The 72089-nt window shown below is 37.8% G+C and overlaps 1 long non-coding RNA gene across 1 annotated transcript; it reads right to left on the bottom strand.

The window, feature by feature from the left end:
• Positions 1–19162: 19162 nt before the first annotated feature.
• LOC128813057 (uncharacterized) lies at positions 19163–42710 on the bottom strand. Its single transcript, XR_008438896.1, has 4 exons — positions 42593–42710; positions 24388–24602; positions 23854–23993; positions 19163–19360 (listed from the first exon to the last, which is right to left on the bottom strand). It is a non-coding gene; the product is annotated as an uncharacterized LOC128813057 (long non-coding RNA).
• Between the last annotated feature and the right edge of the window lie 29379 nt (positions 42711–72089).

Raw genomic sequence — 72089 nt, forward strand, 5'->3', positions numbered from 1 at the left:
GGAACTGCTTGCTGCTGACTGGGAAAGCACTCACTGCTTCTCAAAGCAAAACTACTGTGACACTTTAGGAGTACAGCCCTTTAAACCACCTGTTCAAATCTGCTAATCACAGGTAATCTTGGCTCTTCAAGGGGATTACCCAAAGACAATAAAAGCACTAAAAAAACAAAGACAAAAACTGTTACTGGTAATTTACATAATTTTTTTGTGATGTTATGCTATGATTTTTGCAATAATTGTAACCAATAACATACTATGTAAAGTATGTAGAATATGCTTTGCATTTCTTATTATTCTTCCTTGTTATTGTCATTCTCATAAAATCAAGCAAAGTGATAAGTGGAATGTCTAGAAACCAGAATTCTAGAAGCCAGAATTTAATCTGGACGAATTACACAAAATATATCTGTCCTGGAAGCGTATCTGCTTTTAAGGAGTTATATACCACCACAGAGAATACAACATTCTGCACCTAAAGCATTGGCACATATCGACAAGATTATATTAATTCCAGTGTAGAAAGCTGACATTGTTGGATACTGCTTGGAAATGCGCATGTTGTAAAACCCGGAAAAAAAGCTACAAAATTTGAACTTTATTGAAAATATTTTCATTTTATAGCAAACCATATTGTAGATGTTTACATAGTATTCAATAAATATTAGCCATAAACCCTAATTTAACCTCAGATTTTGTTAGGTTCAAGATTTTTGGAAAAACCAGGTGCCATCCCAAACTTTGTACCCTTTTAACTGCCAGTCCCAGCCCCCATTTAGGTAGGCAAGTCCTCAGTGGTGTGGCCACATAGTGAAGGGCCAAAACTGCCTTGGAGGCACTTGGCCTCAGTGTGCCCCTGCTCTGTTTTGCCTCTGGATCCCATGGTTTCAGGACCAGGAGGTTTGTGTGTAAAGCTTGTAAAATCTTAGAAGAATACAAAGGATATTTTGTAAAGTTTCCCTAGAAACATCTTTTTCAAGCCATGTGGTGTTGCTGGATAGGGATTTAGTCTATCCAAATAAAACCAATAGCACTTTTCAATGCATAGAGCACAAATTCATCAAGTGGCTCAGTTGCAATGTGTTCTAGACTCCTGGAAAATGAAAGGTTGGATCAGATGTTCTTTTGAGGTCTCTCCCAGCCATTCTATGATTCCATGACAGGGCAACATGATTTTACATGGAACTATATTATTCACATGCTTGATGCTTTATTATACCTTTCAATAAATAATCGATATAATAAATATAATTCAATAAATAATCAATATAATTTGGGTTTTATTGCTGAAAGGATGAAATTGCTTGACTGACACATGATAGTGAACTAATGACATTAGAAGCTCTGGCTCTTTTATTTCTCTTTCACTCAGAAAAGAGCAAAAAATCTGGATTTGTTCTGAACAAAATTGCAATACTGCAGGCTAAAACTTTACTTCTCAATCTAAAAACTTTCCTTCTCAATTTAAATTCATTTTAAATTGTTATGCTTTACAAACTTCCAAATGGGATTCTAATTGTTGACAGACATTTTACATTACATGTGTCTATCACTTTGATTTAATATGCATTTTCAATGAAATTTAAAAAAGGCCTCTAAGGTGGCAATTTAACAGCAAGACATGCTGTGAATTTTAGATATAAAAAATATCTAGTTTTCAAGGTTTTTTTGTACATGTGAAAATGGCCCTCCAGAAAAAAAAAAAAAAATCAGAGAATGTCTGTATGGCTGAGTTATCAGAAGCTAAATATCTCCAAGAACATTACCTACTGTTTTAATCAATCACAGTCATCAGAGGCAAACCAGGTTTTACATTTATGCAGCTTTTCAGTAGTACACTTCAAAAAGTATTAACCATAAAAGAAATAGAATGTATTTGGAAATCCTATGTCTGGTTTATTACATCTCATGACCTGATTTAATTTTCTTCTACAGAAAGCCCACATTGAAATGTCTGTAAGTAATAGGTATTTGTTGTCAACTTTGATAAGAGACATTTGAAAGGAATGCCAAATGTATTGTGAAAGATAAGAGAACAGCAGCTTTTCTGTGTCCCTAAAAGAGTGGAAACCAGACTTAGGAGAGCACACAACTACAGAACAGACCTATTCTATATCATGCCTACTTTTGAAATCATCAGAATTGTAGTTAATGTTTAAACCCTAAGCTATAGACATTGACAGCACAGTGGGAACAATTCTCTATCTTTAACTTAAAATTTTTAAACCAAAATATTCACTACTTTTAGATTCTTGTATTTTCTTCATAACATTAATAAAAACATCTCAGGTTGGCTTATTTTATATAAATAGCTTTAGATATCTTATTTAAGAGGTCCTGCAGGGTGTCCCAGAACCTACATTTGATGGCAAGAATAAACATTCATTAAACTTCAAAGGCTGCCAAAAAGTCTAGTTATTTTGATTTAGGGGAATCATTTAAATTAATCCCTCAGCCTGTGTAGAAAATATATAATGTAATCCATTTCTCTGTATCTAGCTTCAAGTCACACTGGAAAACAAAATACTGCTTTACTAATGTGTGTTTTGAAAAACTGGGGAAAAATTAAGACTTCATATATTATTGAAGAATTCTGGCTTAGTGTCATTAAGAAACAAATATTATAATACACAAATGTGTAGTTACATCTCTGTGTAACTGATGTTAAACCTACACACAGAATGGAGTTCTTCAGTGGGAGCAGTAAAACCAGATTTTATGTTTGTGTGTGAGTGTATGTAGGTATCTTTATTTTTTTTTTAAACAAAATAATCAATTTTTTGGAATGGCTTTCTGCCTTACCACCTCAACTCAACTGAGTGCTGCTGTGCTACACATCTGTTTCTGTAACAGATCTTTTTTTGCTGAGGCCCCCTTAAAATTTGGGAGAAACCTTAGTATGATGAAGAGCTTGGTTTAAAAAGATTTTTTACTTTAAAATGAATACACTCTTCATCTGAAAGAAGCATGTAGGGCGTACCGTGTCAGATGCACTGAGGAAAAAAATAAAAGGAGGGAGAAGCTCAGCTATTGTAAATCACTGTAATGCCACTGAGGCCAATTCAGACGAGCTGAGGTTGTGGCCTAATATTTGTGCTGAAATGTTGCAGCTATAGCTGTATCCCTGAGCTGTATAAATATTTGTTGAAAGCTGACTGTAAGGGTGCAAGGGGTGGATTGCTCATCAGCAAATAGTGAGGGCCCTTGTCTTTTCACCTTTCTTAAGGAAACCTTCCCTTTCTGAGGGCTGGGAATTTTGACTGAGTACATGTATGATCTTTCTTTGTGCATGGATTGTTCCATGTGCAGTGGAACAGGAATTTCCATCTGGACTTTTGAACTTGTACCCGCCTGAGTGTCCGGCCCTGATTCATGCCATGCACTGTACATGAATGACCAGCAATGTTTACAAAATGAATTAGCTTGACTCCAACTCTCCAGCCAGAAAGTAATCAAAGTGAAGAGCCAAGCTATTTCTGAAATTCCAGCTTCCCTAGCTAGAAACTGCATGCTCTGTCTCACTAGTCAGAGTATTAATGCAAAATGTACATGTTCTATACTGGAGGACAATTAATAACAGCAGTGATTCTGAGCAGTCGACAGACATTAACTATTCCACCCCCAAACTGCTCTTGTGTGGTAGGCAAATCTGACTGCAGCACATGGTACAGAGAAAAAAAAAAGAGTGAAAATATCTATATCAGTAAGTGATTATTCTATGAGTTGTAGTATGTTCTTTTTGGTTCTTTCTTCTCCCAAATTAAATTCCAGTTAACATTTTATTTCACTTTTGAATGAATACATGTATTCATTGACATACTCAGGAATCTTATACAAATATTATTAGTAGGGCTACTCATAACTGGCAACCCTAAAATCTTGGAAATTTGATTTATTTTCTCATCAACCATCCTAATTTAAGCATTTAAGAACAACAGAACTATCTTCAGAATAACCTCATCCTATAAAATACATTAGCCTTTTCTAAATTTAATATAAAACATTGTTATGAAAGAAGACAATGTTACATGATACATTCTGTTTAAGATAGTCTGAAACTCAAAATGTATCACTGAAATTTCCCTCTGAAAACAAACCTCCTGAACTGAAAAGCCCACACCATATAAAGCTGGAGATGTCTCAGAGCCAAATTGTTTGCTCCTGTAAATGGTTAGAGCTCCACAGAGGGGGGATATGAAATAAGGCTTTCTTGATTTTACAGCAGAGCTTCTGAACCACTTCCCCTGTGTCAGTTTAAAGTCAGTTTAAAGCAAAATTAAAAGAAAAATAAACCCCAATTAGCATGTGAGCTCTTCGTTGGCAAATTGGCATAACTCCACTGGATATCTGACTTAGGCAGGGTTTTCAGGACTTACCACCGAGAAGATCTCTGCCATGGTATTTTAATGGTGATCTCATGTGGTTGAGTATGAACCTGATTCTTCATCCTTATTCAGGCTGAAAACCAGGAATGCACTACAGAGCTATAGATCAGTTGAGAAATTGATTGTTTTCAGGGAGGGAGGGTAAAGTGGTTCAGTTATTCCAAAATTAGCAACTGCTAGTGTGGTGTATAGCTCAGGCCAAATGACAAGTGAATGATCCTGCCCAAAACCTCCCCATATATATCATACCTGCATCCAGCCCCTGGTGACTTTTATTTCCAGAATGGACTAGAAAATCCAGGACTGATAAATGAAAGATATCTGAATAAAATAGCTTGGCAGGATATCTTTAACATTACCTAAAAATCAGAGGTGAATAAATAGTTAAATTTAGCTGTAGCTTCTCTTAAGTAGTTTGAACATAAGTCAATATTTTCGTCTTTTGTTGTCTCAGGGTTTCTAAAGGAGCAGAGAGAATTTCATCAATGATTTTTCTACACTTTATAGCATTATGCCTTTGTACTATTATCCATCTGTATCCTTATCTAACATGTTATCAACTGCATGAAAATAAGTAGCAGTCCCTTTAGCCCACAGAAAGTATCAATAGGAAGAATGACAGTGGCTAGTTTGCACACTTGAAATGGTTTATTTGTTGCAATCCTGTGCACAAGATGTTTATCAGTAAGCACCAGACAGCCATGCAGAAGAAGGAGCCTTAATTCTGTCTGAGACAGCCTCTTATTGCTATTGATAGTTAGCATCAGTGTCCAGTCTGAGAAATGGAAGTGCTGCAGGCAACTTCAGTCAAGACACCCTATTGATCTACTGCTTCCTCTGTGTCCCTGAAGCTACAGAAGAAAAATAAAAAGGGGAGGAAAAGCCTGCTGTAAAAGGGGCAATGCAGCAGTCTGTGTCTTGCCATCATTCAGAGGGGTGTGTATGTGCATGGATATTCCTGATATTCAGTACCTTAGACAACTGTAAATCACACGCACAGCCATGATAAATATAAATGTCAATGTGTTGGAAATGTCCTTTATATAAGAGGTGTCACTAGAACTACATTTTTAGCATGAAACATTTTTTCTCCTTTTTATTTTTCATTGACTTATTGTGCTTCTGTTATATCCTGTCTAACACAATCAATCTAAAGCATAATATCTGAGAGTCCTATTCATAAATAATACATATTTGGGTCATTTTCATTTGTATTCTACAATGAAGATTTACAAGCCAGAAACAAAACAAGAAACAATGTGTGGAATGCTCTTATTCAGTGGATAAGAATATATTACTGTGATCAATTAATCTGCTTTTCTCTGCATTAGGTGGACATCTTTATGGTGCATCCATAAGGGTTTATAACTTGGGAGAGACAGAATCAGCTCTAAGGCTCTAACATAAAATGCCTGTACTCAGAAAAGAGAAACTTTTCCAAAGTTTTTTTGCTTGGTTGAGCCTTTTTTTTTTTTTTTTTTTTCATTGTTGTTGTTTTCCAATAGTAAATGTGTTAATTTTGGCAAACTCAAGCACAGCAATAACTTATCCATCAATGTAGTGTGCCACTCTGCCCTATATTCTACCTCTCATGTTAAATGAAATGACAAATTGACTACAGTAAATCTGGGGATTTTCATAGTGCTATTCATTCAAAGATAGTATCATTTTACTACAAACCACACAATTCATTCTACAGGAGGGAAGACTGACACACAGAAAGGTCCCAGCTCCGTTTTTAGGCCTAAAAATTACTAGGCAAAATTAAGTTAGAAAGAAATAAAATCTGTGCATAGAAATTGCAGGGGAACAAGACAGGTGAAAGGGAGACTCCAATTGGTACTAGTATGCAGTTTAAGAACCTGCAGCCCCTGGTGCAGTCACCAGGAGGGCTGGTGCTCTGGTCTTGGGCCATGTCAGAGGAGCAGCAGTAATGGCCCAACTGGTTATCAATTTTGCCTGCACAGAAAAGAGCAAAAGTGGTGAGTTAAAATCAGCCAGAGCTACTTTAGGAAGCAAAGCCAGAACATACAAGAACTTTGCAAGCAATAGAAAATGTTGGGGAAAAGTGGGGGTGAAAGGTGGGAATGGGAACAAGGCTGCTCGCTGTCACAGTCTCCCATTTGCCTCGGAGATGCAGCCCAGGCTCTGCTCAGACTCTGGGCCTCTGAGTGGGTTATTGCATTAGCTTTTCAAATCTGGAAATTTGCTACAAGTGCATCTCAGATAAAAATTGAAATGAGCTTTGCAACTATGGCAAAAAAAGCAATTTTACATTTCATAGACCTTTTAAAACCCTTTTCAATAGAAAATAAAAATAACAGTAAGGGGAAAAAAAGGCTACATTTCCATTCCCGTTTTTATAGTTTGACATTGCAGATGTTTCTGGGTCAGAGGTGAACATGTCTTTAGGTGTCAAAAGATGCAATAACCTGAGTCAAAAATGGCCCAGTCCCCAGAACCATGACTGTGTGCCAGAATATCCCCACCTCAGAAGCTTGCTGGCAGCAATGTGCTCCAGGTGTCTTACACTATACAGACCTGGTAGTCATTTTAATATTTTCCATGCTCGTGTAAATGGACTTGATGTGTGTTCATCAAATGTGGGAAAATCCCACAGAATTGTGTGCCATCTGTTTATAGGTAAAAGGTCTGCTTTGCTGACAATCCAATGCAAAATCAGAACACAGAATGAAAGCAAGCACACTTTTGTTTTGTTCTGGTTTGGTTTTATAAATCTGAGGCTTAACGTCATATTAAAAGCCTAACAAAGTTCAAAGGTTCTTTCTGTTTGGATAGCAGCACTATCCTTCTCAGACGTGTGGATATTACCTGAGATACACAGAGCCCTTAAATCTGCACCACGTGGCTACAACTTGCAACCCAATGAAAGCCTGAGCACACCAAGGAGTCAGCAGGACCTACAGGGGGAGGCTGCAAGGGCCACAGCTTGGGCAGCTGGGTGCCTGCACTGGTGCCCTGAACCAGAAGCCTCTGTGAAACACTAGCTGACAGCATTTCAACACGTGTGCTTGGCCTCAAGGGAGAAACTCAAGCTGAAGCAAAAATGGAAAGGCTCATTCTGAAAAAGCATCACCTTATTTTACATAATACCCAATACTGCATTTTGTTTTTTGTTAGAATTAAAACCAGGTTTAATTCAATTAATATGGTAGATGCCAATCAAAGTGTCCAAGTGTTATTTTGGTCTGTTTTATGCAAGACTGTTGGACAAAGGCAGTTATGTCTGAGCTATGACATTAAAGAAAGGCTGTGGTCACAGATATCTTCAACATCAGTTGATAGACATCAACCAGTCAACAGAAGAGGAATCTGAGACCTTTCTTGTCCATGTGGAACACATGCTCACACTTTTCTACAGAGAACTGATAACCAGACCTGGGAAATTTATACCTGAATATGAGGCAGATGTCAGAAGATGATGTCAAAATGTTTCAAAAGAGTATTTTCATTACACTTACCATAGAATGAGTCTTGGATGAAAGAAGAGTTAATGCAGATGGCAGAGGAGAAAAACATCAGCGGAAAATAAACTGATAAAATTGATCAAATCCAGACATATTCAATCTAAAATCTCAAATGGGATTCAAGGTATGCTGGAAGGATGCTAGAGCATCAAAAGCTGTTAAACCACCTGAGAAGAAGACAAAACAAAATCTCTGTAGAGAGATGCTCTGGCTGCTCACTCAGCAAGGTAGGTCAGTGTATCTCCACTGAGATAGGCACTACTGCTTTTCACTGGCTTAACCCCGCCCCTACCGGCCCAAACCAGATATTTTAACCTTGCCACCAGCATTGTACTGAGATGTAGAAGTTGAGAAAGAGAGTTTGAAAGTGCCTGTGGTCAGCTAATTGGGAAAACAACCAGTTCCCCACAGTATAATCTACCCCATTGGCCAGAAGAGACAAGTTTTATATGTTCAATCAGAAAACTGCAACTCCTCCAGTAATGTGGCTGAGACGTTTACTTTGAATACTGAGGAATCTTATTTTCAAGGTCAAGTTGAGGTTTCCTGGGTTCAGACTAAAATACTTTGTAGGGCCAAAGACATATTTACTAGGTTCTAGGGAGCAGGGAGTAGATGTGTAATTTGAACATATTTCAAGTCATCCTGGGAGGTCTTTTTGTTTTTATGTATTTGTGTCTCCTCAGACAACCTTTTTATTTTTTTTTCCCCCAAGAAATTGGAAGTGAATAAAATTATGACATTTTTAGCCACTACATTTCAGTTGGGCCATTTCCTGCATTGAACCAGAGAACCTGCTTTATTTGCACCCTTTCCAGTGCATCATATAAAACCATATAGACAAATTTTGTGCAAGGACTGCCATTCCTTGTGCTAAACTAGAAGGAATTTCTGTATTAAGCAATGATTTTTTTAATGTGACCTTTGACAGTGGGAGTGTTGGATGGCCAATGGTAGGTGGGGCTTCACAGGCAGTCATAAATTAAGCAGCAGCATTTTGCAAATGAACTCCATAATAAGTAAGTGATTGGAGATGTGCTACTGCAGGTTGGAGATTAACATCTGAACACAAAACTATCAGCTAGCCCAGGAATGGCAGTAAAAGGTTAAAAGAAATATTCAATATTATCAATCATATTAAAAAAAAAAAAAAGAGAGAACTTCTTACAGCTGACAAAGGAGCTTGGGAGAATTAATGTGTTGGTGTCAAAAAGACTGAGAAGGAGTGAAATAGCACTACAGTGATTGCCAGAATCTTACTTGCCTTGAGAGATAACATTGGACATTCAGTTTAACTAGGCAGGTGCCAAGAATCCTCTTGTGGGTGCTATGGAGTGGCTTTCAAATATCAGAATGTACACTGACCCTCATCTTCTGGTACTTCCTATGGTTTCAGAATTGCTCATTAAGCCAGGGAAGCCTCCAGTGAGGTGTGATGACCTGAAAACAGAGGGGAACTAAAGAATCAATGTTTTAAGTAAAACAGCAATTATAAAAAGATCTACAGCTCCTTCCATGTAATCAGGTAAATTAGCAGGACTGGCATAAAGCACCTAAATTGGAGAAAGAGTGGAGAAAGGGGGAGTGAGGGGAAAAGAAGGTCCCTTGGGAGATATCTGATAGGATGCTTAGTCTGTGTAGAGGGCAAAAGGTTAAGTGAAAATGAGATGAAGGAATGATCAGATATAGTCAGATCAGAGACAGTTAAATAAAGGAAAGTGCTAACCTAAGATAAATGTGAAGAAACACTCTTGTGCTGAGTGTGTTGATGTGGCTGTTCTTCAGCAGCTCAGGAACAGGAGAGGAGGAGTTGCCAGTTCCCAACCCACACCAGTCCTGTTTGAAGCACTTCCCAGCAAAGAAACAGAAGGGATAAGGACATAAGCTAATGATTCCTGTCTGCTACTCCAATAGTCTGAAAGGATATTAAAGGGCTTCTAATTACATCCACACTTTTTTCAGGTCCTTTTTTACTGCTGGTGTGATATAAATTATCCTTAGTGATGAGAAAGTCAGGCCTGTGCCATCTGTGGTTTTGGTCAGTGAGAAAGACGTACAAAAATATCGAAACAAAAATACTGAGAATTATTTGAAACCTCCAAACTTTGTTGGCTAATGCTTTCCTGGGTCAAATAGCTTTCACTAGAAGGGGTTTCCATAATAACAAAACAAAATCAGGTTGAAAGAGGTGCAAATAAATATAGCAAACAAATACTTGGAATATATTCTATATGAACCTTTATCAACTATCTTGGTAAATTATTCTTTGAATACTCAGCAAAAAGGACCTGAGATAAAATATTGCACCACGAAGCTCAAGAAATATCTGTAGTGACCAAATCTGGAAATGACCACAAGTATTTTGTTCAACAGCCTTTGGTGGCTTATAGCCTTAGATTTCTAAATGTCAGGAGTAAAATTCAAACTCTTAGAGACATAATTTAGAGTTCAGTCCTTTTTTTTTTTTTTTTTTTTTTTTTTTTTTTTTTTTTTTTTTTTTTCTTTTTTTTTGTTCCCTCAGGAGTTTAATTAACATATACAAATAGACCTGGGAATTAGGAAGCTAGAGCTTGACCTCAACTGCTAGATGCTAATATCTAGGGGTACCCAAACAGGATTCCTGAAAACAAATTTTTGTATTCTCCACAATTTGGTGCTACAATATTTTGAGGTAATAGAAATTGTGTGTTCTCTACAAAGAGTTTGTTTAATCCCAGAATCCCCTAAATCCAGATGGACAGCTGCTGAAGAATGCTGCTGGTCCAGGTAGCCCGGCTCACAAACTGGAGATTGAGATGCAGATTGAGCTGTGGGTGGGGGCCCGAGACAAGAGGCCGTGAAGTGCCAACCCTTGGGATAACAAAGGCATGAAGACGGGGGATGCCAGCCAGGTGAATGGACACTGAGAGACACAGCAGGAGCCAGGAATCGCCCATATTATGGGTAACAAAGGAGACGGGTGACGCCACCGAGATGATGGACACGGAGAGCGATACTTGCATTGGGAGAGAAGGGGAAAGGATAAAAGATATAAAAACTATAACAGGTATAAAAGGTATAAAAGGCCGGATGTTTCTTGGCTGGTGTCCTCCTTGGAGGCGCCAGCTCGGGCTGCTCCTGTGCCGCTGCGCAGGGAATAAGTGGTGTTATGGAAGGAGACATCTGAGACTCTGCTATGGGAAACCTGGTGGGGAAAGCTGGTGGAGCTGTGAGTGGTGTGCGCAGGGAGCGGAACCCGCCGGGTCACTGTGGCTGCTGCTGGGAAGGGGCTTCGGTGGCAGCAGTGACAGTCTCTGTCCTTGGCAGTGTGGCTGCCAGGGGGTCTCCTGAGTGGTCACACTGGCAAGTTTCCTTAACACTTCTTATTTTTCAGACGAACACAGACCCCACACATATTTGTCAACTCTAAGCCACAATGAAAGAAGTCTGAGTCTGTAAATGAGGAGTTTCAGATGAAAGAGGTGGTTGAGGCATTTTGACCCTATTCAATCAAGGTCAGGTTTCCTCTGAATTATACCTGTTTCCTTGTCTAACATTTTAGATACCTCCCAAGTGTCTATCGACAGAGTTTATAAGTGGCATTACACAATGAAGAAGAAAGCAAGCTGCTCACAACTCCCCCTTTCCCCATGTGTCACAAAGAAAAGTTCCAGAGGAAGAGACAAAAGAGTGTTTGGGTCCCAGTTGTGTGCCTATGGGAAAGGAGTGGTGAAAAGAGGCCAGCAGCTCCTAGAAACAGGGAGGGGAGGGAAGAGCACAAATCAGCTTTATGAGCCAGCAAATGATGGATGGCTAAATGCCAACTTAGAGCAATACACAGAATGGGGTTTGCATTGTTGCAATTATTAAAGGTTATTTTACTTTTAATTTTTTGTGGTAGGTGTCCTTACTTCTTCCTTACAGAAACCCTTGATTTTCACTTGCTACATACTTAGATGTGCTTGTCATACCCACAAGGTGATTTCAGTTCTTGATGCCAGGAAACCTCTTTGCTGATCAAAACACAGCTGCACAGGCTCACTGGATCTATTCATGGGCGCCACACGACTGGGGTATGTCTGTCTATACCTGTGAAAATAGATGCAATTAATATAACAGATATAATACATGCATGCAAATCCAGATGCTAAAAATGACTTATAGTAAGAGAAGGTTTTCATTTGCCAAACCATATCAAAGTATCTGAATCATTTAAGCAATATACAATCTACACTTGGACTACTGCTGCAGTAGTGACAGCGACACTCTCTTAGTCAATTTTTTTTTACAATTGAGCTTGTTTTTAGTGAAAGATCCTAAGGAACACAATTTTAAAACATTCTTTAATTGGCTTTTTCCAGGCTGTCACCTCTCTGCGGCATTTAAAAAGCTCTTTCCATCACTTCCCACAAGTTGAATGGACATAGGATGTCAGATCATAAAACTACCCGAATTGCTCTTCACTGGACACTGATCTTATGATTAGAACAATGAAGGAGCATTTGTCTATACATTTGATATAAAATTCCCTTAGTGTAAGCAAGGGAACAGAACTTTTTCTCATAGATAACCTTTTTGTTCATTACAGAAATGTATATCAACTCCTCTAGTAACAAATAACAGGCAGCTTCTTCAGAATGCTTTATTAATAGATTTTGTATTACAATTTTACCTTCTTCATTTTGACATTTATTTCTCCTTTAATGAGTCAAAATGCCTAGCCAAGAGCTCTTGGCTTTAAGTATGTTCTTAACATCAGCATATTAACTGCCACATTCAGGCTAATAGGCTTAACTTATCTCTTTGAGATCTTTGGAAAAAGAACCAAACACCCTAATTTTTAAAAATTGATGTAAATGGAAACTTCGACTTTAGTGGCACTGGAAGACAATAATGCTTCTTCATCATCATCTGAACATTCAGTATTACGGTTTTACTGCCAAATATCCCAAATATCTGTGATAAGTGCCTCTTCTTGTAATAAAAGATACTGAACAAAAAGCAGTTCAACTGAGATTTTGAAGTCTTGATTTGCAACAGTCCATTCTGAACCCTACATTTTATTTCCTTTTGTATTGTGCAGGAAAACAATAGTAGTAGCTTTCGTCATGAGCTCAAGCAATACATTTTAGCAGACTGAGCTTAAGCACATGCAGATGGGTGTAACATCAATTTTTTAAAGGATATTATAAATCCATCTGCAAGCAAATTAATGTAAGAACAAAAGAGCATTTTTTCATAATTGTGGGTAATTCTGAGCAAAGTTTCAATGGTTCCTCCCAGAAATCTAGATGAATAAATTGCAGGTTTTGATTATTTTTTAATTCTGACTCTTAAATCACACCAGTATGAGTCCCATTATCAGTGCAAGACAAGAACAACTGCAATAGATTTTCTGTAAATACCCTGACTTTTTCTGCTAGCAGAGGGGTCCATACACAGGTTATGTGTGGGTTTACTCTTTGCTCATTGATGACTGAAGGGCCATTTCTATCTTTCTCAGTGACACAGGGCCAAAGCTCACAGCTCACCTGAGTGTGCCTTGCTGGCTCACAGGTACCTGTGTCAGAGAGACTGAATGCACCCCTGAAGACCGGGTCCACCAAAGTAAAGTGTTTATTCAAGTGGTTATGATATTTCTGACTTTTTTTCTTATGAAACCAGTAGATAGAATTTGCTTGCTTTCCTGTTTGCCTGTATAAAGAAGTAAGATAAAAAATTATAAATTAGTTTAAGAGCAAATGAAATAATTCCATCTGCCCACCTGATCTGACATTTTCAACTCAGTTTGTCTCATGAATGATCCAGCTCTTCCCAGGAATATGCACTGCTTAAATGGTGGACATATGCTACAATAATAACAATTACAAATAATTAATGGGATGAATGAGTAATGCCAATTAGTTTATGTGATGACATTTCCATGACAAACTCCAGCTTTATGGAGTTGTTAATTTTTAAATCTAACAGCTTTCTGATATCCTTTGTCAGGCAACAGTGTGACTTTACCGCCTCAATTCATAAATCTGTCCTGATACATGCATAAAGTCACGGACTGTGCTCCTACTTAAATCAAAATTTCAACCAACACCTAATGCAGAAGTAAGGTTAGGCTTAACTGTAAAGATGTAGTCACAATAAAGCAGATGTCCTGATGAATACTTATTAAATAATTTTATTGCCTATTTCCTGAGGAAACTTTAAAATAGAAATGTTGGTGTGCACATGTACTTTTGTTACACATTGTCAAATCAAACTCTGGTTCAGGACAACACTTCAGCCTGTTGTTAACCTCATTAACCTCAGACATCAAATACAATGGACTTGCAGACATGTCTAAACTTAAACTTAACTATTATTGAGAATAGAAATGTTTTACTGAATTGAGGGTTAAACTGAAGACATGCTCTTAATAGACAGGGGACAGAGCTTCTTGCTGAAGTAATATGTACATGATATTGTGTGCATGAGATTAAAATATTTGGTGTCATAATGCTACTCTTGGAATTAAATATCTGTAAACCTATTTCTTAATGCTCTTTGCTTTTTAAATTTTGCATTTGATTTTCTTTCTTTTTGCAACATGACAGTAGAGAGAAAAGAATTCAAAAACTATGCAGCAGACCAGTAGTACAATTGTCATGTTTGCTGACAAAAAAGATCCCCAGGCCCACTGAAATAACAGGCGCCAACAAGCTTGTGCTGATTCACATGCATGTATACCATATTCTGTTAGGAGGCATGGATGATTTTCATCCACTGTGGTATAAAGACACATCAATATTAAATCTGGGCTTACCCCACAATTTGCTGCCACACTTTCCACTCTGCAGTTGACCTGTGATAACCCTTTGCTCACAGAGAGAGGAAGTCAGAAGCAGTAATGGTCCAGAAGTCTTCCAGACCTCCTGCAGGGGCAATGTTTCCACAGTCACAGCTTTTCAGAGGAGAGAGATCAGTGCTTTGTTAAATTAGGGACTTAACACAGGAAAATGTCTGAGGAAGTCACAAACCAAAAAGCATGGCTAGTTTTTGTAAAACTCCCAGCCAGACACAACCACCAAGTGACCAGAGTTCTGTACTGGGCGTTCACTTACCAACATTTACTGCTTCTTGAGCCTGTGAAGATTTTTCTGGGGGAGCAGCCTCCCCAGCCATTGATGTCTTGGCCAGCCTTGAAGACCTGGCTGTATCAAGGTGCTCTCTGCTGTACAGTTGTTCCTGCTGCCTGATGTTGCTGCAACAGGCACTTCAGTGCAGCTGCTCAAGCTCACAACTGTCCCACTTGCTCAAAGAGATTTTTCACTCATGTTTGAGCAACAGTGATATCACTGCCAGAGAATGTCAGTCACTGACATCTTGGAAACAGAGGAGGAAAGGAGACAGGCTGGAAATGCCAAGATTAAATAAAACCAATATGAAAATTCTTATCACCTTTTGACAAAAGGCTACAGGAATTTGGAAATAAAGTGTCGTGCAGCTCCACTGATTTGGTAGCTCACTGAGTAATATCAGTATAAATGGTGTCTTGGAGTATTAAAAAAGGCATCAGAGTGGTAACTTCTAGTTAAGTATTGATTGTTAGGTCAGAAATACATACAGAGTCCTGTATGTATTTCAGAGAGTCAAAAAATTTACCCAGTTAATACATACTGCATAAATTATTGGGCTTTTAAGTTGTGAGATTTTTCTGTTTTGTTTTCAGACTCAAATTTTCAAATATTTGACAAGTTCCTAAACCTGCTTGTAAAAATCCCCAAGTCATGAGCCAGTCGGATAAAAATCTGTTCATTGTAAAAAGGGAAGGGGGAAGGGTAGGGAAGGAAAGGTTTGTTGATAAGTTTGCTGCACTATTAAAACATTTAACCACAGCCTGGAGTTCAAATCAGCATTCATGTGAAGTTCCTATTTGTTAGAGTATATGAAAAGTATTCATCAAAATCATGTCTTGTTTTTGAAAGAGATGCACCCCAGTAATTATGGTGTAAGACTAGATCCATTTCTTGGGAATATGGAAAAGTAAGTGATAAACACTGTCAGGAACTGTCCTCTGGCCCATTTAAGGAACACACGTCTATTCAAAATAAACATTAAAATAACAGTAGAGAATGGATGAGGGAGAAATCACAGAGGCATTTATCATGCTGAATCTAGGCCCACGCTGACTTGTCTAAATCTATATAAAGAAAAAAGCCTGCAAGTGGCTTTGAAAGTGATGGGAACCCATGCTTCAAACACATGTCTTGAAAGAATGTCAGAAACATTGTTCCCCTTTTGGCTGCGGTTACAGACGCTTTCTTGGGACTGCGGGTTCACCAGTTTCACTTGTCTGGAGCACTCAAAAATACATTTTTCCCTGGAAGACAGCCTGCATATGCTTACAATAAACATTAACTAAATCAAATGACTTTCACTTCAGGATAAATTCTTTCAAGTAAGTCTGTTAGTGACACTCATAGTAAATTGCTAATAGTTTTTCCAATCTACTTGGGTTGTACTAACAAACACAATCACTCCTAACATATTTATATGCAGCATAAACCCTGCCTCCCTCTATATGCCCGTGGAAGGCCCAAGGTTAAATGGATATATTCTGCTGCAGGAACACAAGAGAGCCCCTCTAGGTCAGGTGGGTGATGCTGCTGGTTTTGTGTGTTTCTGAACTCTGCTGGCTGGGCAAGAGCCAGGAGAAGCCACTTGCTCACCATGGACATCTGCCCTGCTGCTGGGGCTGGAGCAGGGCAAAGGCTGCAGCTTTCTGGCCACAAAATATGTAAGTTACAAAACATGGAAACTCTCAGCTTTGCAAAGCCAATGAAACCACATTTTCCTATAACTGTGGCTTCCCCTTTTTGCAGGCTACTCACTCGTAATAGCTTGTTGTAAATTACACAGTGGTATCTCTAGAGATGGGAAATTCTTTTTTTATGCTTGTGAACATAACCCAACATGAAGTGATCCTCTAATGGGATATTTCAGGGTCTTACTGGAAGGACAAGAGTCATACCAATACCTCTCAGCACCCTTCTGCTAAGCCAAAATACAGAAGTATGAATTAGAATTATGTCTATATCATAATTAAATTAACCCCAAAAGTGTTACCTTCAGCAATTTGGTTACTGGAAAATCCCTAGATACAGCTGAGCAAAGCTCCCAGTGGTTTGTTCCACAAGACCCGAATAGTACTGAAATGCAATCCAATCATTATTAGAAATTATCTGGTCTATTTTTGTGCAATTTTCTTAACTCAGAATACCTAAAGAAGTAGTGCAGCAGACCAAAAGACCCAGCTCTGTCTGAGAAATCTGCATGCGTTGCATAAAATGTATGATTCTACAACTCATTAAGTCTAATTTATGGCATATGTAATTAAGCACCTTTGAATTGAACCTAGGTCTCTAGAGATAATAACACTTAGAACTTATATAGGGCTTTTCATCTTCAAAGTGCTTTACAAACATTAACTAATTAACAACATAATAAGACATGAAAGGCAAAAGTACTTACCCACAGTGCCGCATAGCCTCTGTGTAATTCAGATTTTGGTGTTTCTCAGTGCAAGACCCAGTCTGGGTGCACAGTGAGGATTTACCAGTGGTCCCCTTCACAATTAGAAAAGGACTTTGTGCACATAATATCTCTGAATTCCCATAATCCATTCCTTCTTTGTTATTTCTTGCTGAGTCAGAAGAAACAGCTCCCAAATGTGAAGAAAGGCATGGAAAATGACAATTCACAACAGCTGGAGGGTGTACAAGTTTTCAGGGCTTTGGAGGCAGAGTAATGGGGCATAATGTAGAAAGGGACTCCTGGAGAATTCACTGTACAAGATTTCTGGTATCACCTAAGTCCATATCCTTCCCAAGGGAAATATAATGATTACACAAAGTCTCTAGAGATTGGCTAAAAGACTGGGGAGAAGGCCTTGCTTCAGCTCAAATACATTTTTCCATAAACCCTACAATGGTTTTTTTTTTTTCCCTTTATTTCTGCTCTTCTGAAAAGTCTGGACTATCTAGCCAGCGTGCTTATTAGTTTTCAGTGGTTTTTTGTCACTTGGTCTAATTTATACATGGTCTCTTGAGACAGTGTATCTTGAGACAGTCTTATTATCTGAATGAATGTTTTCTTGATGATAGCAATGTTGCAGATGTTATATCAGGTTACTTGAATCCCCCCTGAACATTCCTAATGCAGAAAGATGACAGATAAAATAAAAGGGGAACAATGAATCCTGATAGTTTTAGTGACCCATCCTTCAGACATCAGCCTGTGTCAGTGATCATTTTCCTGAGCTCAGAATGCTGCCCATTGTCTGTGCATATGCTGTGCTTGAGTATCATCTGTTCACCAACAAGGATAATGGTTATGGTGGCAGGATCTGCCCAGACAATGCTTGCCTCTGTCCCCATGGGGATTCTACAGTGCCCCAAAAACTCGAGAGTTTGAGGACCAGTTGGAGAACATGACAAGCATATAAGGCAGAACAATGCACATGTACCTGCCTAACTCTGCACACCAAAAATATCTCAGACAACACAGATGATTCAGCAGCAGCAGTGCAGGTGGAGGCCCATTAGAAATTAAAGAAAATGAGACATACCATGGACCAGCAAATAACATGCCTATGGAACCAGCAGGCTTTTGTGCTCCCTCACAGACACAGTCCAGAACAAATCCTGAAAGGTAACAATCTCACAGTAGCAATGCCTACAAGAGATCCCACAATAAACATAGGCTCTAATCAAATGCATTACGATTTTTAAATGCAAATGCAGAATAGAACTGTCAAAATGTTTTATCCCTAAATTGTGAATGCTAACCTTCCCATACTTATTATATAGCAGTACATTTTAATTTGCCTGGAGCAGAGTTGAATAAAGCAAGCATCACAAACACAATCAAATGGATATTTGAAAGAACTGCTCTTCACAATAGCTGTGTGTCTGAGCAAAGCTTCAAATGTTGATCAATTGATTACCAAAATCAAAGAATACATTTCCCAAATGAGCTTCTGTAAAGCACTCAAGAGAACCAGAGAAAAGCAGCATAAAGTTCCATAGAACGGAAGTTTTCTCTAAAATATTTACAGGTGCAACTTTCTACTGCTTTCCAGGTTTATAACTTAGAACTGCACAGATCTAGAATGAGGAATAAAACACTTCTGCTAAATCAATGGTATGATTCAGTTTCAGTGTGGTAAATTCAGTCAAAAAAAGACAGAAAACGATTTGAAATTATCCAAAGGTATACTTTAAATCTTATAGCAAATCACAGTTTCATTGGTACAATTGCTCAAATTATTTTTTAAATCTTTAATGAACAAAATAATGGAAAAAAAAAAGTAAAATTAATCATAACTAATAGTGTTCTGTCCATCTGCCATCTCCAATGAGCTGGTTTCTGCTGTGCCATGCTGCTGTACTTGTACTTTTCGCCTTTCTTCCGTCAGTCATCTTTGCAGAACCACCGTCCACCAAATGCACGTGGTTTTTGCTCACTGACTTTAACCTGAAAAATGGGATGAAAAAAGGAAAACTAACTTTCAATCAGAAACAAACTTATTATTTGCTTGAGCTTTCCTATATTTTATCCTCCTTCTAAAGGCAAGTTTTCCTGTACCACCTCTTGCAGTAGCTTAATCTGTTATACTGTGCTGTCTTCACCATGATAAAACTTGAGCTGGGGTGAAAAGTCTTCAATAGAGCAAAATTTTGCTCTGTAGAGCAAAATTCAGGGTTGTTCATGAGCAATGAAGTCCTCAGCACCATTGTCTTTTCTACCCTGTCTTTGGAAGAGGCATTTGTCCTGAAGAACATGATGGGATTTTGACCCTGTCATGTGGCTGCTGTCTGGAAGTTTATAAGGGAAAAACCTGAAGGATCAAGCTCATGCTTTTGACTTAAATAAAAATTTTGCTCAGCAAAAACTTAAAATATCAGTTGAAAAGCCTTAACCTTCAGAATTTCTGACATTTGATATTGAGGTTCTGACTCCTCTAGGATGCAGACTTTATAGCACTTAGTCATTCCCAGGAGCTGCTGCTTTACTAAGGAGAAAAACCCCAGCCACCCACACCACATAACACTCAGTAATTCCTAGAGTAACAGAGATTACACTGATCTGCAGGATTTTTCTCTTTTCTAAACAAATAGTTTTCTGGAGCAAGCCTCTATGCTGAAATCCTCTTGGATAAACAGAGAACACTCCAGGACTTACTGCATCTTAAGCAAGTGAACAAATATTTCACTTATGATGCTTAGGTGATTGATTCTCTATCTGTACCTGTATCTTTATTTCATCTTCCACCTGGAAAAAAAAAGCATGGCTGAAGGAGCCTGACAGGAAAAGGGGAAAAAAAAAGAGAAGAGGACAGAAATGGTGGCTGGCCAATGTTAATAGAGAAACCAGAAATGTCAGAGATCAACAAATTAGAGGGAAGGGATATTTGGTCTCTCCTTATACTTTTGCAGATCATTTCAACAGAGCTTTTTTTCACTTTAACAAAACAGGATTTAGCTCCTATTGCCCTGTGCAGTGAGATAAGGAGTACTTTCAAGGATGACAAAGACAACACAGAAAACTTCCCATCATTCTGTGTGTCCTCAAGGTGCCAAAGGAGAGGCCCCAGTTTCTGTCTCTCACTGGTATTTGCTATTTTCCTAGACTCTTACCAGAAACACTCTTACAGCAGCAGGAAGAATAACATTTCATTCTACTCTGTCCTTGTTTGCTAGTTAATGAAAGACTTTGTGAGGTAAAAAACAGATTTTTTTTTTTTCTTCCAGTACTGTTATTCCGATAATGCACATGGACTTTTTGATCCTTCACCTCTGTATCATGTCTCCTTCAGTATTTCAGTTCAGCTCCTAATCTCAGGAGGAAACAGCAGCAATTCTGCCTCTGGGTCTTATTCTCATGTAGGTCTGCTAATCACATGAATATCCTTAGCCTTACAACAGGTGATTTAATGGTGTCATAACTCCCATTTAATTCTAAAGATCTGAGGCACACAGTAATTGCTTGGACAGGAGGCTGGGCACCAAACTCAGATTTCTTGTTAAACTCTTCCAGTGTTCATTTATTTTCTGATACTTCAGTTTTTTCTATTTGCTCTAAAGTATTTGCAGAACAGGTACAAAAGGTATCAGAGCAAAAAAACAAGTTGATGAGAGCAATTAAATGAAAATATTTAAATTGTTAATGGCTTTTCTTCTTCCATATGACTCTTTCTACACAAGAAAGAAGATGAGATTCTTCCTGTGCTAGCAGATAGCTGCATCTCTGCAGGGTTACTGAAGTGCTAATATTGATCAGACAAGATGGAACATGTTACTGAGGCAATTGGTCAGGCTAAAGCAGTGATGGCAGCACATGGCATATTATGGATAGCTGAAGTACTGAGGATATCTATCTTTCTATCTATCTACCTTTTTCCAAGATGTCTATCATCATTGAACTTTGCTACTAAGGAACAAGGGCAGCACTTAATCATCAATAGATAAATACTCTTTATGCCATTAATTGGGGACTGGGTCAGATTTTCCTTGTTTGTACCTTTGCTGGTCTTTTTTTTTTTTAGCTTCACAGTTGTGAGACAGTAGCATTTTCTCACAGCCTGTATGTGTTGTTTTGGGACTCGTGTCAGTAGCAACAGCACAGCTCTGTGTGTCTGCCAGGGCTTTTTCAAAAGAGCTCCTTTCCAGAAAAACAAAATAGCCAACAGATGAGGGTTACAAAATTTCAAACCCAGTGCCTTTTCATAATATCTGATCCATGGCTTGGAAGCAGCAGCAGTGTGAGCAGTCTCTGCACCTGCCCCACACAGGCACAAGTGTCTGAATAGCAAAGGGAGTTTCCCAGGTTATACCTGCTGCAAACCCACAACTTCCGTGGCTGCATTTTCTCTATAGTTAGTATTCAGCAATGACACTGCAACAGTGCAGGGCTGTGTGCTTGCTGGCATTTTTCTTGTTCAAAGCTTTTGAGAACACTTTACTGAGGCATATAATGCTGCCTTGAAATTGGCTTCTAAACCACATTTTGAGAAGATGAAACACAGGCTCTTGGCTGGGTGTTTTAGCCCTGTGCCATGGCTTGCTTGAGGCAGAAAAGCACCCCATCTCCCCCGTCCAAATCTCTCAGCTCAAGTCTCATCAGTCTGGCTCTGATCATGAGATTCCTCTCTAATGTAGCAGTTTCTCTCTTCCCCCCCCCCCCTGCCCTTAAGATTTTACATGACTTATTACAAGCTCTGGTACATAGATTTCCCCCTCTTACATGGTTTTAAACTCCAAGGAGAATTCATTTATCATTACAGAATCTTACATTAAAGACCATCTTGCTGGGGTAATGTCGGGAGTAATCATTGCACCTTCTTGTTTTTATCTGAAGTATTCCAAAAGGAGAGTTAGTTAGTCTAAATTAGGCAACAGAGTTTTTGCCTTGACATTTGGGAGGTCAAATTTTGCCTGTGACTGTCAACCTCTCAGAAGAGGAGATGGCATTTGGAGTAATCCAAAACTCCTGCAGAGTTACATTACTGTGGCAGCCAGATGAGTAAATCTAGGCTGAAGATCTATTGATTCAATTACTGCTTGGGGTCAGGACATGCCATAAATTATTAGATATGCAAATGGAAAACTCTGCCTGTTGATGAAAGAAAGATGGATGGGTTTCTTAAATACTCATAATTAGTGCAAAGACTAACTATATAAACTGATGTATAGTTATTTGCTTGTTAAAGACTTCTGTTTTTAAGTGTTACCTGCGTGCAGGTAAAAATAATTACTTTTTTTTTTTTTTATGTGCATATCATATTTTAAAAAATAAATTTAGGAAATCATTTGGAGGTGTTTTGAACTTCTTCTGCAATGCCCCTTGATTTTTGGAAGCAGTTTCAGAACAGTTCAGAAGATGGTAATTGTCATTCTGTTCTCACTTGCTGTGGGGTAAATCTGCAGCACTGCCCTGCGCTCTGTGAACACACACTGACAATGTATGTGGCAGGAGAACCATTCCTTTGCCAGTGGAGGTAGAGTGTGGAAAGAATGCCACAGACTAGCTCAGGTTTGTGTATCTGCTGGAGAGTGAATGAGCTGGCACACGATAACCTGACCTTATTACAGCATGAACTCTGTGGCGTTTCAAGAGATTTTTCTGGATAGGAAAAAAAAAATGCAATTAAGATATTACTCTACCACACCTGTTTTTGCTGTTGCTTAAATACATTATTTATAGTCTTATTTCTCAGTGTGATTAAAGTTGGAAGAACTTATCCCTACTTTAGTCATGTAGGAAGTCTGCTCCATCTATAAAAACTTGTTGAATTTCTCTTGCAGATTCTCTCTTTTGGGAGAGAAGTTTTTACTACATGTAAGACAAAATGATTATGAGAGTGAGAATAACGTGAGCTGTTCAACGCCACCTGCTGCTGCAAGGGGAAATATATTCCCAGAGGCACCTTGGCTGAGCAGGAACAGATGCAGAACCACTGCTCCATAGTAAGTTTGCAGAAATACATCACAATGCATGAGGGAATGCACTTTCCCAGAACTGATGCTGACTTTCCCAAGCAGTCTGTGGAAGCCCAGGGAGTTTCTAAAGGATCTAAAGCATCACTCCCTGGTTAGTAACTTCCAAATAATTTTCATTTCTGTCACTCTGGATAGAATGTTTTTCAAACTTACTATAGGCTTTCTGAAAGCTCCTATTCACTACCTAAATATTAATCTCTTGGCCACAGCTTTTGCTGTCATTATTATTATTTTAATAAGAGTTCACATGGTGGGGTTTGAAAACTAGACAGTAAATTAAAAGCTACTAAAGTATTCAAGTAGAGATCAGAAATTAGCTGCTAACATGCAGTTTATGTAACTGAATAAAAAAAATTGGAAATACATTTCAGCTATTTATAATATACACCAGTTTGAGACAGAAATATTCTGTGTTTATGCAGGTACAGAACCACCAGAAGCAATGGAAGGTAAGAACCTGCAGCTCACCTTTTGTACCTTTGAGAGTGGTAGAAGCCAGTTTTGTGGGTAAGAGTGATGTTTTGAGTGGTGGTTGAACTGAGATGATCTCATTCCAGCATGACACCAATGTAATTTGGGAACAACCCCTTGAAGGCAACAAAAGTGTACTGGAAGAATAATAAAAATGAGAGCAAACAATCAGTTTTGAAATCTTTACCTATAAAATTCTGACAATCATTTTAAGCTTGCAAGAAGGCTACAAGAAACACCTCAATATGTATAATTCATAATTTCTGTGTAGAAACACTAGTCATAAGGAAAAAAATTATAACTTTTAAATTATTCAAAAGATGTTTCATTTAAAATGTTAATGTTAAAAATTATTTTTTTAATATTCATTTTAATCCTATTAGTTCTACTCTGAATCAATCATGAAAGTATCAAAGTTCCATTAACATTTCATTAACCAGATAAAGTACTCAAAAATGGATGAAATTTAAGAGAAATATCTGAAATAAAGAAGAAAATTAAGAAAAGCACAAGCAATAACAAATATCATACCTTAGTTTATATTTTTTTAAAAAATCCTGTATGTGGTTGACATAATTTGTAAAAATTGAATGAAGGAAAAATCCACCTTGGGGAAGTGAAGAATTGAATAAATTTAACTTTTGGTGTGACCTCTAACAAGGGTAAATTCTCCTTATTGCTGTTCAAGTCTTTGGTGTTCAAATGGGCCTGGGCACTTGGTACAGATTTGGGTCTCTTTCTGGAGGCTGAGAGGTTTCAGGAAAGAATAATGTTAGTTTTATAGAAACATTGCTTTAAACTTACAAGAAAGAAAGATGCTGTAGAAGTTAGCAGCATATTTGTATTCTTTAGTGTTCTTTATTTCTATACCCCCATTTTCCTGTTGTGACACTCATTTAATAAATTTCAATTAGGTTTGCTCTATTTAACTGCAATTTTGCAACAATAAAAAAGCATATTTTTCAGCAGCTATAATAATCTGTGGAAGAAAAAATTCTCTTCTAAACATTCTGGACTTGCATAAAAATGTGGCTTATTGATTAGCTGGCAAATATTTTAAAATTTTATCATGATTTAATTTCTATGAAATGGTACAATGGGCCCATTCAACCAACTTTAGCCTCATTCATGTACAGAGATTTTTTTTTAGATGGTACTCAGAAAGGGAATTCTTTACAGCTAACTCAAAGTACTTTTTACTGTCTGGTCCCCTCCCCTCAGTTTGCTTATAGCCAATGACAAACTAGTTATAATATATTGGATGTGCTGTCTCTTCTTTTCTTTTATTGCTTTCTTCTTTACTGCCTTAACAGAAAGTCTGTAGTTAAAACAATTTTTACAGCTTTAAAGAATGGAAGCAAATTCATATTTTTAGAACTTCAGCCAGAAGTAACCATATTTTCAGCTGTTGAATTTTCATTAAAATTTACAAAAGACCTCTGCCTTCACTGATTTATTGTTGCATTAGGTAAAACTACCCAGAGTGTATAAAATACTGTGTTACTCCACTTGTTGTCTGATCTAACATGTTATCAGTGATTGCAAGTACATTTTATAACCCCAGCTGCTGAATCGAAAAAAAGGTGATACAAGCATCAATCTCCAGGATAAAATCAGAGCTCTTTCTACCACGGTTTGACCTTACTGATGCCTTTGGATAGTCTTACTTGTCTAAGTCCTTGCAACAATTACCAGGGGTGGGTAGAAAATGCAGCTTTAATGGTGCAGATTGAAATTGTTAACAGCGTCAAAGACTCGCACACCAACCCCAGAGATTTCCAAGCACAGGAAAAATTTGAGGAAATTCTTGATACCACTGGAGGAAAGAAGGAACAGGACTGTAGACACGAGGCACAGATTTTATTTGTACTCTATTGTCTTCATCCCTGAACTCCACAGTATCGTTAGCAAATACAAAAAACTATAAATAAAAGATTTAGACCACAAGATACAGTTAACTCCAGCTGTAGCTGCCAAATCTTATTTATAGCATTAGGAGACACAGTTAATTACATGTCACAAAAATGTTAATTTCTGTCATAATGCAAGTAATAGTTTAAGAATGGAAAAGCTTCTTTTTGGACTAAAATGGTTTCTTCTAATAGAAGTCTGTTAATTTGAAATACCATTTCTGTTTATAGACTACAGAACAGGCAAAGAAAGGGTAAATGTGCCTTATTAATCTATTTCATGGTTCTAAATATAATAATGTTCAAATTAAAATATTAAATCCCATCAATTTTTCCAAAGGCAAATTACTGTAGGTAAATATGGATTAGAGATGAACAGAAAAGACTATTTTGAGCAGTTTAACTATTTGAGTTTTGGCTGCTTATTATTAACATTAAAACTATTTTGAATCAGTGTTTTTAAAATGCTAAATCTTCATGACCCAAAAGTGAATAAAAAAGGTCCACTTTATGAACAAACTCAACTGTTTTCCCCAAGAACCACTAATAATTTCAATGATTCTGAAGTACCTGGGATAAGTATTAAGACAAATATTATGTGAAGGATGGGGTTAATTATGCTGCATATAATCAGACACTGGTCACTCCACAAGTTGTAATTTATTTTCCCCTTATTTGCATTTAACTTCAAAGGTATTTCAGGAAATGTAAAATAACATGATTCGAGCAGTTACAAAGATGATACGCATTTAACTTCAAAACTCTGTTTCAAACTCTTAAAAATAAATTACATACAATTTCAGGAAATAACACACCATTCTCATGCAACCTGTAATTGTTGCCTCAAAAATAGTAAACTCATTTTTGTAGGGGAAATATCACAATTTAGGGCAACAGTATTCATCTGGCAGGTCTTATAGAGATACAAGGAAACAGTTGGGTAATTTGCATCAATATGCTAATCTAAATTCATAGTAGAGTCTATTTGTTCAAAATGGTCATACGACTGTAACTTTATGTGGAAAATTAGCAGACTGGTTTGAAGTAATATCCAACCGCTACTACAGAGCAGACAGTCTCTTCACTAAAACAGGGGGGGCTGCTGCCTTCTACAGCTTGTATTTATCATCACAACCTTGGGGTTTTTTTGTTTGTTTGTTTGTTTTTTAATTTTTAAATTTATTTTGAAGTGGGAGATTCTTTTGAGTTTGGGTCCTTAGGACAGGTTTACAATCCCTGTGCATATGAACATACCAAAAATTCCAGCATCGAGGTCAGTACTGAGCTTTCTAAATACTTAACAAACATCTTTTTGTATCCCTTCATGTCAGATTTAATTGTCCATGGTGAAAGGAAATGCTAATCAGAATTCAAGGGAAGCACTCTAAGACATGTATCTTTCCAACCTGGGAAAGGAATGATCCTGGGAAAAGCATATAAAGAAAAAAGCAAGTTTTCATCTTATTTAAAACATCAAAACAGATTAAATGATTTAAAATTTTCATTATTAACTAATATATGGCTTTTATACATCAGCTCTATAAGACTGAGGTGCACTGAAGGAAAAGCTCCCTTCACAAATACCTTGTTCTTTTCAGAATCTGGCCTGGGAGGATGGTATTTGAGAAGTATTGAATCATACACTGCTTTCACTACTTTATTCTACTAGCTTTGAAAAAGATCTCTTTTCTAGTCTCTGTTCCACGGTTTCCCCAAATATTGCTAATATCTGTTCACTCCCTGCAGCTGCCCACCAGAGCAGCTCTTACGGGGCTGAGAGGAGCACAGGCTTGCTGTGCACTGGTTTATGCTGCTCCTTCCAGCAGCAGCATGCCCAGAGTAACTCCAGTTGTGGCAGCTTGCCACCCTGATTCCAGTGCTGAAAACCAGCAAAGATCCACACCCACAGCTGAGAAGGTGCCTGCAGCTACCAATACCTTTGGGGTAACTTATACTGGGACAAACCACATCAGAGTCACACCCTGAGCTCTTCCTAAGCTGGTGTCTTCCTTGGGGCTGCTTCCTTCTGGGAACCATTCCTGGCTGCGTGCAAGTTACAATTAATCCAAGGCCAAGTTGAGTGTAAGCACCTCTGAAAACCATCCAGGAAAGCCTGGGCCCACTGAAGCCAGCAGAAGCTTTCCAGTTGTTTCAAAGGTGCTCTGATGTCCCCAGAGGGAACAGTTCTTTGCATGCTTCTCAGGTCCACATTTGATCTGCAAAACAGATTCTTTGCAACTGAGGTATCTCTTAATTTGTTTTTGTGTAGCCCTAGCTAAACAATGATAATGCAATCCCAACTGAATATTATTTGCTACTACCTGTCATATGAAAAGTATTAAAGTTTCTTTTCATAGCTGATGTAAGCTTTCATCTGAAAATAGAGACCTTTAAGAACATTTTCTGCACAAAATGCACTAGGATATTTGAAAAGTTCTGTAAAAGTGAACATGTAATCTGCAAAATTATGGCAGATTTTGTTTAGAGAAGTCTCGCAAGCAGGAGGCTTGTGGCCCTGCACTTGCAGCAGTGCTGGCTGTGCTGGTGTGCACAGCTGGGCAGGGACACAGGTAGGCAAGGTCCTCGCCTGGCAGAGCTGACAGCTTCAATCAGGGTGACAGTCCAATTCAAAGTGACAGCGGTGGTGTTCAGAGGCTAGGAAGGGCAACAGCAAACCAAGATCAGGGGAAAAGTGGTCTGCAAGAGCACTGTTTTGAAGGGACCCAGATGAGCACACTGTTGCAATACCTTAAGGTTGGTCTGTTTGCTTTTTAATTTCAGGAGTGTCAGATTCCAGTGTGACTGCCCAGTTTTCAGCAAGCTGATGCAAAGAATAAGAATTTTCGTTTGGAATGGAAAATGACAGAGCAGGAGAACAGGAAGAGCATCTGGTAGGAAAAGCATAGGGAGGAAGTACCTAGAACAGCAGGATTTTTTCCCAGGTTTGGTTACATCTGTAAAATATCAAAGCATCCTAAATAAAGTGTTGTTGGGCAAGTGCTTGGGAGTGACAGGGATGGGCAGGAATGGCAGCAGTACAAGTGCATACCTATCTTAATGAAGTCTCACACCATGTTTGTAACAGCCCTTTAGAGAAATCATAGCACACCATTCTTAGAGAGCCAGTTTGGCACAGCTTCTCCTTATGTAGGAAACCACTCCTATGTTCTCCTGCAGGTATAGGAGTGAAATTATCTGCTGCAGTAAATTCACAAGTTTAACATTCCTTGCTACTGTGACCAAAGGTTAATGTTTTGCTGCTTGACTGAATCAAAATCACCAGTTGCCTATTACATATTTTTGTGGTCTTGCTCACACATTTGACTTCAGCAGACTTTGAGTACTCTAATTCCCTGAGTGGTAAATGAAAGCCATGTATGTAAGAGATTAAGTTTTGTTACTGCAGAACAAAGCAATTCCACAAATGGCTTTCTCTTGCAGCTGATTGGGTCACTGAGGGTAGCTCCAGGCAGCACAGGCAGCTTCTGGCTGCAAACATGCTGGGTGACCATCAGCCTGGTGAAAACACAGAGAAGGAGGGACTGCAGCAGTCTGGAACAATTACCTGGCTTCAGGGCTACGGCTTCTTTTGGCATAGATGGCTGTGTGCAGCAGATATCACAACATGTGGTGCTGAGCAGTAGCCATTCCTGACACAGATTAACACAGAATAAGAACATTAAAGACTTTTGGAGAGAAGAGGAAGAGGTTTGGAATATTATCTCATTTCAATCCACTTTCAAAAACTACAGAAAATTATTACTATTTTTGGAAAAAAAAACTAATCCAGATGCTCAATAACATTCCACAAAACTTTGCTTTATTTTAAATACTCCATAAGACTTGAATGGAGGCCCCTTTACAAAAATGAGAGTAAAAACCTGAAATTCTTTAAATTGATAGTCTAGTGTATGGCCATGCTCCTACTCAGAGTAACTAATTGGATAATTTAGCCATAAGACTGACCTGAACAATGCTACTCTCTTGAAAGTTCTCCTTTCTGTCACTTTGGCAGTGAGTGAATTTGAATTATTTGAAACTGTCCTTGCAAAGTTGTGCCTGAGCAGGGTCATGGAAAGCATCTGTGTGAGGCCCGGGGTGGAAGTGTTAACCAGAGATGTTCCATTTGAGAGCACAGGGCTGCAAGCTTCCCACTGAACTATAATGTACTATGCAAATGCCAAAATAAAAAGAGCTGAGGTTCTTTATTGAAAATATGGTGACAGTGTGTTGGTTCTAGAAGACGAAAAATAGGAGTAACTGAGGATGAGGAGGTGCACTGCAAGTGCCAGAAAGCAAGCCTGAAAGGTAGAAGGAGCAGGCTATTTCTCTTTGTTATCGAGTGAAATGACTCCACAAATATGACAATAAATCACTGCAGGAATCAATCTGAGTGGAGGCAACTGCTCCATGCTGATAATGCATCAATCAATATTTAATGTTTACACTTTAATTAATCTGCACGTAGGAAGCATTCTTTCAGTGACAAAAAAGTGATGAGAAATAAAACACCTTTTATATCAAACAGGGACGAATGGCTGCCTATCTGTGAGGCTTTGATTGGGCCCTCAATTGATCATTGCAGCCTCTTTCGATTGCACCAGTGTGCAATGTCACATTTGGGTATAAAGCAAACACTGTCTCTTTGAGGGAAGGAGGGGGAGCTTCTGGATCTGCTTTTGAGTGATTACAACTTAATCAGAACAAAGAAAGACTGATAGCAAGGTGAGTTCTTTGGAAAGACTGGGCAGAAGTAATTACACAAAAGGATTTTCAACATCTGCATCAATGACACATATCTGAACAGATTTTTACTGTGTATTACAAATATTGATACCTGCTAAGGCTTTACACAGAAAAACAATTCAGATGTTGACTGGTAAAACTGCCTTCCCTTATCAGAGCTACCAGTGGAGACTGAGAATTGGTCATTTTGTCACTGTTCTGAATGTCAAGGAAGGGCCAGGTGCTGTGGGGACACAGGAGAAGTCACAATTCCTGCCTCAGAGTGTTTTTCCTCACTGCTCTGTTTAACCCTTGTAAACTCTAGTTCCTTCTTTTTAAAGGGCCTGATTCATTGTTCATTGATGTCAACTGAATGACTTCTATTGACTTCGGCAGGCATTGCATTAGTCCATAGATGAATGGTATTGAAAGGCACAGTGATGAAAGACAAATGAAAAGACAGTGATACTAGACCAGTAATGTCCAATTATTCCTTTAAAAAAAGGAATACTACAGCAGTACAATCTCCATACACAACTAAAGCTTTCCTGTGCTTATGTCTAAAACAATTGTTTGAAATGTACAGACTTTTCACATCATAAATGCAACAGTAGCTATTCAAAATGCAGAGGGATTATCACACTGGAATTTAGCTCAATTAAAAATATTAGAGATCTGAATCTAGACACAAAATTCCCATAACCTTACAGTGGGTACAACCCAGGGAAATTTTATGCTATTTTGTGTGTCAAATTTGAGTTATTTTGCAAAGCCTATCATGAAGTTAGGATTGGACAAGGGACCTATGCAAATATCAAATAATTTTAAGCTTTTATGTAGACCTGCCACTAATTAAAAACAATTACAATTTTGGTTTGTTTTCACTGAAAAACTTTTGTTGTTTTACTAGTAAACAAACAGGAGGATTGCACTTAGGATCCAGTCAAAGCATGTTGCCAAAATGCCTGCCCAGATTTGGGACTTCTCGGTTTAGGGTGCTCTGTCTGCTGGCTTAGCCAACACTTGAACAAAACCAGGAATTATATTATAGTATAATATAATTATAGTAGTATAGTATAGTATAATATGCTAGAAGGAATTTAAAAATTATAATCCTCAGTCCTGTAAGTTTTTATTTCACTACTACTGGACAATATTTTTCTGTGGTTCACTGAATTTTTCTGTCTATTCCAAAAGTCTAGAACACTCAGAAACACAACCTGGCATTTTGGAATATCAGGAGCAGCAAAGTATTTCAAGCATGAATGACATCATAAGACTTTCCTTTGTTGGCAAGAAAGTTTTAAAACACAGTAGCGTACAAACATGGGAGGAAGTGTTCACTGAAGAAATAAAAGATGAATATGACATTTAGAATGCAATAGTAGAACTGAAGCTAACTTTTTACTTCTGATGTTTCCTCGCCATTCTCACATTTTTTTCCCACAGAACTTTGTACGTAGAGAGACAAAACCTCAAAGATTTCATAATCTTCATACGAATGGAGACAATGCCTTCTCACCAAAATCCATAAACAGCTTTTCAGCAGATTTACTACATACACACATATCTACATACAGAGTTACATCTGCAGTTTATATTTTCCATAAAAGCTTATTCCGCCTTCTGTGCAAATAAGTTGAACAAACCAAAAAAATAAAAGGGCAAAGTCAAAAGAGAGAAATGCTCTATTGTAATGCGTGGTCAACTACAAATATTTATAGAAAAGATGAAAACATTACTCTGAGCATTTCAGGGTTGCCCTAGGACAGCTATAACATGCATAGTTAATGTTTATGGAACAAAAGCAACTTACTGAATGTGAAATCTTCATTTTCCTCATTAGCACCCAAACTAAAGGTAAACTCACAAAAAAAACCCAAAAAATAAAACAAAACGGGAAAAAAATCTCACTTGATAAAACCCTGAAGCAACAATGCAAAAGCACTTAATGTTGTCACTCAAAGGCAGAAAAACTGAACAGAAAAAGTGGCATTTTCTGATTTTCCAATGATACGTCTTGCTGCACACAGCTGGAATAGCAGCCCAACCCAGAAAGCCCAATCCCAGCCCCCATGAACTACAGTTTCTGTGGTGCTCCAGAGATGCATGGGTTGGTTTGCAGCAACAACCCTGACATGCAGGGACACAGGTCACATACTGTGGCTTTGAAACATCCCTGAAACATCTGGGGAGACCAGTCCCTAAGTTTCTTTGCCACACTGCTGGAACCTTTCCTTTAATAAAGGAGATACTTCCCAGCCCTGGATCCTCCTGTCAGGGCTGCACTACAGCCAGTGCCCAGGCATAATCACTGCATCAGTGTCAAGCCTAAGCACCAGGGCACTCTCCAGCATCACGTCTGCCTAGAGCAGCTGGCATTAGTCCAAATACTTCCACCTTAGTTATATAAATAAGGAGTACCCAGTGAGATCTAAGACTACCAGTCCCTATTTAGCACCAGGGCTTAGGCTAGTTTTCCATCTCAGCTTGTCACAGCTGTCTGCTGCATAAAAAGAGTCTGAAATGTACTAAAAAACCCTGGAAGACTAATAATTCATTAAGATGACAAATGAAAAGTAAGTCCTATCGATCAAGAGTAGAACTTCTTGGTTATAAAGGAAGCATATATTATTCTGACAGTATTTTCACAAGATAAGCTGAAGTTACAAAGAAGACAACCAATTTGATTCAAATAACTGTCTCTCCTCAGAAACATTCATGATTGCAGTCATCAGGCACAAGTTGGTAGGGTAGTATTACTATTCCCATTTTGAAAAATTTGGATAACTGCATAATATCCAGGAAACAGGACTATAGCACTTACACAGGCTTTCTGAGAGCTGATCCTATGGAAAATGGTAAGCAAAGGTCTGACTCTGAATCCCAGCACTACTGAATAGCAGCGTGGAAGGATGTGCAATCACACACACACACACAAGATTGTGTCTCCTCCATCACCAGCATGGAAAAGCTCAGGGCTTATTGCACAGCTAATGAGAGCAAACACATTTGCAGCTGGCCTTCCACCACCTGTAGAAGGTGAAAATCAGCCAAAAGCCTACAAGACCCTCCAGTTGCGATGAATGGATGAAAACCAAAGTGTGGCTCAGATTCAAGCTCTAGACTAGTTACAGTACTGTTATACTGTGCCAACAGACCCATTTAGGAAAGGAGGGCCCAGAGTGAGAGGCAGTCTCTGGTATTCTGTGAGGGTAAAATGAATTAGGGCAGGCATCAATTTACCTTGGTTAGTTATGTTCTTAGTTACGCTGTATTTTTGTGCTCAGGGGCCTAATTTATAATTGTAATAATAAAATGTATTATGAAGTATAAGCCAAGCACATGCAGGTTCTAATTCTATTTCCTCTCAAAGGAAAGAGCTAAGCTGTTAAGCTCCAGGTTCTTTCAACATTTCCTATTTGCGACAAACACAAAAATCTGAAATCAGAGATGTACCACTGCAAGACTTTTGCAAAGTTCAGGTAAAGCAAGATAAATGTCTGCCTTTTGTTGTTTTTTTTTTTTAATGCTAAAATGATATTTCTAGTTCCTCAGTGTCAGAGCTGTTGCAATGCCTCATTCTGCAGGTAAACTGAAGTTACAGTTACCAATCCAGTTCAGACACTTCCACCACAAAAGAAAAGTTACCATCCCAAAGCTTCCAGGGTAGCACTTCTACCTACATTCTTGCAGAGAGAATCTCTGGGTCATCTGAGAGACCTCCCCAGTTCCTCAGGATGGGGACAACTTGAATTCTCTTAGGAGAATAGCTCTTACTCTGGCTTGGTTGTAGAACTCAATGAACAGCCCAGCTGTTAATGTTATATTAATTTTGCTCTTGATTGTACATGAGAACTGGAGGAGAATGTTCCATTATCTCCTTCCCTCTTGACTGGAGCACCCTGTGCCAGGCCCCAGCAGGTGGCTGGGCCCAACTCTGCAGGTCCCTCTTACTGGGACACATTTAGAAGAGCAGGAAAACAATTTGTATGTCTGTGAGAACAATGTAATGTTAATAGAAAACTATGTTTAATTATTCAGATTGTCAGTAAGTTATTAAAAAATATGATGTCGAAGAGCAAGACTAGCAACTGTACCATTAATCTACTTTTTTTACAGTATATAGTATTTATGCTATAAACAAAAGTTTTAATAATTAAAAAAAAAAAAGAAAATTACTGCAGTCATTTTTACTCTAGTTCCCAGTGATAAATGTTGATATTGACAACACATTAATATTGCTCAGCTTATTTAAGCTGAATAACTAATGAGGAAGAGTTAACAGAATACAACTACCAAACATAATAATGGTCCTTAATCTTATTGAAGAAATTGTTCTTTCCTCACATGAGCAGTGAGTCTCACTAATGTCAGCGGCCCAAATTTTGCAGTCCTTAATCACATACTGTTACCTTCAGTACTGTTGTTCTCAATTTAGGATCAAAGCCCATAGTTTGCTGGGGCCATGCTTTCAAGGGAGGATTGGGCCCAGACTTTTAATAAGGGGTTTGGTGGCCTACAAAGAGGTGATTAAGATCTTCCTTTGAAAAAACAGAAAAAGTAGAGTTCTTCTTTTGGATTATAACAGCACAGATAGCCATAGCTTGTGGATTTCAGAGTATTAACTACTAATCCACAAGTGAACTGAAAGGTTTTTGTTTGTTTGTTTTGCTATTACAGTATTTAAACTTGTCAACCTTCAGTTCTCAGTAAGTCATACTTAAGTTTCTTAGCAAAATATTTTATCACATCTCTGTGAGTGTGCCTAAGAGTTTGAGAGATCTCCTGGTTATAGGCAAAACCCAGGGTAGTTTTCTTTGTTTGATTTGGTTTTACTTAATGAATATCTTGTACTTCTGAGAACTCAAACCATGAAGTTTTGGAAACTAAGCCACAATATAAAAGTTTCTATTTTCCTTAAGTGACATTCAAGTATTGTTGTTTGTCAGCAACAAACAGAAAGTACTTAGTATAATTATTATAGCACCTCAGTAAAAATCAGACTCTAGCCGTAGGTGATTGCAGCTATAAAGTTTCCAGAATAGGAACAATGAGCCCTATGAAACTAATGAAAAAAATCTCCAACTTCCTCACTCCAAAGTCTGATTTTTACAAGGACTCCATTTCTTCCTGGTTGCCAAAAATGAACAGTTTATTTGAATATAGCTTAGGTCTCCAGGAAAACAATTTTAATGTAAAATTGAATAATGTTGCACCAATGACAGGATAATAAAGTGGTTTCAAAACTGAGCAATATTTAGGTAGTGTGCCCCGCTAATGAAAATGCAGAAATCATATTCTAATGATAGCATAACTAAGATGATAAATATCCATATATATCCTGTGCTGTACCACTGCACTGTAATCAAATCAATTAGAAATCTAATGACTGCTTTGACACAAACAGGTATTTAATGTGCTGAAAATGTACCAGATTTCCCCCCTCAAGTATTAGTAAAATCCCCAAGAAAATTAAAATCCAGGTCATAGTTAAATTCCTTTGAAACCGGGATTTAAATTAAAAAAAAAAAAAAGAAAAATAAAGGAAAAAAAAATTTAAAAAGTTTAGTCACTGTAAGAATTCTATGTGCTGTTACATTTTTATAAGGTTAAAGCTAAAAATAACATCAAAATCTTTTTAGAGTTTACATTAAAAAATCGACCAGGTGTGTTCAGAAACCCATCACACATCTGCCTGTTAAACAGATGCCAACCAATAAATTAATTAAAGCTACTCTCCTCTCAAAATAGAAAAGAGGAAAGAGCTGTTAGGGACATTTATGGGGTGACGTTTGCATGACTGACAAGTTTTTCATTCTTGGCCTCTATTGTACAAACCTCTGATACTTCTCAAACATTTTCTGAAAGGAAAATGAAATCCCTGTGAGAAAGAGAATTTAGTAACCTGTTTCAGGGCAGTCAGATTGATGCTAGAGATATGGCATGGCTGTTCATCAGCTGGGAGAAGTGAATTAAGGAAATGAGGTTTCAACAGGGACCTGATGAAAATCCTTGCTAATAACCCCAGCCATCACACTCAGGAAATCAGAGTTTGCATGTGAAATATCTCACTATCCTTTGTATGCTGTACTTCATTGTCACAATTAGCACCTCAGCTGATCAAGTGAAAAACTTTCTTGTGCTGATCTTAAATCCTCCTATACTTATAGAACCTGGAAAAATAAATAGAAAGGCCTTTGAGGAACAGTGAACAGTTCTGAAAGGGCAATGCAATTCCTTGAAACATAAACTTTTCTTGGACTTTAAGGACAAACAACATTAATTTCTACATTTCTTCTTCCAATTATACAAATTTATTTTTTTCTGGAAACTACACAATTGCTGCAAAAGGAATTAGTGGATGTAAGGGGTTATTAAACATGGCATTCACCCACTGCTCTTACACAGAAAAGGCAGCTCTCAAAAAACCAAAGCTGATTAATACGAAAGGCAGCTAACCTAAAAACTAAAACTTGAACTGAATGGTGTGTGTTAATCTTTCTCAAATACACTTATGAAAGCTAAATTTGCTGGTATTTGCCATTGCTATGCAGGCTAAATGTTCATGTGAATGATATCTCCACAGTTCTGAGCAAACCAGTAAAAAATAGAGAGTTTTGTCCTCACTAGTAATTTTCTCAGTCTCCTGTTCATCCACAGCTGCCTGAATAGTGAACACTTCACAATCCAGTGTCATTTGTGATAAACTTTGTTAAAAAGCCGCCATTCATTACAGGTAATTTCCTTAACCCTCAAGTCTCTTGTAAGGAAAAGATAGAAATTCTGTGTTATATATTTGCTCTACAAGGTCTACAAAAAGAACCTCAACATGTTAGCCACATTAATAAAATACCAGATCAAACTCTTAATAGCCAGCCTTAGACTCATTGTTTAGTGATGTTTGTTTGCCAGCCTATCTGGAGACACAGGGAAAATCTTAATAGCTCTCGCCACTCATTAGCAAAGTACCGTGGAGTCCTAATCCCATAAAGATATTAAACTATTTTTCCTTACAATAGCAACAAATGGAGGGAATTCTCATTACTTATGAAGATGTGGTACATTCTTTGCATATTGAGTTTCTTCTTATACTTTGAACTCTTATCCCCTATCACTCTGTTCCTCAGGCCGAGATCAAAGTAGGTCGGCCTTACAGAGCTGCAGATGAGTGGCCGCCTTTCAGAGAATATTAATGCCCTCCTGAAGGGCCCAGCTGGGGAGGAGGTGGGTTCCCCTGACGGGAGAGCCCTGCCAGCCCAGCCACACCAGGCTACCACTGGGGACAGCCAGCCCTGCCGAGGGGAGCTGCTCACTCCAGCCTAACTAGGTGGCCCAAATCTCAAAGCAATACTGAGCCCAGGTCTCTTTTGGAACTAGAGAACTGTGTAAATCTGAATTCTGGCAGACTGGCACAGAGCAATTTGTTTTATAGCAGGAAAATATGTGACCAATTTTGTATTTTGCATTGAAAAAAAATTCTGGTCTTTCTGGTTCCCCCTTTTGACTTCTCCAGTTTTACTTTTTGCTTCTCTGTACCTCAAGGACTGGTGTTATCAGTGAATTCATGGGCAGCTGGCAAGACAGTGTCCCACTCCAATCTTCCACCTCCAGCAGGGATCCTGCCATACAGGGCTTCTTTCTTGCCTTCAAATTTGCTTGCAAGACTTTTAAAGGGGAATAACTTTAGAGCTTGTTAAAGGTAAGAGTAAACATGCTAAGTACTGAGACATTCAGTGGGTATCGGAAAAGAAGAAATGTTATATTCATTACAGAGGAAAATCTAGTAATAAAAAGTATTACCTGCATTTATAGCCCTTGTAACCTAATTTTTGTGACAAAGCAAAGAAGTAAAAACATTCCTTTCTGCCTTTCAGTGACCCCTATAAGAAACCCCCCATGGAGTCATTTTGGATAGTAATTTGAGTGAAAATATATGCAGCCTTTACTTTGCTTGCTCTTCTTAAATTAATAACCCTTACTAATAATTAATCTAAAAGTTTCTAAAGGTATTTGCAAAAATGCCCTCAAATTAGTAAGCACTTAAAAGAAATAAAAAACTTAAAAGACATTATCCACAACATAAAAGAGTAACAGAACACGGAGCTGCGTTGTTCAAATGTTAAAACTGTACATAAAATACTCCTTCAATATACACTGCCAGTAAAAACCAAAGCAAAGCAGGTCATTAAAATGTCAGACTTGGGGCAGAGTGGAAAAAATGCTGTGTTTAAAAGAAACACGTAGACCTTTTATAATTATTTCCCCTTAAAGTTAACTGTTAAAAAAAACCAAAAAAAACCAAACCAACAACAAGTGAACCAAAACAAACTAAAAGTAACCCCCAAACAAACAACTGAAGTAACATCAGAATACAGTCAACTCTAGTCTTAGTCTTGTTCCTAAGCAAACCTAAGGACACTTTTTGAGTCTTTCTGCAACTGGATGTCAGCTTTGTTTGTGAAATGTCATTTTCCTTTTTTTCTAAAGCAAAAGCAGAGTGGTGAGTTCAAGCCACTGTTATCCATGTGATGAGTCTGCTACAGCTGAGTAGCAGTAACAGGAGCAGCAGAAACCTTGGGAGCCCCATGTGCATCTGGGGAATCCTTGGGAAGATGCTGAGGTTCTATGCACAGCCCTGTGCTGACTGATGGACTTTCACATTCACTGCTGTGGTGATGTGGAGTCTCATGCAGGATTTTAGTACTCTGTAAAGAGCTCACAGTAGAAAACTTCAATCCATTCTCACATGAATTAAAATTGCCCACTGAAACTGGCAAAAGATTGTCAGGATAAAGGAGATGCTATGGTAGTTACTGGGCAGCTGAAAGGCGCGTTTATGACACTTATTTGAACTAACCTTTTCTGCAGTCCAGTGCAGATGAACCAAGACAGTAAAAGAAAAGCCAAGTCTGTCTCTTCAGACACAAACTATGTTGCAGTACTGAAAATAAAATGTTGTCTATTGGTGTCACTTTTTCTACTCCCAAGATTTTTGAGCCAGTAACAAAGACTAATGTCCTTCTGACTCTTCAGAATTGAAGGTTTCCATTTCCCTTCTACTGGAAAAAGTGCATCATGGCCCCAAAGAAAAAAAAAAAAATCCATCTCACTGATTTTATATATTTTCAGCAAAGTGCCTGCATATGAAGTCAGTACATAATCTTCACTGAGCTGAGTTCCTAAATTGTGTCTAAAAGGTGACAATGCCCTAGGAACAGCTCTGTCCAGCAGGTACAATGCCATATTAACTGGGCTAGTGTATATCTGAACAACACCTGATGCACACAGCTAATCCAGATTAATTTTGTTTTCACTAAAGTAGTTGGCCCATAAAGCAGAGATAAATTTAATGATCAAAAAACAAAAAAGTTGTTCCCTCAGGCAGTGTCTGGGACTCCCACTGAAGTCCATGCAGGAATACAGGTAACTTATTTTGTCTTTTAATATCTCTGTAGCACTGTTCCCTGAAGCTAACAAACACCACTGCTGAAAGTACAGGTTGTCACATTTACAATCAGCAATTAAAACCAACATTCTTCTGGTTTCCATCTGATAAGAGCAGCGCTCAAAGTGGAGAGACAATGGAGAAACACATAATAGCACCAACAAATTCAACTTGTGTTTAACTACTCCTTTTTCTTCAAATCAGCTTCTGCAATGCAAATATTTGTAAGTTGGGAAAAAACCCTGTAATCATGTTTGATACATGTTATACTCAAAATACAAAGACCATGGGAGAATTTTGACCTTCATACTTACGAAGTTTCTTTTTCTACTTTCTGGCATTTTATGTGTTATGATCAAATACACCAGGAGGAGACAGAGCAGTGGACACAGTTTTAGACTGGTATAATTGACCCAGCAGGAAAACAAGGACATCCTTAGGCAGCTGTGGTTCCATGACTGTTTACAATAGGTCTGCTATGCCCCATATTCCTCACTAGGTATGATCACTAATTCTTAGTCATAGGCTTACAGTGACAATGAAAACAGCAAAAGCATACTGTATATGTATTTTTGACAGCTCTATGATTTTCCTTCTATGATTAAAATGATGAGCAATACTTAAAAAGGATTAAAATTAAATGTTGGAAAGTTGGTTTCTAGCCACACATAAAGCCTTCAAGGAAAAAGTCAAAATTTCACAAATTTTGAATCGGCAGGGTGACTTTAGAACACTTCAGTACTTCCTACAGTTTCATCAAACTATTCTGATCCTGTACCAGGAGCCTAAAGCCAGGCTGAAAGCACCATAGAAGTCATGGCTTGTGACCTATGGCTTTGATGAAGGCAGCACACCATGACCCTGGAGGGCTGGTACTTAGTTATAATGATAGGTTTGAACACTATTTCCTTTCTTATTGTCTACAGGTATTCAGGATGATAATCCCAGTTTAAACAGATTTTCTAGTTTCATGACATCTCTGGAAGTTCTAATTTCCTCAAAGACAAGCAAAAATGTTAATTTTACATGTAATCTTTATGCAAAATCAACTACTATCCACAGTGGGGATTCCAGAGCTTGGAAAGAGGGTTCATTTTGCATTCTTCAACCCAGATAAAAAAGAATGAAATAACTTTCTCTGAAAATAATAGCTTGCTTGCAGTTAGTTCATTGTGAGGGTGTCAGAAGCTTGTTCTTTACTGATTTATTATAAAATTACTGTTACTGTCTTCCTGGCCACAGGCTAAAACAGTGGCCAGTTCTCCATTACAAAACTGCCCAAAAAATGCAGTTTGAAAGTTCACATTAAATATTTCAAATATTTTCTTCAAAAAGACTTATCACAGATCTTCTGAAATCATGAGCCATATTCCAAGAAAATTCCTTAAAAAAGATGATTTTCATGAGCATTTGGCATTGATTGCTCAGGAGTTTAAAGAAACTGGCATTTATAGAGCACAGGCTCAATTGTCACCCAAATGCAGGCAATCTGCATTAAGCCATCATTTCTCCACAAACCTCATTTCTAGATATTGAGCAGGAAAGATAAAGCTCCACAAATACCACCTACTTACATATTAAGAGCACATCATACACATAACAGTAAATAACACCCACTCTCCACAAACAGCCTTCCTTCAGGGCTCCAATCTCCTGTAATTCAGTCTGAGTGTGAGCTAGAACAAATCATGGCCATCAAGCTACTTTGATGTTCTTATAATTTCAGAATCTTTTTTAGAGATCTAATCAGCAAAGTCTCTAGGATTCTTCTCTTGAAACTTCCACTTCCCAGAAATCCTTATTCTCATTCTCTATTCTCTGGTCAACTCTGAAGATTGTAGGCCTATTTTTTTAAATTGATGGTTTGCCTTTTACTCCAACAAGCATTGAATCACACCTACCTTGCCAGCAGGTATTGTTTCCCACTGTGCTGGAAGAGCAGACATTCCTATGGCAATGTGGTTAATTCAAAGCACGGGCTATTTCAGTTTAAAAAATGAAACAAAAAGCCAAAAACCAAAACGAAAGGGGGAAAACAAGAAGGTGACTCCGTATCAGCTCTTGGATCAGAGAGTGGGCAGGGAAAGCTGCAGCAAGGGAAGGCAATGCAAGGCCAAGGCACCTGTGCTCACTGCCCTTGGAGCCCAGCACAGCCTGCCTGCACAGAGCCACCTGTAACCTGTCTCATTTCCCTCCACTGCAGGAAGGGATACATTAGGAATAGTACAAATGAACTGGTCAGCTAGGAGGACTGGAGGAATTACAAGCTTCTACCAAAGGATGGTGATAGAACATTTTCAATCAGAACGTCTGCTTTCAGATGTAATGTTTGGCATTAGGAAAAGATGACTTGAGCCAACACAGGCTACCTGCTGGATTTTAGAAAATGTGCACATGCTCATTTGTGCCAGAGGGCATAGTGTACTATATCTCTACTATGAGTAGTTCATCTTTAACTGGCACAGTTATACCTGGAAAATGGGGTGATTCACACCTTTACTTTCTCTTCTGTTACTCCCTGCTGGAGACAACCCATCTTACAAAACAGCCTTGGACCCTGCAAGTTGCTCAACACATTTAAATGCTGTGCTGAGATCCAGATCTATAGATGCCTTAGAGAGCATTTTCTAAAAACCATAAGGATCTGATTTACCTTCATTTATGCTGTCATTATAGCACTGCAGTTTGAAATCAGTGTTCCGAGGCAATGGTTAGAAATCTAGCAGCATTTCTGTATGAGCTGTCATCACCATCTACACCACCACTGACTTTTTCTTCACTGATCCAGCTAAAAAAGAAAGAAAAAAATTGTTAGATCAGTTTGAGTCCAATTCCCTGTGCCTGTGCAAATGCTTCTCTTGGAACAGGGCAGGAGACGCAGCAGGGGCCAAAGCTGCTGCAGAAACGCAAGTGCAGCCACATTCCTCGATATTGGCGTAGGGGGCCAGACTGACTGAGAGTAAAATATCTTTAGGTGCATTCTCGTCTTTTTTATGATCATCAATTTTTTTTTCACATTCCAGATAGAATCCATCCACAGACTGGTGTTTTTCCGGTGGATTTGTTCACACAATACTTTATGTTGGCAGCTCATTTCTGTCTTAGTCATGTTTTCGTTTTTTCTTTTGCAGATGTTTACAATTACTCCTTAAAATGTTTCCATTTTCTCTGATCACTGAATGTGAATGAGGTGACATTTTTAAAAATAATTGTAGCTTTTTCTGGCCAGAAACCATGTTCTTAGGTTCAAATAGTCTTTGTCTTTTAAACTGTGTTAAAGGTCTTATATCTTTGTAACAGCAGCATCTGCACTACTTTGCCTGTTCCTTTTTTGACAAAATCCAAGTGTTATTTGTCATTATCTGACTGTATCTTCTGTCTGGCAATCAGATGTTTATATGGCTTTTATTTAACCTTAAAGACATGAGGCCTATTCTCCTGGATTTGTGTTGGAAGGACTGCAGAATAAAAGGTACTGCAGCAGCCTGAGCTTCTGAAATGCAGAGGAAGGTTTCTCTGCTCTTCTTTCAGTCAGGTTTTTTTCCCAATTGTTTTTATTGACTAAAATTTAGATCAAAGTTCTTACAAACAAATGCCTCATTTCCAACACCTGCAATTATATTGCAATGTTTGTAATGCTTCAGTTGTTGTTCAGAACCCCATGTCTGGGAGTCCTCCAAGCTTTTGAGAAAATTCAGCTGCTTCTTCTTTTTTCTTATTTTGTTTTGAAAAATAATATTTTAATTTGCAGGAAAAGTATAAAACTGTGCCATCAGTTTACCACAAAGGCTTAAACAAGAGAATCACGTAGATATTTTAAAAGATTTTTTTTTTTAATGTAGTCTCGTGACTTTTGGCGTGCTGAGTCATGGTTTTTGCATGCTTGACATCAGCAATACCACAACTGAGAGAAAATCTTTGTGAAAGATTCCTTTCTAGTCCTCTTGAGACAAAGGGATCCTCCAGGAAAAGACACACAGAAACAACTGTTTCTTATTCATTATAGTTCCCAGTTAAAAAAAAGCTCAAAACCCAACTTTAAAGAAAACAATCTAAAATATCTGCCAAACTATCCCTGCTTCTTTCTTTCACCATAAGGACTCAGAAAATATATAAACACATTTTTTCTTTGCTTTGTTAGGATTATAAAATCATACAATGTATGAAAATGAATCTTGTAGTATAATTTAGTATTTTTCAATAAACAGCTTCTTTTAATATTCCAGATTTCTCCCTCTTTCTTGTCAAGCAAGAAGTCTGGCATTAGGGACAGAAAATTACTTTTTTCCTTAATGATCATATGTAACTTTGTGTGCATTTTTTTAGCTTTCATGAAAAAAAATGTACCAATTTTATGATGACACTTGTTCCACTTCATTAAAAAATGTTTTCCCTTAGTAGGAATCAAGTATTCTGAGAGACACATGGACATGTCACTTGAAAAAAAATTTAGAACCATTTTGCTCTTAAATGAGAATTTTAGCCCAAGGGTTAGTGCACTTTCACTACAAGTTGATGTATGACCTCAAGCTTCTACCTGTGTAAAACAATTATAACTATTCCCTACTCCTAATAAAAGAGAAGGAAATTAGGGGCTATCCTTAACATTACTGACACCAGTAGAAGAGGAGTATGATAATATATTATACTAGGTGTAAAAAATTTGATTCTGGAGCTGGCTAGTTTGGCAACAAAAAGTAGACTCTTTATTGAGCAAAACTTCCTATTCATTCCAAATAGTTTTCCTGCACTAAGACTTGAAGATAAATTGCTTGTGGGCTTGATAAAAATGGTTGGTATGTGTCTGTATTAAAGTATTTTTGGCATAAACTACTTCAGAGGCAAATCAGGTCAAATTTACACAACTGTTGTTGTCATATGGCATTAATTTGATACCTCACTTCAACTGATAGTTGGACTTGCTGGTTCTTTGATATTCACCAGATTTTTAATTAATTGTGCCAAGCTGAAAACCACCAAACAAAATTAGGCTGAAAACAAAACTGTATGCCAGCAAAGGTACAATCATCCAGATAAATTCACCCTATTACCAAGTCTAAATCTGTACTGTGCTATGAATTACCTAATTACATCATGAGAATCACCATTCATGGAGGGCTGCTCAGCAGAGAATATAAAACCTCCAGCACCACAAATCACTCCTTTTCTCCTACCTGTTTGTTCTACATGCACCTGGACAACAATATGGTCACTACTTCTAAGTATTTTTAATATTTCTAACACCATTACTACTAAAAAGTACTTTTCATAGACAATGTTCACAAATTTGGATCTACGGAACACCAGCCTCTAAAATATGTGATTTGATCTATGCTGCACCAGTCCTTCAGCTGATCACAAAACTCATGCTGCATCTCCAAACATCAGTAAGCACAGGACTAATTTAAGAATGCCAGAGCATCACTTCATAACTGCTCCTTAAGCATAGTATTCAATATTTATAGTAACTCTTTGTAACCCATGACTTACCCAGAAACTCTTTTTATTACTCTGCTAAACTCAGTTTTTTAAAAAATACACTATATTTTAATTCTATCACAGTAGAAGTATAGTTAATAGAAAATATTTCCATTTTTATGCTCATTTGGGCAGGTGGAATTAAGACACCATATGCTGCAAATATATTAATACTAAGTAAAGACCTCCTTCTTCTCTCACCCAAATGTGCACATACACATAATGCTGATGTTTTACTTGATCAAGATGGGGGAATAAAGATTATCTAGAGCATTTCAACACTCCTGAAATGGTTTAAGTTTGCCTATATGAGATCTCTTTTGGGATTACTCTTCTCCAGAATCAAATCCTATTTTAAGTGCCCAAGCCATCAGCCTTTCCCTTCTTCCAATTAAAAAAAAAAAAAAAAAAAAATTCCTTAGAACCCCAAAAAAACTTTAAAAGTCCTCAGCTCACCTTCTTCTTTGGCTTTAAAATGCATCTCTCAAATAATGTACAAAATCTCAAAGGGAGACAAAATTATTTCTGTATATATATCACTTGGTTAAAAAATGCATGTTTAATATAATTCCTGAAAAGAACTCTATGCCTGAAATCAGAATAAACCTGGTATTAAAAATAAATTGTAATATGAGTTCTTGGCTCCACAGCTTGTTGTTGTAGATAGAGGGTGGTTGGACTGAAAGGACTGTTTGTTGACTGTTTCTCTCTGACACAGTATATGAATCCCATTCCAAGGTGGTCTGCTGGTTGCCTGCAGTGCGGGAGAAAATACAGTTTCCCTTTTGAGGTACAATTTGCTTTCCTTAGAGCACTGATGACTGAACATGACTGGAGCTTGTAGAGAATGTCAGACTGAAATGCTGCTGCTCTTACTCTACCAGAGTACCCAGCTGGGGCATCTTCTTTATATTAAATCAAGCCTCACATGTGAGGTCAATGAAGCATTTCCCCCAAATCAGATTCATATGAACCATCTTTTTTTTTTGCAGGTTTTTGTTTAGTTTTTAATTTTTTTTTAATGATCTTAAGTAATTAGATAATTTTGAAATCATAACCACATAATTAGAAATATAAGAGAAGCAACTCTGTCACTTGATGACTGAACACAATACTTCAGTTTGTTATTTACAGCCAGGTCTGTTTGGCCAGTACCTGTCTGGACAAAAACTGTCACTCTTGCCAAAAGATGTCCAAAACTTAGACTATATTTCATTGGAGAAAGCAATGTCAAATTGACACAGCTGTAACTTGTTTTGTCAAGTTGAAAAAGAGCAAGAAAATAAAAACTACCTGAATGTGTATAAATAAACAGCTTGCCAACAAACTGGCATTTCACAGATTCTCTTATGTTCTCAAGAAATGGACGAAAGAGTCATGATAAATGTCAATCGAAATATTGGCAGATCAGAGCTTGGTGAGTAGGCAAGGAATGATATCCATGTTAAACAACATTAATTCTTCAGAAATCCAGTTTTCTCTTTCATCTACCATTGGAGGGACTAAAAGAAAGATTTTATTAATCAATAAATTCTTATGTGGGAGGCTAAGTAAAAAAATATATTTTTATGTCTCTAAAACATACATACTGATTTAAAAGTTTGGGCAAAGCAGCATTTGCATAGAAATTATGTAAATTGGTCTTCATTTTCTGCACAGATAAGCCCTTAGATTAGAAAAAAAAAATGTTATGTCAGGATAAGGAGTACATAAATTCTAAAGGCTTGTCTTTCAAAGACTGATGGCAATCTTGTGCATTATCTAATATAGATTTCCTGTTTCATTCAAATGTTAATATATACAAAAAAAATTAGGATTACAGGGGCCACAGGAGGCCCTGTGGTTAATTATGAAGCAAGCAATGTCCTTTTTTCACACAGGCAGCCCTTTGGGCAACAGGAAGAAGACAAGTTACTGTTGCTCAAAGAACTTGTAATGGGTTTTGTACTGTTACATTATTGGGGAGGGTTCTAGAAAAAAACCCTGTGGTTAAAAATGCACCTTGGTGCATTTTATACTATGGGAGTTTCCTTGTGGTCAGCTGGGCTAGGATGCAAACAGTCCCTGTTTCCTACTTGCTACCTTTTGGGCATTATGCCGGAAAGACAAATTAGTGCAGCTCCTGAGCTCACCAAAGCTGGCTTTTCATTCAGGGGCAAGAGAAAACTCACCATGAGTGCTTTTCCTCACAGAAGATCATGCAATGCTTCCCATCTAACACCTGGTCTAGTTTACACTCATTTATATTTAAGGTCATAAGCAAAGGAGGTTGGAACTAGTAGAGCCAAACACACTAATGTGAGTTTGGAGTTTGTTTTGTTTCTGTTGATTTTCTGATCACTACATCACAAATGTAGTGATTAGCAATAATGTTTTAGGAACCTGCTTTGGTGAGACTTGACAGCCAGCCTACCTGTTTGGGGTTGTTCTGGAAGAGATGACTGAATGTTTCAACAAACAAAGTTAAAACCCTCTTAAAATTGCATAAGATTTTTATCTGTAAAGACTTGGTTTGGTCAGGGATTTCTGCTTTCCTGTCACAAGGCCACTGATTAATATGAAATTAACTCCATCTATAACTACATCTATTTTTTCTGTCTAGCTAAGGTGGCAAGCTGCTGTATGAAGAACAGTGTCTGCAAGGCTCTGGCAGACAGTACTTCATGTAACTTTCATGACTGCATTTACTTTTAATTGATCCTGCAGTACTGTTCCCCTTATGGAGTGTTTTAAATCAATGTCAACCATAAAGGGGTACTAAACTGTACAAGATCTTTTTTTGGTTGCAGTTAAAGATAACTTATTTACAAGGACATGAATAAAACTCTAAGTGTGTGAATGTAAATATGTCCAAAACTTTCAGAACTCTTTTCCTTTATTTCATAGATTGGAAAATGTCAGGCATGGATTTTTTTTCCCTTTTCCATCATGAAAAAATTCAACAGGGCCCTTTGAATGTTTTCTCTCCCCTTGTGTTTTTCTCCATCCCTGTATTAACTGCATATGACATTGGAAGTTCTGTTCTCCAATGAGAAAGTCAAAGCAAGTAGAGGAGAGGCTCTTCCAAAATTGGCAGTGTTCTGGTATTCATCCAGAACTTTCATGCTAAGGAAACAAGCCCTTGACAAGCTCAGACATGTGTGATTCTCACTAGAAATGAGCAAATCTCAGCCCCTGTGTGCCAGCATGGACATTGCTCCTGAAAGCAGTTGTTTCAGAAGAGCTATCCCTTAGTAACTTCATTTACAAATGTTTTTAATTCACTTGCACTGTTTAGTAAGAAAAACAGCTGAGGGAGTGACTGACTCACTCCATCAACAAGATCTCTTTATTTTGGGATTGCCCCTCAAACATTTTTCACAGCCTGAAGTACCTCCCCAGTATCACACTAAACAAGAGGTTCATTCTTATTACTGAAGAGAAGCAGCAAATAGTCCAAAATCCTGGCCCAACCCGCTATGCTTACTGTATGCAGGTAGTTACAGGACATTAATTTCTCAGTAAAGGGAAGAGAACCCAGGCAGGAATTAGTGAAGTTGCACTGTTTGGTTTCTCAGAAGAGTCTCATACTGCCCGAGTATTGCTGACATAGACCTGATGAATGTACAACAATGAAGTACAGAACGAGAGTGTCACTTGATCTTTATATATTACACTTTTCCTTTCAGATCCTCATAGAAATTAGGAGTGAGTCAGTATGGGAGAAATCTCACCAAGATCAATACAAAAGAAATTAAAGATGGTGAATTAACTATAAAGACTATTAGTGCTAATGAGTTATATTCAAGGTAAAAGAGTACACTGAAACAAAAATTAAAGGGATAAACAAAGACAGCTCATTACTTTACTTAATTTTCCCTTTTATGGATATACTTTTAGAAGTTTGGTTGTTTCTTTCCAGTCAAAGCACAAGTTCTATAGTTCACTCAGAACTAGAATTTTAATTCTGTAGATAACTTCAAAGCTCCACACATTATATATATGGCATATCATTCCACTGGCATGAAACAATTTTCCTCTGAGAATGTAGCAGAGAATAAACAACTCAGAAATAACATATTCCTCAAACCTGAGTCTAACATGAATCTTATGGAAGATGTTCAATTGCACCTGCTCAGAATCCAAAATTAATTGTTATGCCTTTAAAAGCTCCATCCTGTATTGGACAGTGCAGCTCCATTGCTTGGAGATTTTTCTACAATTGTCCTCTGAAGGGTAAATCCCACTGAACAGGCAGCCCAGGAAGGAAAGTTAATATCACCACAGTACTTGTCTGGCCGTGCAGGGATGGTGCACAGGGACCCTGCTGTGCTACAGCAGCAACAGAGCCAAAAAATCCTACTGTGTTTGCAAAAATAACTGGCTTATTTTTGAGCCAGAGTTGGTTCTTTTATGTCCTGACTCAAAATACAAAAAATCATTATAACAGTTTGTTGCTGGTGTGTTGTGGTTTTTTTTTTGTTTGTTTGTTTTTAATAATAACAGAAGTTTTTGTAAACTATTCAGAAGAATGATACCAGGTTTGGCCCCAGCCCAGCAAAGCACATGTTTAACCTTCTGCATGTCACTAGTTTCTGAAATCAATGGGACTGCTTGCAGCCTGAGAGTAAATCATGTGCTTCAGTGCTCCATCACAATAAGACCTTTACAATTGTTTTCTTCAGTACAGATAATTCTAGGAACCCTCAGAGAGCCTCAATGACTTTCACAGATGAAGAAGAATCTCTGCTATAGGTAGGAGGAAACTTTGCTAAACACATTTTTTCAGCCTTATAGCCTTATGTCCCATTTCTTTGTTAACCTGGTACCAGAAATTAAATCTTGGAGACACAGTTTAGCTAGGAGCAGAGGGACTTGGATGCATTTGTAAAAGGGAGGCCTTTCCTGGCAAACAAAGAAAGGAAGTTGAACATATATAATAAAATAATTGTAGATATGTAAATTATAAGTGCAACAAATGAAGGGCTCCTTTAGCTTTGATGCTGAAAACAGTTTGGGTTGTTTTTTCCCAAAGAGCAAAAGACTTGTATTGCTGCAAGACTGTCTTCAAAGAAAGTATTGGGGTACAGAGTTCCATTCATGAAAGTTTCATTAAACACTTATTTGCTCTGCAAACCATAAGCAACTCTTCAGAGATCAAGCACCGAGGAAAGCTTGGAGCAAGGTGCAGCTTGACTGTTTGCATGGGGTGGGTGATTAACAGTTTGACTTGGAATACTGCAAATACCCCCAATTACTGCAAACACCTTTGGAACACCAGGACCTATATCACTAAGGTTGATAGCTTTACAGAATAATCATCTCTGTTTTCTCCAGGAGAAAAATCACTAATATTTGGATAGACTCAGTCTTAAAAGCACACAGGCTCAAGAAACTTTTGAACAGAAGACAAAAATTAAATTGGCAATTTTTTTTCCTAAATATTTTTTATGACTTGCCCAGCCAATACCTAACAAATGGCTTCAGTTTAGCAAGAAAAATTAGCCTTCCTCTTCAGAAGAACAAACAATTTTTTAATCTTTTTGTGCAACAAAACCCAGAGATTCAGACCTACTTGTTACTGTCTGAAGAGCCCTCTCCTACAAGAAATTAATTTCTGATGAAACCTGTTATGTAAATTTAAGGTGAGAAACCACTCTCAGCTTTGCCTCAGGATGCTGAAGTGTTTTATGAGCTAGTGCTTGTGGTGTCAGCAAAAATACTATTTAACATTGTTCCCCCAAAAAACCCCCACACACAGACACACACACACAGACACTCTTAGCCAGAGAGCCAATCATACCAGAGTTTTGCAGTGGAGAATGGAGCAGGTTTCTGCTGAGCATTTTTACCTGTGGCTGGATTTGTACCTGTGAGCTCATTCTTTTCCAGTCACACCTGCATGCACACAGCAGCTCCTGCCAGGCTGCGGGTGAGACTCAGCACAGGAGCCTCCCTGACTCCTCCTTACCTGCAATGCCTTGATACGGGTGCAAAACGGCAAATCTTAACAGTGCCGAGCTTAACTAATTTACCTCCATGTGTGGGCAGGGCTGCTGCTCCTTTAGCATGGTGTAAACACCCTGTGCCCTTCCATCTGCAGCTGGGAAGCACCTTGCCCTTCTGCCAGGCTGAGGAAGAATTTATGAAAAGAATATTGCCTGGATATGCTGATGAAAATGAAGCAGTGCTCAGGGTACTTTGCCTCTGATGTTTGATTTGGCTGCTTCACTCAGCATCCTTTCTTGAGCAACAGCACTGGAGGTTTAGCCACACTAACTTCTCCATCTACACTGCTTTTTTTGAAGGGGAGAGATGCCTTGAATTCACTATGACAGGTAAAAAACCTAGCACCCACACCTGCCTGACTTCAGTGATGTATTTCAGCCCTGCACATCTGACATGCAGTAAAATATCAGCATCTTACAGTACCAGATACTAATTAGAAAAAGAAATGTGTTAGATGTCAGGCCTCAAGAAAGCAAACTTAACATTCTGACAGCAGCTGGAGAGTGATAGCCATAATCAAGCATTGTCCCTGCTTAGATCTGTGCCAAACAACCTCGCTTACTTCCAGCTAATTCTCCATCTGAGACGATCTTTCTTTACGATTCCAAAGAAACATGTTGTCAGTTCCCACCTGCTGGCACTGCTAGAAATAAAACCCCAGTTGATCGGATGCAATAGGTCAGCAGAATAGTGCATTGAACTGTTGTTTGTGCTTCCAAGCTGTGTTACGGGGGATTCACTAACATTTATTAACCCTTTCGCAAATCATGGCTTTTGTTATGCTTTTATAAAGCGGGAAGGTTTCAAGGATGAAAACACATCTTTTTAGGAATTTCAAAGGAAGCAAAATTTGGGCTTGCTGCCAGGCTAAAAGTTCGATATCATTTGAAAACCAAAATATATTAGAGAAGAAAGAAAATGCAGATGTCAGCCTAGTGACACAGAGTAATCTATTTGCTCAGTGCTTGTATTTTCCTACCAATTTTGTATTTTTCAAAAAGGACAATAAAAGAATTGTGCTCACTGCTAATTAATGACAAGCTGGTAAAAGCATCTATCCATTGTTCCATTTATTTCTTCATTTCCAGCAGTTAACAGCCCTGTTCTGAAATGAATCAATGTCGTTTACACAATGTTGTCACCCCTATTGTTTCTTTATCATCCTTGCATTTTCATAAATTGGAGGTGTTAATGGCTTCTCTCAGAGCTCTAAAATGTATGCAAAATGGTAATCCATCCCCTAAACAATTCACATTTAGGCAGGCACCCTCTTAAATATGTTTACTATTAAAATGAATCCTTTGTTTGGATCTAACCCTATCTGTTTGTTTTCTAAACACTGAATCGTAGCAGGTATGCAGAGACTCATTTTAAGTAGGGACTATCAAGTAACCCTGTCCTTTCAGAAAACTGGTGATTTGTCTATAGAGATGAAAGAGTTTTGGGGTTTTTCTTAAGGAGTCATGTTATGTATCTATGAATATACCTGTCAGGTTTTGAGGGAAAAAACAAGGGTTTGGTGCAAAGATTACTAATGCAAGGAAAAGACATCTACTGCCCTCAGTGGTCTTTGGTCTGGGACTGAGTAACAGCACTATGTGCTCTCTCGGAGACTGGAAAGGAAACCACGATATTTATCCAGCATGCTTTAAAAGCAGCAAACTCTCTTTACTGATAGATTTAATATCTTTGTTATTCAGAAGTGCAATAGAGTTAGTGCTTAAATCTTTGCGCGATTGGGACTGTAAAGTTTGTGGGACAGGATGCACCATATTGTCTATGCAGAGATCTGCACAGGCACCTGGACAGCTGCTTACAACCTTTTGTAGTTTGTTTCAACTTAAATGTGCTTGTTCTTAATTATCATTTATAAGCTTTATAAGCTTTTTAAAGGAAATTCTGCTCAGCTTAATGGCTTCATCCCTCTGAAATATTTTTTCCATTTCTTTTTGAAAAAGTCACTATCGATGCTAATACTTTACATACGCTTTCCTGAGCCTGATTCAAAGTCATTTAAATAATTGAGTTTCACTTCATTGCTATTATTTCCTTTAGGTCAGCAGCAGAATGAACTGCATCAAAACAACTTTCTAGGAATTACATACAGTTAAAGGATAATTTCCAGAATCAAGGTGCAAACCTCTTAAAATGAGATTTCAAACATATTCTGATCTGAGTAAGGTACAGTTTGATGAGCTATTATGCTGGCATAAGGACCAAGATGAAAAAGAAAAAACCCAGAACGTTAAAACTGAAATATCTGACAAATAGATGAGGAAGCGTTTCAATAACTTAAAGGAAAGCAGAGCATTGGTGGCAACAGAAGCAGCAATCTGAATTAAAAACTAAAACAAAAACATTACTTAAAACATCGTTTGTGTATTTCTGTTTAATTCACTTTTGTTTCAAGTTGCAGAATCTGTATTGCTTAGAAGTGACACTGAAGTTCTCCAACAATGTATGATTGTGTGATCTGTGCTGCTTAAAGGATGGATCTTTGGAGTACTGACACAGAGAGAGAAGATCAAGGCTTGGCAGTGACCGTAACATGCTGCTACACAGCAGGCAAACACTGGAGTCGAGCAGCTGCACCAAGGCGGGTTGTGCTGCCTTTTTCCTTTATGCTCTTGTTTTGACTTGTGTTAATCACCCATTGTTCTAGGTGGGAGAGCTAAATTAAAGGACAGGGCGATCGAATAGAGCTCCCATTCAATTAGAGGAAGCAGGTCACTGCAAATTCTGCTGCACAACGAGGTGATAAACAGGAATTAGAAGCATACCTGGAGAGGTGTACTATTTAGAAGTACAACAGCCTAATTTTAACTAAGGTTAAATGAAAATACTTTGGAGTCCTCCCAAATATTCAACATCCCTTAGCACTAAACAATGTAAATCTCTGAAGTTTTCCTTTTGCTATCAAGTGACAACATCAATTTTTAAGGGCAGAAGTATAGCCTAATGGGTAGATAAAAAAGATAAATGGGAACAAATTAAAAAAAATCACCTTGATATTTTGTGCACTCTTTTGGGGTAATCTTCAGTGTGTTCATGCCAGCCAGATTAGATTGCCATTTCATAAATAAGCACGGAGAGAAGTTTGACTCTGTAGAACTTTCAGCCTGACATGTGGGATGCTGGGATCCCCCAGTGAGGGAAATCACGGAGAATCATGGCTGTATTTAGATATACTTTCTGTCAAATAAAAATGGCAGGTTTCAGACATTTCATAAGAATAACCATTATTATAAGATTTCAAACCAAATGCTCTTGGGCATGGAGGTTTTGAATAGACTTTGAATGTGAATCTAAATCTGTCACATCCTCAGAGCTCCCGAGAGTTTGCCAAGCATTCTTCATTAGCTTTGCCTAAACTCTGTGGGATCTGGGGATAGCAGCATACACTTGTCTTCTAGGTAGGTGGGCTGGGATTATTTGATCCACAATCACAGAATCACTAGGTTGGCACAGACCTTTAAGATCATTGAGTGCAACACAAATCCACTCAATTGTGTGAGCTCTTGAGCTAAATTAGTGGTTACACCTTTCAAGGAGTCTTATGGACACATCTGCACTCTGGGGACATCTCTCAGGCTTTTTATTTGATAAATGTACCAGGAAATCCCTCTGTGGGGTGTGGAGTACACCTTTCCTGGCTAGAACAACACAGATTGAAGGATAGAGGGTCAGTGTCATATCCATGTTGGAGTTAATTTCTCTTGATGTGATGATATTAAAGTGAATCTTCACAAGATGTGATTTGGAAACAGATATCAGCAGTTCTCCAAAGAGCAATAATGCACACAGTCCAGGGATGCAAATAAATTAGAAATACTATTCTCCAACTATAGATAGAAATGACACAGTTATTTGTGTATAAACTCATCCTCTTCCTCTAGCATAATGCAATTTTTGAGGCTTTCAGGCTCCTACACTGCCATGTCCTCTATTTGCCATACTCTGTTCTGGGACAGATCCCTGTGTTTTGTGGTGCATGTGAAGAGTGGACATTTTTGATCGAAGCAAGTACTGACAAATTGTATGTGAATTAATGAAAGGAGGAAAGAGGCAGATCTGGAGCTGGTTTCTATAGATTTCATCTTAAATATTTTAAATTTATAGAAATGGACAATATAGTTTTATGTGTGTTCCTTTTTTAATCCAATGAGCACAACCATCAAACATAACCTAAAAAATCAGGATTTCCTATTACCTCACTAAAATATGATAGAATTCTCTCTACAACAAAGCAAGCAGCAGCATTTCTCTGTTCTGAGACTGTTCTAAGTCATAGACAGGAGGCAAAACATTCAAACATAAATTGTTGTTTGCCAAAAGAGTCCTCAAGTATTCTGCAACATATATTTTTCAGAGGTATCACCTGAAAAATTCATCTTTGAATAAGATTGAAATGTGAGGTCTAGCAAGGTATTCTGAGTCTGGATTTTTTAAACCTAATTCTGTTGCAAATGTAAGTACTCTGATTGTTTTGATTTAATCAAAACTGGCTGTTAAATCTCTAATTCTAATGTCTTTTCAATCTTTGCTCAAAGTGACACATATGTACTCCGTGACTGTGCATTGTGAAGGTAACAACTTGTTATTTGGCCTATCAGTTGTTGAATATTCAGCCCCTTGTTGGAATTGTTCAAAATGTAAAACTATTTCTGCCTTTATCATTCCTGTCTCTCAATTCATCCTTAGAGATCTTTTCCAGAAAACAATTAAGAAAAATACAGAGATGTTGTATTTTTAACTTCTGAGGCTGAAGGTTTCCAGACTTGCTTTGTAGTTGAAGGAAAAAAAGAATAAGGAGGAGGAAGAATAAAGTATATATTTCATCTTCTAATGATAAGCCAATATTAAAATATACCTGTTTTTAAATACTTAGTCAACAGCTTAATACAGAAATAAAATAGTCCAGGTGTTTTAAGATAACCACAGGAGTTACCAACCCCATTTTTATATGAGTACTTGATATTATCTGAAAAATGAAAAATTAATTAAACCTCACAAATATTAGTTCTTTTTTTTTTTTTTTTTTAAGCAAATATCTATGTTCATCTTGTCTTTAGACCTCAGCATAATCAGAAGAAACAATTTTAATTGGTGAACTCTGTTCAACTCATTGAGGAAAAAAATCCTTATTTACACAAGCCAGTTAAGGCTTATACTTAAAAGAATCACCAAGAAATTAACATTAAAATTTCATAATAAGCATTAAGATTTTCAAGTAAGGCTATCAAATACAAAATCAGACTATTGTAATTAAGGCCATCCTAGCAATTTTTCAGAAATAATTGCCAACCCTCACATATGTCACATCCAGCCATCTACATGCATGGTCAGAGTGAATTGGGACTGTGTCAGCTGATTATTTCTGTAATCAAACACCCCTTTGATTAAATGAAGCATTGCTTGAATATCATTGGATGGAATTAAACAGAGAGTATTTATTAAATTGTTTCTAGCTACCATCACTGTTGGGAACATTTGAAGCAAGTTTGTTTGGGGGGTTTTTCATTTATCATTGACAGCAGCTGTCATGACTGGACAAGTCAGCATTTTTATGTCATTTGTGTACGGAAAAACACTTGAGCTCTTTGCCTAACAAATCCTTAACCTCTCACTGATAAACTATCTACAGAACTTAGCCACAGTTTATTCACAGTAAGTTTCATATTCTATCCACCAAACTAGAATAAAACATTATTAGCTGAAGGATGTTCTGTGCATCTGGTCTAAATCTCACTGAAATCAGTAGAGACTCTTCCAGACTTTTGTAGGCTCTGAATGAAGCTCTAGGTGTGCGTTAGCATTAGGGACACATTCTTTTGGTGTTATTTTTGTGGTCTCGTGCCACCTACCCAAGAGGTTTGTTTGCACTTTCTGGGCTGGGCTGGGCTGTGACTCCAATGAAAGGATCATGTCTACTTTATTTAGCTTTGATTAACATCATTAACCTATCATGCACTGGAGCAACTTGCAGAGCAAATTGGCCAATTTCAGCAAGCCACATATAGCAAAGAACAGCTTGGATTGTCAGATAAACATACCCAGAGGTGCAGTTAGGATCCTGAAATTATTAGGTGAATGATAGGAAGCCAAAAAATCAGTGAGCCACTTGAGCAGAGAGTATAAACATAAATATCCAAAAGCATGCCACAGTGCATGTGTATTTTATGTTGATGTGCCAATACATTATCTGCTAAGGGTTTATTTAAACCATTTTTGTATTCTCTGCAATTCATTTATCTGCATAAAGAAGAGCCACTAACAGGACAGTGCCTTATGAACAAGCAACCCTGTATGTTTTCCACTGCTGTTTATAATTCTTCATGCTCATATCTACAATTCATGAGCAAATTGGCTCGTGAATGTTTCCATAAAGGTTGAACAAAGTATGGTGCTGTTAACACTCGCACTGTCATGCACAGAATCAAAATGCGCCCACTCTCATTCTATTCATCACAGCTCAAAGACATTTTGGCAATGATATTATCCAAATATTATTAAAACTTTGAACCCTGTCCCCATAAATTATAGCAAAATGGCTTCAGAGCCATTAGGCAAGGAGGATGTATGGGCTCCAGTTGCTTTGGAGTAATTATGTGCTTAAAAGGAAGCGTGGCTAAGCATTCTACCAGTAAAACGAGAAAAGCTATGATCATTTGTTACTGTTTCAGTGCTGTACACAGTATTGCTCACACAGGTCAAGCCAACCTTACAGCAGGACAATTATCTGCCTAGAGAGACCAAACATCTGTTATTAAGTACGCAGAGGCACCACTGCAGCATGCTAGAAATCTTGTCCACTTCATTGGTTTGGCTTACGGTAATGCACTTCAAACACTTGGCTAACTCTGTACAACATCCCCCCTTTCTTATTGTTACTGCAACAGTTCAGCTTTGAAATATGCAGTACCTTCACTCCCCCATTACTTCCTTTAATATGTGCACAGCTGTTAAAGATGATGGTGTAACTTAAGATGAGTTGCTCTTTCTCTTCTCTTTTTTTCCTCTCTCTCGCCCCCCTCTTCTCTTCTTTCTTCAAAATGTGTTCTGAACATTCCTGTACATTTTTAAGTTACCCACTGAGAGTCACTGTGGAGAATACAAGTGGTGCAAAAGTGCAGGGATACAGAGTTTATACATTATAAAACATAAGCTGCTTGATTTCAAACATTCCCTATGCTGGCTGAAGAGGCAAAGGACTCATTTTCACACAATGGTTATGAAATAATGTGTTTAAAACAAACAACAGCACAAGGAACAGACACTACCTCCCTGCACTCACTGACAAATGGGTAGAACGATCCTCTCCTGCCAGGCTGATTATTCACCTGAAGTGAGGAAATTCTGAATTCTACACAATTTGCTCCACTTTTTAAAAGCTCCGATGTTAATATACAACTATTTCCCCCCTCTGATAGAAATTGCAGATGTAAGTGACACATTTGCTTTCACAGGGCATAGCAAGAAATGTAAAAGAGTAATGAATGGGTGGCAGAGATGTCAGGGTTAGAAATTAGATCTATCTTATCTGTCTTGGGTTTTTCTGAGCAGCCTATCACAGTGTGATAATCAAAACTTTGAAGGAGATTTTAGGTGGGAGAACTACAGAAATCAAAGATCCTAGAATTTTTTTTTCATGCTTTGAGGAAAACTGTACTGCTTCTGCATTTGCCCTATGCACACTGTACTATAGAAAGAGGAGCTGATACAACTGACAGATTTATGCCATCCTGAGATTCTATCAGCACATACTTATCTTTAAAGAAACCCAGATTTCCTTATGTTAAAAGCAAATGAGAATAATACTCTGGGGTGAAAAACACAGGTCCACACTGCTGCATAAATAGGTAGAAAAGCTGAACATGATCACAAGAGCTTAAAACAAGCCTATGTCAAAGATGACATTATTGTGTAATCCAGACTATTTTGCCCCTTAGAGAAAAAAGCTCTGGAGGAAAAGGCACACCTCATCACTCTGATGCATGGCTCACTTCAGCCATTCCCATCTACATTATGCTCTCTTTTCATTATCTGTGCCTGGGAATAAAAGGCCAGTTAGGCAGAGAGTTTGAAACTGGATCAGCAAAGTATGTCTTCTGTCTGAATTTTATATTCACTCATGCCTAGCCTCAAAGGAATTACAGAATCAATTCAAAACATAAAAATATTCTAATTAGCTTTTTTATCATATTATTATTTTGAAACTCAAACATACAAGGTAATTTTTAAAAGAAATTCTTTAAGATTTAGACACACTTTCCATGAATATTTATCTAACTTTGAATCACTTGATTACATCCTTCTGAGTCCCTAAAGACAATAAATAAACATGATAGGGCAGAAAAATGACATTAAAAAATTTAGAACCCCACAGAAATCAATGGGATCTTTGTTTAAAAACCACAGAAGCCTCTGGTTATGATATAAATAGTTTTCTGTCTCAAATCACTACAGTTTATAAGTACTCATGATAATCCAGGTGTTTGTTTTCAAAATGGGGCCATGAATTTACTGATAAGACTGATCCAAAAGAAGAGTTTATACATGTCCCATACATATTTACTTCTTTACAAAATGGCCATTTACACAGAGCAGAAGTATAAATTAAAGATGCATCAAACTCAGCTTTACAGAATATATCAAACCAAGCTCATGAACCCAGTTTTTTCTAATTCATTTAAATATCATTTACAACCAAGCAGGATAATTAAAACCCAACTGTAAAATAACACTGTTTGTCAATATGTTCACAAATAGAGGTGCATAACTTTTGTGTCAGTGTAAGAGAAGTGACAATAGCTGGATTAGAATCACAGAATCATTTTGTTTGGACAAGACCTCTCAGATTATCAAGTCCAATCAACACTGCCAAGTCCACCACTGAACCATGTCCCTAAATGCCACATCCACATGTCTTTTAAAAATGTCCAGGGATGGTGACTCCACTGCTTAACTGGGTGGTTCCAATGTTTGCAACCCTTTCAGTGAATTTGAGGTTTAGGACTAGAAAATGAAACAGGAGAGAAGAAACTAGGACTGTTCTACAAACTCCTACATTTTTTTGGAAGACATGCCTTCTGAAGAATGAGACAATCAATAGTTTGGAGTCTGTTTCTGGATCAGTGAAGTCACACTGGTTGCACTTACATTGAAGGTTACTTTGAATTCTGTGGGCTACTCAGTCAGCACCAGTATTCACCTGGTGATGCCTCACCTGCCAGCTGCAAGTGTACCACCTGTAAGGAACTAATCAGCATGAGTAAAGGCTTCAAAAGAAGTTCCTTGAGATCATTGGATAAAAGAAATTCTGTAAATGCAAAGGTGGATATAAAGAAATCCCATGCAAAGAAAATGTTATAAATATTCCACCTTGATGGGTGCTGCACACAGTGCATATTAATTAATGCAGTCTTGCAACTCCCTGCACTCTTTCTATGTAACTATTGTCAATTATCACAGCACTTCATAAAGCAGACACCACGTTAGCCTCTTGCACAGCTCTCCAGGTAGCCTAGTGCTTGACTGAGAAAGTCTGTCCATTCAATCTTTGTGCTCAAATGATATATGTATATATAATGGTATAACCCATTTTTCTTTATTCTCTTGTGGAAGGCAAATTACACACACCCAGTCACTTTATATTTTTTGTACAGTGATCAAAGGTTTTTCCAAGAAATATTGCATTCTATGTAATGTATTAAAAAAAAATACAACCTGGAGTATGAGAGAAATCTGTGATAGCATTTCAGGGTAGAGCTCAGAGTTTATACAGCAACAGTTCCTCAAAGAACCTTCTTCTACCTGATTACCTTGCCCAATGTCAGCCTCAACACTCCTTCCATGCTCCCAAACTTCTCTAACAGGCTAGTGGAACTTTATTCCATCCCTTAGTATTTTTTTAAAATTCCATTTCCGTATTTCATTTAAATACTGATTGCCCTAGAGATGTAGAGCTACTGAAATATATTTCAAGCAAAGTTTTCTTTATCTCAACAAGTCTCCAGGAAAAGAGGAGAAACCCAATAAAAAAAAAAAAAAAAAAAAAAAAACAGGTTAAAAAGGAGAAGCGTGGGAATGAGCTTGTCAAAGAGGGTTTTTGATCTGTCTCACAAAATATTTGACTATGTGAGGAGACAAGTACAAGTAGATGAAATTTTCTGTATAAGGAAACTCCTCCACAGTCTAGTTTCAAAACAAAGAAGTACACACATTAATGTCAGCCGTTCTGTGCCAACTGATTAATTTTTGTAATCTTGTTTTAGGTTTCCTCTTCAATTGTCAGTTGTAGTTTCTTAAGAAATCTGCACGCAGCTGCATTTTTAAGCACTGTCTCTACTCAAATGAACTAATCTCTTATATTGTACTTGTCAAAAAAAAAAAAAAAGAAACCTTTCAATATTCTTTTCCCTTCAGAAGGAATAATTTATAGCAAAGAACATTTTCTCAAGACCTTTCCTTATCAGGAGGACATATGTGAAACTGTGGGCATAATTTTGCACTATCTTTTGCCTTCTTGATAACAGTTTGTGTTACTAAAGCACTTCTTTATGCAGGTGGATGATAAAACCATCCTTCAACCTGAAGAAAAATATTTCCTCATGCAGCTAGGACTGCACTTCCAAACTGCTCAGAAGAACAGATATTTTTGCAAACTTATTTTGAAGCTTTCTTATGTTGATATGACAGTCACTGCTTCCTGAGAGCAGCTGCCTGGTACTGCCATAAGATATAGCCACTTTCAGACTTTGTTTGTAAACAAAGGTTCTCCTGTGGCATAAAAAATTACTCCAGGTATCAAGTAATTTCAAAGCCTCCAGGAGAAATTTGAATATTCTTTTTGCTGTGGCAGCTGTTTTTTCTCACTGCTGCATGGTAGTGGAGTTGGAAAATAACCTAAACAGTTAACATGCAATGAAACTTCAGTAGCCTACAGGGAAAAATCTTTCAGCCCATTTTTGAGAAAACAAACATCCAACCAAAACATTAACAGTTTCAGTAAGCAATAATCACCCTGGTTAGCAATCTAAGCAGGGATTGTACAGACATGGTGATGAAGCTAAAATCGAATATTACTATGGTCTTTCTAAGTTTAGTTGGTAGATTGAATCAGGAAAAGTGCCCTGTCTAGACAGCCTCGGCTTTGTAAATAGGGGAAAGACCCCATTCCCTGTTTATCCAGTCCTTTTATGTGTTCACCTGAAGACACAGACACACAACACATTCAAGTTCACTCCAAGGTTTAAGAAAAGCAATATATTCCTTTCACAAAATATATAAGACCCTTGGATTCAAAATTATAGAGACTTTCTGTTGGGCCTTTCAGCAATTCTTGTAGTGTTTATATAAGAGTGCTTCTGACACTAAATTATTTGCAAATGTTCCTCTTTTTGGGGGGGATTTGGAGCCAAATCATAATAAGCAAGAGCAGATTGACCCAGATTAAAAGATACAATTAGTCTGTCTGATTAGCAAACCTAAAAAGTACTACTTACACTAAGTTATTGTTTTTATGACAAAAGAAGACATCCTGGCAGAACAATAAAGTCAGTGCCATAGAGAAGAACCTTGCAATTTACTCCAAACAGTTTAAAAAATTCAGTTTAGAGATATAGCAATTCAGTAGAGCTGAAATATTATTGTGCCAAAGGTAAGTAATGACACAAGTAAATACATTGTAACTGTATATGCCTGATTCTTTTTCATATCAAAGCCATTTTTTCTTCTGGCATGGGTAAAATTTTAATCATATGCAAAACCCCACTGAATAGACTAGGCTCTTACAAAAAATGGGGTTTTTCCCTGTAAGCACTCAGGCCCAAACCAACTTCACTTTATAGCTCCTGTGGGACCTGTCTTGGTATAAATTGAAATGAAAATTAGGTCTTCATGTGTGTAAATATATGCACATGTATATTTTTATTTACACAGATGCAGAATTATAAAATTATTCCTTTAGGGACCCAAACTTAAAATATTATATATTGGCTAAATTTAATGACAAACAATGCACCAGTCACTACTCGTGGAGTGGGGGAAGGAAGAACTGAATCCATTTGCTATCCTATAAACCACTATAATTAAATAAATACAGTAAGAGTATTATACACTGTAAGATATTATTGTAATCTGAACTACTTCCATTCAAGCACCCCAAAGCAAAGCATCATTCCCCTTTCTCCTGAGCCTGAAAGGTGTGGTTTTCTGAGTGAACCTGTCACTTGTCTCAGCTCTGGTTGCACACAACAGTCAGTAAAATGAATTGTGGTCACAAAGAATGGTCATCAATGCTGGACAACGAGGCAGCTTCAGCAAGAATTCTTCCCAGGGTGGAAAAGCTGGTGATCATTGTGACCTGAAAAGGGTCTACCCTAATTGGTTACATTTCATCAACCAGCTCAAAGTTGGCAGTTCCACCATTTTCTGTGCCACTTGCACACCAGTGCTACTGGTTTTACACACTGGCTTCCCAAATTGCTTATAAAATACAGCTCACAGCTAGGAGCCATGTCCTGTTTCCCCTTACAGCAGATCTCTTGAGTCCATCAAGAAAAAGGTGGTGGGTTTGTTGGATTTTTTCCTAGCTACACTGCAGGAACTTTGAAGAGAGGCCATCATCGGATTTTGAATGACTCAGAACAGCAGAGTCTCCTGAAGAGCTCTCTCAAGTGGGAAACAACAAATTTTGTTCCAATCTCTCTCCCATATATGCTGATTTTCCTCATTCTGGGAGGCAGTTTCCCATCTGCTGCTGAGTGCTATGGTGCTATAACTGTGTCCATACTCTAAGCAGTTTCAGGATGACTGAGAAATGTGCATTTTTAAGACTAAAGGGAGAAGGAAAAGCCTGATGTCGAGACAGGAAGCTGATGAGTCTTATAATAGCTGACTCTGCTATACACTGTTTTCGTGAGAACAGGAGATGAGCAAAAAAGTGACCTGCAAGTGATAGGAAGAAGCCCTGGGAAGTGGTTGCTGAATATTTTGAGAGTCAGAGTTAAGACTGATGCAACAAAAACCTTATTTTGAGCTACTATATTCATGCTTCCAGTTTAGGATTATTTATGAATGTCTGTCTGTATAGGTACATTTTATGGCACATCATGTGTATAGGTAGCTATGTGAGAAATCAATCCTGCCCTGTGTGTCCGTCATCAATACTTCAGGTGGGTTTTTTGTTATAGAGTACATTTAGATTTATTAAGTGCATGCCCAGATTTTATGGCAAATGACATCAGGACATTAGAATGAACTGATGACTCAAAATCATGACTGCAAAGACAACTTTGATGAGTTTAAGATAAGTAATAATAAACTGAATTGAAGACTAGGAGCAGAAAAGGTTTTGCCTTCACTCAGTGAAGTTTCACAGGGCAGCTGAATTAATGTAATTGTTATCAGCATCAGAAGAGTGGGTTTGCTCCATCCCGTCTAACCAACCTCAGCTGAACATCCAGTTAGACACTTACTCAAACCTTGCAATGAGAAGTTTTAATTTTCTGCAAGCTATTAATTACTGTAAATGATCCACAAGGAAGAAACAACACCTTCAGGCCAGAAGAGTACTTATATGATAAGTCCCAAAATCTAGCTCTCTTGTTGAGAAAGTCCAGTGAGCCCAGATAGTCATGATTCATCTTTCCAGACTGCATCCAACATGAATAATGATCACACAGCCTTCTGAAAAATAAGTATTATTTATAATGGTATTGAGATGTGTGCCATTTCTGGCACTGAACTGGGCTGATGCTCCTGAGCCTTCCCAGACAGCAGCTCTGCCTCTCTTGAATTCTCCTGAACCATAAAATTCCATCTCTAAACAGATCATCCTTTGAAATCTACCATCTACTTTTTAGTTTTCCCCTCCTGTGTTTGTAGGACTTTTCTTGTCCTGGTTCAAATAACTGTAGAGGAAGCTTCAGAGCTGATAGAACTTTCCTAAATGATTCTTAATGGTGTGCCAAGAAGTTTTAACTTGGGCCATTCCTTCTCCTTCTACTTCCCCCTTTCAAATTCTCCATTAAGTGAAAACAATGTATTTTACAATAAACACACCACTAAACACATCCATATATAGACTGATTTGATTATTATTGCAGAGCAGCTCTGATTTTTCCAAAGCAACTTATCTTAGTCATCACTATACAACACAGAAAAAGTCATAAAATGAGAAAGTAAAAAAGAAACTCAAAACCATCTCTTTAACATTCCTCATTGACAATGTCTTCTTTATGTATTCTACTTTGTCCTAAGTGTTTCTCTAATGCTTTAGTAACTTGCTATCCTCTGCCTACCACTGTAAGTGAGCCAAACAGGGCACACGCTTAGCAGGGCACATTTTTTGTGCAATGAAGGAAGTGAAGTTCCCTGTGAACTTAAACTGCAGGTTTTGGGAGATAGGAGAAAAGTCTGGAAAAGTGAAATGAGAATATGCTTGAAATACAGAGTGAATATCCATACTACAAAGTGACTATAGAATATATAATTAAAAGTTCTTGGCTGCTTAGTGTTTTGTCTCATCCCCCTTAAAAGCTGCATTGTGACACATGAGCCAGCAGCAACTCTAATTGTGTCACCAGTAACAATGACAGTTATTATTATTTTTTATTATATGCAAATTCTCCATTTGTTCCTGTAGCTAATATGGCCTTTGGTACAGCATAGGTGAATTCTGTTTTTACTGGCAACAACATATTCCCTGCTGGGAAAATATGACCCATCATGGAAAAGGCTTAATCTTGAAATTCAGCTATTTTTTGTTTCTTGGTGGCCTCTAATTGCAAGCTTGAGGCAGTGCACAATAATTATCAGTCTGCAAGCATGAAAAGGAGTAAATGCCAGTCAGGCTATATGGTTGCTTTGTGAACACAACGTGTAAAGAACTCTGCCATGTCAGTGGTGGGCTGGCAGCTTTCTTCTTCAGTGTAATGGCAGTGATTCAGCTGGTAAGTGGATGAAAAATTGCAGCAGGTTTCCCTGTTATGATTCTTTCATGCATCTCTGTCAATGACAGTTTACATTCTGGGATTGAGATCATTTGTTTCCTGTTTGCTCACAGCTTCAGGCTTTTCTTGTTTGCCACCATGGATTTACAGCCCTCCCCCCACAGCAAACCACATCTAAGGGGTTGAGGGATTACAAGGCTTAATACTTTACAGCTCAGTACATGTACAGAAAGTTGGAACTACTGTAAAAGGAATGATGACTAGATATTTCTGTGAAATAGATACATACATGTGTGCAAATATGTATGTCTATGTAGAAAGAAGCCCACAGAACAGCCCACAGGGTAGTGAGATGCTAGACTAAAAGGTTCATTAGCAGACTGTCTTCTCATCTTCTCCTAAACTAACAGGCTAAACCTCAGAAAGAAAAACATTAATACAAATAACATTTTAATATGTTTTTTCCCCTAACACTACTTGGAAAATGATAGCAAAGTAAAATGCACACTCAGAGGACTTCAAAAAGTCAGACCTTTCTGTAGTTTGATGAAAAAGATTTCGCTTTAGATCCATTAAAAAAAAAAACAAAACAACCAGAGGGCATAGGCACAAGCATGAACAACCTGACACAGTGCTAATCATACCTGCCTAGTAGGAGAGAAGCTTTCACCCCATGTGCCAGATCTGAAATATTTTACTCCCATGCTTCTCCACCATGGACCCTCCCAACACCCAGCTGAAGCAGGGAACTGCTACTACCTCCATGAAGCAATGTGTAAATATGAGCACAGACAGGAGTGCTAGGGCTTGCATTTAACTCCTGCTAAGATTAACTGGAGTTGGTTTCAGCCTTTGAAAAATGCAACCTTTAGATGGGTACCCTCAGAATAAAACATGAGGGTAAAGAAATGAGACTAGAACAGAGTGGTGAGTGTGTAATTAAATGGAGACCTGAATACAAGTTGCACAGTCTAGCATCTTACATCTTTCCTTTTTCTTTATCTATGAAAGAAAGTATTGTTTGTCCTTATCAATCTTGTCATGGTCAGCAAAACTGGGTGAAATGCAGAGTTTATTTGGTAAATGTCACCTGTTTTTTTTTTTTTTTTTTAAATTCACTAGCTGCTCAGAGCAGTTCAGCTTTTCCTTGAAAGAGTATTTGTATTCAGAGAATTATTTGTGGTTGCCAGCTTATTCTCAAGCAGCTCATTACAAGCATTCACTCTGTAAGTACTTGGTTAATTTTGATTAGATAAATAGCTATAGGGTATGTTTCTGTCCCTGACTAAATCTCTAAGTGTTCAGTTTCTTGATTAAGTACTCTTTGTAAACTTAATGTTTACAAATTTACAACTCTGCTTCTAAGACTGTTCTTAAATATTTATTTAATATACAGTCTTTCAAACATTACTGCCATAAGAAAATAAGCTTTGTCACAGCAGTTCAAGCAACAGTCTCTGGTGAGTGAAGTTTCAGAAGGGACATTACTTGTTTGAGAGTACAACTGATATCATCCTACTTGAAAAGGCAAACATGATGTATTATACAGGCTAGCTGTAAGAAAACCAGTCTTATAGTCACAGTGTATTATATGAACTCCTCCAAACTCACTAGAATATTTTTAAATAAAATGGCATAGTCAGATTTTTATAAATGTTTCTGGATATAGACCACAGAATCAAATCCACTGACCTGTCCTTGTTCCTTTGCACGGTTCCAGAGTTGCAAAACAGTTGTGAAACTGTGTTCACCAGTGAGTTTACTACTGCTTATGTCATCAGAATGGTTCAAAGAAGCTTTTTAGAAGTAGTCCTAGGGACCTAAACTGAGACAAACCACTGCTATATTAGCGCCTTGTTTCCATCAGATTCACCCAAATTTACTGTCAGTTGCATATAGGAATTCTAAGAATGAAGATGTGACCTTTGGGGGAAACACTATTAAAAGATCTCAGGATCAAGTCCTGAATTAGGTTGGACTTTAAATATCAGTTCTTTATGTCAGATGAAATTGAGCAGAAGAACCAAAAGGAGGCAAAGGCCAAGCTATAGCCTAGCAGAGGTGGGCCAGCAGAGGCAGCCAGGGAACACAAGTGGCAAGAAAAGAAACTAAACTCCTTCACAGCAACTGTGTTAAAGCCACTGTTTGAAATGCCCACCCTGAGCAGATTCTCCTGAAAAGAAAGGCAGGAAAAGGATAACCCACTTTGCCAACTGAGTCAAGCCACAGTCTCCATGCAAAACTGACACTAAGTATTTTACTCTTTACAAATAGTCTTTATAATTGGGATTTTTAAATAATCCTTCTTAAAAGGGATTGCAGCTGTAATCAATTTGTGGAGGGCTGTTTTAATAAGAAGCTGCTCGAATAGGATTAACTATGAGACCCTAGACCTCTTTCCTCCAGTCCTTAAACTCCTATTTGAAACATTTAGATACCCCATAAATTATTTATTGGTCTTACAAGGTGTCATCAAGCTAAGAAAATGATGCTTGACAAGTTGAAAACCGTAACCATTTCCACCAATTTGTTAACAGCCTCTCCCACATGGCATGTAATGTCTCACTTCTGCCTTGTCTTACAGGAACAGTAGTTACATTCACCCATTGCACCAAAAGCACATGTGGAGAGCTGTCAGACCTTGTGCATTCTGTTTATTTCAGTAAATGTTCCAGAAAATAATTTATAGATAGCTTGAAAATAGAATGTCAAAGTGGATTTCCTTTTTCTTGTAAGGTTCTTAAACAAGGGAACAGAAAAAACAGAGTTTTTCACTGCTTCTGTCTACCAAAAAAACTCCCTCTGTGATTTCTGAGCTGCACAGATCAACACACATATAGGTATGCTATAGAAAGAAATACAGGGAATATCTATGAGGGCTTTGGCCAAGAAAAGAGGACTCATCCCTTCACATCTCTCAACAGCTCTGTCAGCTAAGGTTGGAAAAAAGGCTACTGGAAATTTTTTTTGTTTTTTTTTGCAGGACTTCTCCAACAACACTGATTAGTGATGACTGTTAAAAAGACAGTGAGATGAGGACATATCTTTTCTGTAAGGGATCTGGCTTAAGATCCCTTCAAACATGGGGCAATCTGCATTTAGCAAATATCATCTTAAATCAGTCTTTATAATTCTGATTATCTGAGAAGGATAGAAACTCACTGCACCTGAAAATAGGTTTCTGCTCATCACTGCTTGTTGTGGGAATGTAATACAGGGTTTCATGCTTGCTTTCTTCCGTAGGGTCTTAAAACACTAACTCCCATGCTGGCAATGTTCAATCATTAGTTACACACTTTTGTGGGGATCCGAGGCCATAAGCACTTTGTTTAAATAGTTTGTTAGCTTGTTTTACTTGTTTTTATTTATTTAGGTATTTACTTTTTACAACCAGCATGAGATTATAGATTTGATCCATGGTGCAACCAATCTTTGTACCATGAAGCCATCTGTGCCAGTGTATCACATAAAGCAATTAAAAAACTGGTTAAACAAAGACTTCAAAGTGAGAAGCTCTAATTTATTACATGCTGTTTATTTACTGTATTATTCTACTAATACCTGATCAGTCAACCTTCCACAGCAATCATAAAACTGTCCAAGGGACCAAGACTCACGGGGGAGTGACCTGTAGTTTTGCAAGTGTACAATTTCCACAGACAGAATATCTGAAACTAAATCCACTTAAAAGCACAGAACTGGGGAAACTACAGATGCACACGAATAAGGTTTTGTCTGATCTACTTCCTGATATAATTTCAAGTTCACTGAACTTCTTTGATGTTTGCTCATTTTAAGAGACAGTGACTGCTGAAAGCTTCTCTTCCGTTCAGTCGTGGTACACGGACACAAAGGACAGCAACAACTGCCACCATTACTTATGGACAGTCATGTACATCTGACTGTATCAGCTATTTAAACTTTGGGAATGGGTGTGGTCATTTAATAGAAAATCCCTCTGTGTCTAAAAAAGGGAGAAAACAGAATATGAAGTGAAAAAAATTAGGAAAAAAAAATTTTTACTTTCAAAAATATTTAAGCTGTTTGTTTCTGACTCCTTATAGACGCCATGAGATTGTGGTTTGATTCTTTGTACAATCCATCTGTTTAGTATGAAGCAGTGTTAGTGTATCATTTAAAGCAATTAGACAAAACTGGCTAAACAACGACTTCAAAATGTGAAGTGTCTGGCAGTCCTGGCTAAAATATTTAAAATACAATACAGTGCCTTTTCCACAAACTGCTCTATGAAATAGATAACTCCCAGCAGACCAAAAACATTAGCAGAGACATCACTGGAAAACACAAGCTTAGATTTAATGCAAGAAAATTTCTGCTGTCTTCTATCTGATTTTTAGATGCCTGTATATGATTTTTAAATCACTTTAACACTTTAAAAACATGTACTTCCAGTTCATATTTACAAACTTGGTTACCTCAGATGATTACCTCATATATTGGGTGAAAGCAAATAGCGTTTTCCCATTTTCCTTTGAAAATCTCGACTTTGACTGTTAAAGCACACTGTCAGCCATAAAGCTACTGTAAATCACAAAAGGAAAGCACAACTTTTTAAAGCTGCACTTTACAGGTGTGAAACATTTTATAAGAAATGCTTGAATATGCAGAAATATTTGAATATGGGTTTTTCCTTGTTCAAGGTAATTTGTAGAGCTTTTATGATTGTACAGCCCTGCTTATTCATGAACAACTACATTTGTAGTTTTTAGGCAGAAGCACAGAAGCAAATGAGTTTAAAAGACACATAATTTAGCAAGGGGAAAATGAAGAAAATCTTGAGCTGCTAATAGAAAAAAAGCACATTGGCCTAGAAACCCCTTTTTGTTTATAATTTCATAAACGGAGTCAGTAGCCTGAGACAAGCCTGTCACATCTTTGGCACTGAACAAGGGTCAGTGATGGATAACTGACCTCCTTTCTCACTTTTATCAACAAATGTCAAAAAAGGCAAACAACAGCAATGACATCCTGCCCAAACAGCCAAGAGTGTTTCATTTTCTTTGCACTTCTGTTTCCTCTGTGCCTTTAATCAGGGCTGGGGGATGTAATTGCTCTGTCTGGGCACAGCTTAAGGCATGCTGTGCAACTAACAATTAGTTTAGAGACTGAGATCTATAAATTTTGAGAAAAGAGTAAGAGGATTTGGTGTGCTTGAGCTATCCTTTCTAATGAAGAAAAATATCACACCGGAAGGGACCCAGAGTGTTATCAAAGCAACTTAATATCATCTGGTAGTGATTTGTAGGCCCTCATAATCTATTGTGATCATATTGAAGGGGGAGGAAAAAGTCCACGTGTTCCACTATTTATGAGATTTCCCAAACGATGGCCGCCATCTGTGCAAACGGCACTAATCTCAGCCACCGTCTTCATGGCAAATGGCAAATGGGATTGTCCGAGGGAAGGGAAACACTGCAGGAATGTTGGGCTATTTATTGTTTATAAAAATAAACCAAGGGGACTAAGACATATGCAAGGAATTTATATCAAACAGCTGCAAAAGCAAGTTGCCTCAATAGGCAGGGTGCATCGATGATGCAATCGGACCACACCGAAAGATTTTCCTATTAATCTTAGAATATACATGGCATGCTTGAGATACTGATTTGTCCCCATCTACACCCAGACTCACCTTACATGGATATTCTTAAAGTAATTTCTGAAAACAGTTTATGTAGACAGAAACTGTTTTATTATGTGAGTTTATTA

Source organism: Vidua macroura, chromosome 11 (assembly GCF_024509145.1).
Source record: "Vidua macroura isolate BioBank_ID:100142 chromosome 11, ASM2450914v1, whole genome shotgun sequence".
NCBI classification, from domain to species: domain Eukaryota; kingdom Metazoa; phylum Chordata; class Aves; order Passeriformes; family Viduidae; genus Vidua; species Vidua macroura.